The 71,637-nt window shown below is 42.4% G+C and overlaps 3 protein-coding genes across 5 annotated transcripts; 2 read left to right on the forward strand and 1 right to left on the reverse strand.

Moving 5' to 3' along the window:
• The first annotated feature begins 3,925 nt into the window (after window positions 1-3,925).
• Window positions 3,926-5,504, forward strand: LOC143435088 (uncharacterized). Its single transcript, XM_076916211.1, has 2 exons — window positions 3,926-4,348; window positions 4,828-5,504. Exons 1-2 carry the CDS (start codon window positions 4,044-4,046, stop codon window positions 4,865-4,867), a joined length of 345 nt encoding a protein of 114 aa, XP_076772326.1. The 5' UTR covers window positions 3,926-4,043; the 3' UTR covers window positions 4,868-5,504.
• A 180-nt stretch (window positions 5,505-5,684) lies between these two features.
• Setd9 (SET domain containing 9) lies at window positions 5,685-8,628 on the forward strand (the record flags this gene model as incomplete). The annotated part of the gene is given in 9 exon segments (XM_076916300.1): window positions 5,685-5,809; window positions 5,811-5,887; window positions 5,890-6,052; window positions 6,721-6,872; window positions 7,099-7,163; window positions 7,320-7,350; window positions 7,353-7,393; window positions 8,080-8,146; window positions 8,149-8,628. Coding segments are annotated over 9 exon segments (816 nt in total), but the record flags the coding sequence as incomplete, so codon positions are not given.
• Window positions 8,629-11,531: 2,903 nt separating this feature from the next.
• Window positions 11,532-36,972, reverse strand: Mier3 (MIER family member 3). Of its 3 annotated transcripts, XR_013105072.1 has the most exons (14): window positions 36,746-36,922; window positions 35,288-35,312; window positions 32,428-32,573; window positions 28,596-28,730; window positions 27,362-27,482; window positions 26,527-26,612; window positions 25,893-25,965; window positions 23,705-23,856; window positions 21,361-21,442; window positions 19,435-19,529; window positions 15,752-15,879; window positions 15,520-15,662; window positions 14,525-15,423; window positions 14,163-14,379 (listed from the first exon to the last, which is right to left on the reverse strand). XR_013105072.1 is itself a non-coding variant. In XM_076916212.1 (13 exons), exons 1-13 carry the CDS (start codon window positions 36,752-36,754, stop codon window positions 14,972-14,974), a joined length of 1,647 nt encoding a protein of 548 aa, XP_076772327.1. In that variant the 5' UTR covers window positions 36,755-36,972; the 3' UTR covers window positions 11,532-14,971. The 3 variants fall into 3 exon arrangements, 2 of the variants coding, with proteins under 2 accessions (XP_076772327.1, XP_034379415.2); XM_076916212.1 differs by having other exon boundaries at window positions 11,532-15,423; window positions 36,746-36,972; XM_034523524.2 differs by lacking the exon at window positions 36,746-36,922 and adding an exon at window positions 36,199-36,491 and having other exon boundaries at window positions 11,532-15,423.
• Between the last annotated feature and the right edge of the window lie 34,665 nt (window positions 36,973-71,637).

Consider the following 71,637-nt stretch of genomic DNA (forward strand, 5'->3'; position numbering starts at 1 on the left):
AGTCTGTAGCATCTCTATCAGAACACTGTATCAGAATTTCAATTCTGTGATTCACAAAAGGGGAAAATAGTTTGAAAACTCGGCAAGACAGAACGTGGAACTGCAGCAAACAGCCAAAGTAATATTAAGCAGAAAGAATAAGGCCAGAGGTATCACAACACATGATATCAAATCGTACTATTGAGCCACAATAACAAAATTACAGCAAGATTTCGGGAGAAAAAGAAACATACTGGGAAACCAATGAAACTGAACAGAGAACTAGGAACAACCCGCACAGGTTACAGCTCCTAATTCTGACAAATATGGACAATTATTGCTGGTAGGAATACAAACTGGTGCCGCCATCATGGAAGTTGCTATGGAGTCCACGTGCCCACGTAGTACCAGAAATGCTTGCACACTCACATTTACCATAGCGCTACTCATGATAGCCGTGATATGGCACCTATCCCGATGCCCATTAACAGGTCAGTGGATGAAGAAAATATAGTACATAACACTATGGTGTTTTATTCAGCCATAAGGAAAATGAAAGGATGATATTTGCAGAAAAATGAATGGAATTGAAAATCATAATTTTAAGCAGTATAATCCAGGCTTTGAAAGACAAATACCAATTTTCTCTTACATGCAGGATCTAGATTTAAATATATATGTATATTTAAGATATACATATATATGAATTACATCAAAATATAAAAGTGACTATGAAGAGAGAGAACAAGGAACAGGAGCAAGCAGCAATACAAGAGTTAGAAATATAAAATATACTATGTTTTCTCTAATATTTTTTTTTCCAGAAAGAAGGGCACTAGCAAGGCAGAATGGAAGAAAATAAATGGTAACAGGATAAATATAAACAAAATTCAAGATATATATGTAAGCAAATATCATACAGAAACCCATTTCATTGTATGGTAACTGAAAATCAATTAAAATTTAAATATATAGTAACAGAACATTTTTAAAATTTATTCTTTAATCTTTTTTTACAGGCCAAACTTTATCCCCCTCCTGGTCCACCATCCAACTGTTCCACATCCCACACCTCCTCCCAACCCATCAGATCTCCCCACCCACAGGGGCCCAAGTCTCTCGAGGGCTAGGTGCATTTTCTCTGACTGAGTCCAGATCCAGCAGTCTTCTACTGTATATGTGTTGGGGGCCTCATATCAGCTGGTGTATGCTCACCGGTTGGTAGTATAACAGAACATTTTTGAATAATTTCATGCTGCCAAATCTGACAACCTAGGCAAAAAAAAAAAAAAAAAAAGATATCATTTTAAAAAGCTTATTAGATGTTACACAAAAAGAAAGGAAGTTTTGAGTAGTCTTTTTATCTGTTGCAAAACCGAACTCATCAAAGTGAACTACAAACCCAGACAGTTCTATTATCAAATTTCTTCTGGAAAATTAAAAAGAAAATGTTGGATAGCCAGGCAGTGGTGGTACACACCTTTAATCCCAGCACTTGGGAGGCAGAGGCAGGCAGATTTCTGAGTTCGAGGCCAGCCTGGTCTACAGAGTGAGTTCCAGGACAGCCAGGGCTATACAGAGAAACCCTGTCTCGAAAAACCAAAAAAAAAAAAAAAAAAAATGTTGGCTAACAGCTATAGCTTATATAACTATCTGTAGGATCTTGTCAAAGCAACATTCCTTAAGTTAGTAAACTTATGTCAGACTTCCAAGGGCAGTCCAATACTTGAGAATGCATGCCTGTAATTCACTGCATTAACAGAAGAATGCATATAAAACTTGCAGTCAGCCATCTTAGTCACCATTAGGGAAAACATTTGATAGCTATCATTCACTTAACTGAGATTAAAAAAAAAAAAAAACCTTAGAAAGTCAAAAAAAAAATAGGACTTTAAAAAATTCCACAAGTTATACCTACCAGAAAATTGCAGTAAGTGCTTTAGTGGACACAAAACCTTAGTAGCAGAATGAGACAATGCTGGTGCAAACAACCATGCACAGATCTCCAAGGTGCAGTTTGTATTTTTGGGTGAATCAATGTGGTAAACAGATGTGGTTCGATCAGTAGGGTGCTCTCACTGTGTGTATAAAGTTCTAGACTCTGCCCCTGGTGGCACACACCTGTAATCCTAGGCTCCTGGAGCTATCGGCAGGAGGATGAACATTCAAGTCCATCCTTGACTACATAAGTAGCTGGAGGCAGGTTGTGGGTACACAGATGCTCTGTCTGATAAAAAGAAGTATATGTTTAAAGAAATTGTGTGGTGGCGCCTGTTTATAATGCCAGGTAGAAGAGGGTTAGTCAGAAGTTCAAGGTTATTCTCTGCTACATTTAAAACCTGTTTCAATGAAGAATGAATGAATAATGAATGAATGAATGAATGAATGAATGAATGGTGGATTCTATAGTATTTTTTAAAAATCTCACTCAAAATACCATGGAGCTACAGCCACACAGAAAAGTACATCAGTGCCCCAAAATAAAACCTGCAAAACCCATATCACTCTAACAACATCTAGGGAGGGCTGGTGAGGACCAGACAGAACTGGTGGTAGTACAGACTACTTTAGGTTTAAGTGTACTTCCTATCAGATTTTCATTCTGAGAGTTCCACATTGAATTAAAAATGAACTTTAATCATAGAAGTATAGCAGTGCTAGTGATATATACTTGCTATAAGTCAAAATTCTACTAATGCTTAACTATTTTGGGTTCTGTCTAAGTTGGAGATCATAAAGACATTCTGGTCATGTGACATTAACTGGTAAAGTCTGGACACCACCTTCTGAAACTGAACAACTTCATGTGATCTATACCGTTGCCAATAGCAAGCCCAGGAGGGGAGTCTCTGAAGCCTGCCCACATTCTTCATGGCATTAGAGCAGGGTAAAAGGAGACATGAGCAGACACTCATCCCATCTCTTTACTTCTCTGAATTAGAGCAAATCTGTTCCAAGGCCCTGGGCACCGCCGGGAATTCTCATGAAATCTGAATCATTTTAACTTCAGGTTGGGATTCACCTTCACTCTCAAGCAAAGAACAGGGAAGCTGATTCTCTAGCCTGAAGAAGCAGCAACACATACAAGGTGTAATAAACACATGTTGAATGGAAGATGTCGAGGAAACTCTTATAGGCTGTCCTCACTGCCTATAAGAACTCTGTCCAAATCTGCTGTGTGGATACCTGACCTATTGATACACATGGGTGCTGCCTGTATACATTGGGTGAGTTATTAAGGTTCTTTCAAATATCATCCATGAGGCCAGTATTTATCCAAAACTGGATAAAATGATATCCAACACAAGATTACAGGCTGATATCTCTCATAAATGCATATGCAAAACTTCTTTAAAAATCTTACCCAAAGAATCCAATAATATAATTTAAAGGATAATATAACATGATCAAATTAATCCAATGGCAGAAAGCTTAATGGTCACTTGGGGACTGGGAACAAAAGAACAAATGAGAATGGTCAAAGTAAGTTAGAATCGGATTTTGATGGATATATTTGCAATCATAATTTTGATTAATGTATGTGCAAAAGGCCTATCAAGTTGTTCACTTTAAGTGTGTGTGGGTTATCATACACCACTATGATATATCATATATTCTCTTAAAAAGCTCCTTAAGAAAACATTTTTGTCAGGTAGTCTTGCCTTTAGGTGTTTAGGAGACTGAAGTGCAAACCAGGCATTTTGTTCTTCCGTCTATATATTCACACATCGCTTCAGTTACTCGGTGGTTAAGAACACTTACTCTTGTAGTTATCTTGGGATTCCGTTCCCAGCATCCACAAGGTAGCTCACAACCATTTATAACTCCAGTTCCAGGGGACACCGCGGACACCAGATACCCACGAGGTGCACATACATACATGCAGGTAAATCACTAATACACATAAACTAAATGTGTGTGTGTGTGTGTGTGTGTGTGTACCTCTTTGAATGGGTTGGCTCGCTTAGAAGCGCCTGAGGTCCAGGCTAGAGCTGGAATTTGATTGGGAGGAGTCCTGCTGAGTAGAGGCGGCCCACTCCCGGGGCGCATTCCTAGAAGCCAGGATGCCAAGAAGCACAGTGACCCTTCGCGAACAAACACGATCACTGTGCACATGGGAGCGAAAACGCACTGCTCTACCTCTGAGCGCCCAGGCGGCAGGAGCCTCGCGGAGCCTGACACCCAGGGCGGAGGCTCTGAGGGCGGGACAGCGCAACCGGACTCCTCCCTTAATTGAGCGGGCCGAAGATTCGACTCTCCTCTTCCTCGCCTTCCTCGTCGCCGCACTACAGAGCAGCCTGCAGGATGTGTGTCGGCGATGGCGCCGCTTCGATCCCCGGATTGTGATGAGCCTAACCTACAATCCGAGGTGAGAGGGCGGAATGGCAGGATCTCAAGACTTCCCACAGCCCTTGATGCTGCCAAAGCTGCTAGGCCTAGCCAGCGGGTTGAGGAGGGCGGGCCGTGAAGGCGGAGCCTGAAGTAGATGAGGCCTGGGGATGCCCCAGGTTTGAGCGAGCAAGCCTAAGGGGCAGAGCCTGAGGTGGGTGGAGCCTGGAGCAGCCAGAAAACTAAGGTGGGTGGAGCTTGGGACATCCAAAGTTCTGAGGCGGGCGGGCCTAGGAGGAGGAGCCTGAGGTGGGTGGAGTCTAGAACAACCAGAGGTTTAAGGCGAGAGGAACCTAAAGTGGGTGGAGCCCAAAGTAGGCGGAGCCCTGAGGCTGAGGGTCGCGGAGGAGATTGGGGCTACTGGGTAAAGCAGACGCCCACCGTACGGGGGCGGGACCTGTGTCCTCTTTCCCAGCGTGCGCCGCGCTGCTGGGTCTCACGCACGTCTTTTTCCTTTAGTGAGTCCGATCTTACGAGGATGCTGGAGCGGAGCAAATAGAAACTTACAAAGTGGGAGTGTGGCCTTTCCTCACCCGGGTCTTAGGTGCTTGAACTTCCTCAGAAAAGCCAAGGATTATTCTCACTAACGCGTAGAAAGGAGCAGAAAATAATTGCTCGGGGTGGGTCGCCGTGGGCCTGTCAGGGCTGGCGTTTCAGAGCGTGCTGCTGATCTGCTGTCAGTCTACGCAGTAGAAGACTCAGCTAAAAGCCGTTCTCTCAAAAACTGAGACACGAGCGCTTTCCCGAAGCTTCACACTACGGACACGTGAATTCGGTTGCATCGTTACCGTAGAATTGTCAAGAGAAAGTTTTTTCCTTATTGTTCAGAAGCAATATTGTTCGTGGTTTTTTTTTGTTTTTTTGTTTTTAAATTAGTTCTGGAAGTAAAAGTGATACAGTCAAAGAAGTTACCACCCCTAGGAGAGAATATGACAAGGGATGTGAATTTGGTTTAAGGATACCTTTGAGAAGAATACGCCTATGAGAAAAAGTGTTTACAAAGATTCTTATTTGAAAACATTCAAATAGCTATTGAATGGTTCGAGGGAAAGCTGAGCTACGTTTCTGCTTCTGATCGATCTTTCCGTTTACACCTTTAGTACCATGGGCAAGTTCCCTAACATTTCCATGCCTAAGTTTCTTTGCAAAAAACGCATGTCGAACACTGGCTACTTGATTGTTGGGCGTTAGAGATTGTTGAGCTTTCCCAAAGAATTGCTTTTTCTAACGTCTGAGTTTTAGCATAGTGTAATTCATTATTAGGGGCAATAATCCAGAAATCATCCAGAACACTGACTTTAGATTGATGCGTAATAAAATGGAAACTTTCAGATTCTTCAACACATTGCAGAGGACCCAAAGATAAAATTATCGCAGCTGAAGTTGTACTAGGAACATTACCAAAGGTTTCCCAGTTTCTCAATGACCGTAGTAAACAATCAAATCTCTGGACTGCCTCCAGAACCTGCTGAGTCAAAATATTAACACCTTCGGGGAGTTCAGCATCAAAAGGTGAAAATGGGTATCAACAACAAAATGTCTTTAAACTAGAAGACATTCTTTGTAAGACGTTGGGTTTCAGTGTCTGCAGGAAGATGTTTCTTGTCATTGAAGGACTGATAACAAAGGAGCAGAATCTATGTATCCTGGTAACAGCTCAGTACTGCCAAAAATTGCTTGTCTAGCCCTCTTATCAGAGTAAATGTTTGAATTTGAAACCCAAGTTTCCAGACTTTTAAAAATTGTAATTTCATAATTAACCTTATAAATTATATTATGTGTTGAAAAGTATGCTGTAATGTTTAGTGAAATAATTGCATTTTTAAGGTCATCTTTTTGGTCATGAGACTCTCCCAATAAATATTCATTTTCTCCTTTCCTTTGCCAGTAAAACAGCACGAAGTTCAGAATAATCTGTTCTCATATACGTCTTCTGCACTAGTCATTAACAAAATACACTTTTAAAATACTCTCCAGGGGATATCAAATTATACTAAATATATGTGTGTGCATATATGTGTGTATAAAACTTTGTAAAATTGAGCCTAAAGAATGTTGTTCATACTGTCATTAAGATAATTAGATTCTGCCTGCTATATGAACTGTTGGTTCTGTGCTTCATCATCTGTTAGGAACAAATTCTATAAAGAGAAAATTTCTTGAAAAACATGACATTCTAGACTGGAAATTAACTGTTTAAAAAGATGAAAGAACATGTGTTAAAATATAAAAATAAACCCATTATTTTATGCAATTCATACACACTAATGAGTTATTCTTAAAGATGGAGGGATTAAAACAGACTTCTATTTTAGGTTTCTAATTAAGAATGTCCTTATCAGAATAGTTTAGTTTTACATGTTGCTATCTATGCCTTTGCCTTGTTGTATCACATCATAATAAATATGACCCAATCTTTTTTCAATCCATTGGAAACTCATTTAGTTTTAGATGCCTGGATAGGACGCTCATTAATGGAAATGACAAAGGAATATCAAAAAATTGTATTCAGGCAATTAATGTCCATGTTCAAACTCAGTTATAGGAGGTAGAACCGTATTTGACATAGGGTTGTGGCTTAATCATTTATACGTTAAATAAAATCCGTTTAGAAGGCTGCTATAGTGTAGTTGTCTGTTTGGTAGACAAAACCTTTTGAAAAGAAATTGCACTTGTAGGGTTCATTTTGTGGGTTTGGATTCTTTAACATACAACAGAACACTGGCTTAGCTGATACTTTCAAATCTTCTTGCAACAGGAGAGATCAACCTGGCCCTTTAAGAATGACTGACAGTGCCGGGCTGTGGTGGCACACGCCTTTAATCCCAGCACTTGGGCGGATTTCTGAGTTCGAGGCCACCCTGGTCTACAGAGTGAGTTCCAGGACAGCCAAGGCTATACAGAGAAACCCCTGTCTCGAAAAACCAAAAAAAAAAAAAAAAATGACTGAGGGTACGTGGTTAATATCAGAAATTCACAGTCCAACATAGGACAGTATGTTGACAATTGTTCAGACAGTAAGTTGGCCTGCCCAGGCTTTTGACAGGAGGTGCAACAATGGCTAATTGTTTTTTCATCACCTGACTGAGCACGAAGTCACTTGAGTAACAGCTTGAGCAGCTGCAACTTGAGAAAAGGTATCTTTCAATAATTATTTTAGAAATTTTAAATGATTTGATTATCAGTGTTGTAATATAGTGTTACACAGTAACTACTAGACTAGTATCCCCTTTCCTTGTGCTGCTAAGTTTGTAAGTCATCCATTTATTGGCTTGATTTCCCACTGGAAAATGCTTGATTACCTGGCTACATTTAGAAGTAGCAGGCCTGGCTCCTTTATTTATTTAACCAAATGACTGGAACCCTTAGTTCCTGATATTTAAAAAGACAAAAAACAATGAAGACAAGCATGGTGGTATATGATTATTATTCCATCACTGGAAAGCTGAGGCAGAAGGATCAGAGTTCAAGGTCAGCATGGGCTACGTAAGACCCTCTTGAACAAGTAGAGATGAAACATACATGTTTACTATATAGGTTTATGTGTAATGTAAACACTTATACTTAGTATTTTAAATTTGTATTTTACTAAATATTAGTATCGAGTATGTTCCAACAGTTTAGCAAGACCACACATTAATCATAATTCATTGGTGTTTTTTACCCTCACCCTGTGTCGTGGCTTTTTCTCTAAAATGCGCCTACTCCTAGGCACAAGCCACTAAAGTCTGTTACCCGGAATTTGATGTGCCTGCAGTTTTCCCTAGAGAACGGAAGCAAATTTCCCAAACATTGCCTGCAGCTTCGACAAAGGTCAGCCTTTTAAATCAGCATGTCTGGTCTTTGACGGTACATTTACTACACTTGAAAAATAAAATTTCTAAGAAAAATCTTTATAGAATTTGAAGCACCTTTTTCTTTTTAGTAAAAAGTTGATAGACCAGAGGTGGTTCAGTGACAGAGTACTTGTTTGGTATGTTGTAGACTCCAGGCCTGATTTCTAGAATTGTTTTTAAAAATTCAGATTTTGCTAAGAAGTTATTGTGCTCACTTTAAATGTTCAGGGGGTTTTGTTTGTTTGCTGGTCACTTCTTTGCGTTCCTACAGAGCAAAAGTTTTTAAACTTAACTGGAGTAAGGATTCTTTTTTATGTGTTTGTTGATGTTATACATATGCCCCAATTTCAAGGTAAACGATATTGGCTTCATTCTCATTTCAAAATTATAATACAATTCCAATTTTTAATTGGTTTTCATAACATTTACTTAAACCACTTGAATTTATAATTTCCTGTTCTTTTAAGTTGTTTGTGAACTTTAGCCAAGCCTTAGCAATTTGTTTGTTTTGTTTTTCGAGACAGGGTTTCTCTGTGTAGCTCTGGCTGTCCTTGAACTCTGTAGACCAGGCTGGCTTCGAACTCAGATATCCTCCTGTCTCTGCCTCCCAAGTGCTGGGATTAAAGGTGTGCCTGGCAGCAATTCTTTTGGATCTTATTTATTTTGTGTATGTGTAGGCTTATGCAAGTTTCTGGTGGAGATATTGATCTGGTGATTTGAAGCAGCTGTGTGTCACCCAGTGTTGCCTGACAGGGGTGTTAGAAGCTGAGTGAGTCTTGAAGAGCAGCAAAATGCTCTTCTGAGCTCTCTCTGTAGCCCTAGAACTGTTACAGTACTGTGGATGTGTACACACCTCTGTAAAAACTATTGTTTTTACAGAATAAAGGAAAACTGTCTCTGGTGTTGCCATGAGTAAATTGGTATGCATGTCATTTACAAAGTGTTCATGGTCTTCTTTCTGTTCACTGAATATTTCTACCAATCTGGGGAGCAGAGTGGTGAGACAACTGTAAAAATTGCTTTAGCCAGGGGATGCTATTAAAGGACAGGCAGGACAGAGACGACTGTTCCCCTCTCGTTTCTGTGGAGGGGGTGTCCATTGGTAATGCTAACCTTTCTCCACCCACCGGACTATCTGAGCACTCCTGTGGCTCATAACCCTCAAGTTCTCTGTAGGCTCTGCCAGCCCAGGTGTTGACAAAATAAATATACTTAGAGGTGAAGAACTATCAAACCAGCTGAGCTGCCCTTGGACCTGAAGCCATCGATCCCAGAGTTTTAGCCACCCCCCTTTCTGTTTTTGTTTGTTTTGGTTTTTCGAGACAGGGTTTCTCTGTGTAGCCCTGGCTGTCCTGGAACTCACTCTGTAGACCAGGCTGTCCTCAAACTCTGAATCCCCCTGCCTCTGCCTCCCAAGTGCTGGGATTAAAGGCGTGCGCCACCACTGCCCAGTTTTACTATTACTTTACTTTTTGATCCATCCACCTGACTCACTTCCAAGCTTGGATAGGGTATCAACTGCAGGATCAGATTTTGACCACTCTCAAAGCTACCTCACTAGCTTTGCTTGTCTCCTTTATTGCAATTTAAATCGGCTTCCCTTCCCACTCCTGCCCCTTACAGACTACATCGCCAAGAGGATTGTTTGGTTGGTTTTTCTCCAAGACAGGGTTTCTCCTTGTTCCAACTGAATACAGGCCATCCTCCTTCCCCTACCCACTGAACATTTATAAAGAGAGTATGTTCTGTGGGTGTGTGGAGAGGTACGGGGAAGGGGATGTCTCAGCGGGCCCATGTAGAGGTATCTCTTCCTGTGAGGGACCAGTCACACACGGGAATAGAATAGAGTTTGAGGGCATAGGGAGGGGAGCCAGGAGGGCGGGAGAGGGAGAGGGTGAGAGAGAGAGAGAGAGAGAGAGAGAGAGAGAGAGAGAGAGAGAGAGAGAGAGAGAGAGAGAGAAGTAGAAAAGCAGAGGCCGGCCATGACCATGTGGAGAGAGAAGAAGAGAAGGGGGAGAGGGGACAGAGAGGCAAAAGAGTAAGAGGGTAAGAGATAAAGAGATTAAGAGGGTAAGAGAGGAGGGGGCAAGCAGCCCTTTTTATAGTGGACCAGGCCTACCTGGCTATTGCCAGGTAACTGTGGTGGTGGAGTTTAGACAGAATACTAACAATTTCTACAAGAGAGCAGGGATAAAAAGGAGTGCAAGAAGTTACTTTAGTGTGGGGATAGTAAAAGTCAAGGTTGGTGGCAGGGACACCTGTTGCTCTGGAAAGGGTGTGCCCGCTCTCCTTAACTAGGTCTGTAGGCCAGGCTGGCCTCAAACTCAAGAGATCCTTCTGCTTCTGCCTCCCAGGTGCTGGGATTAAAGGTGTGCCACCAGCTTCAGCAAAGGGGAACTATTTTAAACTAAGTTCTTGACACATCCTTACCAATTCCTTCAAATGGGTGACCTATGACCTCTTCTGCTCCCCCTGCTTCACTCAAGCCACCCCTTGAACCTGAGTTCTCAACCTGCAGACCCCTCCCCAGGTTGCCTAGGAGCCTGTCCCCTCACTGAGGCCTGAGGAAATCCTAACCTCTTCCCACCTGATGGTCCTAGTTTACACCCCCATCTTCTCTACAACACTAAAGACCTCAAAGCTCTCGGTTGTTATAGAGGAACTAAGAATGGACACAAGGAAGAGGAAGTCCTTTGGACTGTAATGTCCCTAGAAGTCAGACATCTGCTCCCATAGGATTCTCCCTCCCTCAAAGCCTCAAGTGCAGCAGGCTCTCACTTGGTACTGGGCAGGCTCCTGTGTGCACAGGAAGGCACTGTGCTGAACGGGGATGGAGGGCTATGGATGGTTCCAGACAAGCAAGGAGAGCAAAAGAATGATCATTTCTGCTCTTCTCACCTTGTGCAAACTCTGGCTACTGTGTGCTGTTTGGATATTAAAATGGGAACTGAGAATGCTGGAATTTACACTCAGATCTCCAGCTAGAAAAGATAAAGGCCTGGGAAAAGGACCAGAGGCAATGGGATTATGAAACTGATAGATAAGGGAGTAACTGATCACAGACAGCAGCTAAGTCCTGATGTCAGACCGTGTTCCAGCTCATTGCCTCTGTGAAGGACAGTTGCCTAGGACTGCTTGGATAATTCAGTAACTGCCTCCTGAACTAAATTTGGATCTTTGGGAATTGTTAGAATGATTACAGATCAAAAACTAGAAGACGGGATTTAAGAAAATGATTATGCCTCTCAAGCTGAATATCTACATATCTGATATAGCTTAAGATTGGTTTTAAATTTTTTGGCAAATAGTCACACGAACCAGGAAAAACAGATTTCCAGATTTTTATTTCTGGAACTGTACACCAGGTATTAAAGTACAACAAATACAAAATAATGCTCAAAAAATCAGTGTTTATGTACAAATATTAAAATCAATGCAACAATAGCAACTTCCTCTTGAACATTGGATACTAAAACTTGTTCTGATTGTCACTAGTCTCTCATACTCACAGGGTACTTAGTTCAAACTGGGACAATTGCAATCACTGGTCATCTAAGAGGAATATTAATATCTACCATATTTAACAATAAAACTAATAGTTTCCCTCCTTTTAGTGAAAAAATTAGGAACTTTTTAAAAAACATAGTAATGTCAATATTTTATAAATTATTTCAATTTCCATTCGTAGACAATGTGCTTTGAAACTCTGGGCAAACAATCTCCTTGGTGGTCAGGTTTGTTAGTTTACATTCAAAGTTGAAGTATTTACTAGACTTTGGTTAAATTAAATATTACTACTACTCTATTAGGTCTGATCGCAAATATTTGTGACCTTCAATTTTAAAAATTAAAAAGGAAACGATTGCACAATTCTTTGACCTAATTGTACAGACTTTAGTATTTTTTTTAAATAGTATTCTACATCCTTCAAGTAAATTCAGCAGTTGACCATGACAAGAGGAAAACTAAACATTTAAGAGGCTAGCATGAGCCAGGAGCAAGGCGAAGCACAACTAACACAGTATTGCTCTGGTCACAGCACCAGGTTACACTTGTGATGTCCACATCCTCCCGGGTTCCCTGTACAAAGGATGGGCCAGCCGACGCTGCCACTGCTCACCATGGATTTTTGGTTTGTTCATATGAAAATATTTCGGCAAATGAAAGAAACAAAGAATTTATCACAGTTTGCTATAAGAATTGTGCTTAACGTGATAATAAAGGCATTGTTTTTCTTCATACAATTACAAATCAGATTTTTTATGCTTTCAAACTCAATTCTTTTAATAAACAGTAACAAATTCTCTGTTAAGATGTTTAAATGGAGACAAAAAAATAAGTCCAGCTGTTCAAAGAAAATTCAATAAATAGCTATTTTACATGAATAAAGTCATAGTGGTACAATTTATGAGTGTCACATCAGGCATGCACAAAAATGTATCATACATGACAGGAGCAGTCAGAAAATATTGAATTAGGTCTAAAAAGATATGAAGAATTTACTGTACACATATATACAAAAATCTTGCAAATTATTGCCTCATTTTAACAAGGAATTAAAAGTAAACGTTACCAGCTAGGTAGCACTCTCTAAGAGTGCTAAAATCTGGTTAGCATTTAAAAATCTGTTAAACTAGCTGGAATTTATTTTTCTCTCATATCATTTTTCTGGATTTTGGTCAAAAATCTATTTAAATAACTAAAGTGTCCATTCAACTTGCTGATAATCAAAACTCTAGATAAGAAACACTGTTTCCATCTTGTATCAAGACCCCAGCAATGCATAGATAAACTGTGTCAGCTAATGAGAATGGGCGTTTTCATTTAAGTGCAACTGGTATTAGCATTCAGTCATCTTTGTGTAAATTATACAGACCAGCCACTGTAAACCCAGAGTGAAAAATATACTTATAACAATGGAAGAATATGCCCAGTATCCTCCTACATTAAAGTATACTGAAAGGGAACAAAAGAAATAAGGTTCAAAGTGTAGCACAACACAGCAATAAGAAGCTAACCACTCGGATAACATCAGAAAGCAACACGGAGCCCAGGCTACCCATTATTTACTGTGTGCATACAGAAAACTAAATTTTAGATGTATAAGTTAAAGACTGATTTTAAGTTATTAATTTAACTACCCCTTGTCCTCTGTGCTAAACTAAATTTTATAGTTAATGTGCTACTGCGTAAACACTTCAAAGCAATCTTCATTAAAATGCTGCAAAGAAAAACAATACACATCATCCAAACCCAAGGATGTCATTGCAGTTCACAGTTTGTGTAATAAATACCCTCCCTTTCCATCACTAGACCACTGCCTCCTACCTACTCATCAGCAAGACCTTGAAGCGACTTACACTTAAACAGCAACACAGTCAAAGGTTTAAGTTTTTGCAAAGCAACACAACTAGTAAAATAAAAAAAAATCAAAATATTTAATTAGACGGTGCAAAAAGTAATTGTTTTAACTGTACTATAAAAGCAAAGCTTATCATATCCTAATACTGTATTGTATAGTTTGATTCACCTTAAAACTTAAAGGAGTATGTCTAATAAAGCAAAAATGGTCAAAGCTATGACAATGGCTTCTTATTCATGTTTGGAATAAAAGTAAAATCACATCTGAGATGCATGTGCACATCTGTCACTTAAAACTTAAAAGTGGTAACGTACCATTCTATTTCCGACAGAAACTCACATTTCTTTCCAACTATTCAAGCTAAACAAATAGCTTAAATATACTTCAAGGTTCTGCATTACACATTCCATCTAGAAGTCTAAGCACATTAACACTTTGAACTGCAAGTGCTCCAAACGTAAGAGGTGTCCCAAAACGTAAACCACTGTGGCAACTTCCTGGCCGTTGTAGACTGCTTCTGCAAGCCAATTGCCTCAGAATAAACTAAATTACCAGAGACCAGTACGATTTTTAATATCACAATCTTGACAATGGTGGACAAAAACCCCACATCTTCAAATGCCAATTTTAGTCAAAAAAAAATTTTTTTTTTTACACAGAAGTCTCCCGGCAGTAAAATGACCAATTCTGTGTAAGGTAGCCCTGGTCTAGAATTTTGAAACAGGATCCAAGCAAGTGTCTTCATCATTTGCACACAGTTCCTCGTGCTGGCTTCCAGACAGATGGTCTTGCTGTTTTGTAAACTGAAGTGCTCTAGTTGAATAACATGAGAGAAGATTCCATTTTTAAAAAATCCTTGCATGTTTGTGCAGTTTAAAGAAACCTACCCCTGCTTTTATTAATAAAGAAAATAAAACAAAAAAAAAAATGCTACATTGAGCAGGGATGGGGTTGGTACCTGTAAACATTGTGATTCCACTGCATCCATTACGGCAAAAGGAGTTGACATGAAAAGAAGCCACACATCAGTTCAGAACATCTGTGCTGGTTTGAGCTGGTGGCCTCTGTCTACAGGTTTTAAATCTGGGGTGAGGGCAATGGGAACAGAAAAGAAGGAGGACGTGGGAAGAGGTATTAAGGGATGAGGAAGAGAAGCAGAGCTTAAAGCTGCACCACAGAGTTCAATCTTAGTTCCCAACTCTGCTCATCATAGTTCATTTCCACATTTATGGATTGAAAAATGAAAATACTCTTGATAAATCAAGATATAGTTCTATACATATTGACATCACTGATGTCATAGTGAAAAAGGTTCAAACTTCCAGTGAAAGACTATGCAAACCTGATAGCTCCCCTCAAGTTTACTGGTACAGCACACCCACTGTCCCTGGGCTTCGCATTCATGTCACTCTGAATGAAGGGCAGCGTGCTGATGAAGAGTGTGGGCATTGATGAATCCGTTTGTCTCATTGGCAGACAAACTGCCAAAGTCAGCCACAGAGACAGCCATTTTGGCACTGGTGATGTGATGTGTATGATTTTCAAAGTCTACACCCAGGTTATTTACAGAAACCTCATTCATAAAGGATTCAGGGACAGCAATGCCCATTTTCAATCTCTTTGCTGGTCTTTCTGATTCTTCGCTGCACATGGGGTTTAACTCTGAGTGATAAAATCCAGTCTCAAATAAATTAAAACAATCACTTTCACCATTGCTGGGTAGGGTGAGTAACTCTTCCGTTACGACAGGCACATGATTGACTTGTCCACGGGGCGTGTTTCCCAGTGGAGGAAAGCTATCATCCAGACAATTCACATCTGTAGGGTTGCAGACAGTTGCTACACTGTTGGTCAAAGCTAGAAAGAAATGGAAAGCAGTTTAAGTGAGCGGTCACTTGCTGGGGAGGGAACAGCGCAGCCTGCAGCAGGTTGTGCAGGGCAGTCTCATCTTACCTGTCAAGTCACTGGCAGTGAAGGAGCTGAGAATGTTCAGTGGCTGGTCAGGAATGGGCTCAGGCCGGTTAGAAGTTAAGGCTGAAGAACTGACCGTACCGCCCAGAGACTCTGTTTCATCTACGAGACGATCCATATAGTCCCTGAAGAACACACACCAATACTCTTAACTGTGCATCATAGTTAAACATGGCAGCCACTCAAGTCTGTACTTACAACCCACTGTACTTACGTAACGCCAGGGTGATGGTTATAGCGTTTCTTTCCAAATTTTGTCTGTTGAGCAAAGTAATCATAGCGTTCCGATTTCTTCCACATGTAGTAGAAGGCTACACACTCGGCAACAGTTCTAGATCTCACCTAGCAACGAAAGCGGACAAAATGATGATCCCAATACTAGTTTTAGCAAGATCACGAACAAGGAAGCTTAAATTCATAGGATTTTTCTTGTACAATTATGAAATTCTATACATGCCACTGATGTCTCTACATGTAATGATGAGCAGATTCAAAAGCAGAGTTGCTTAAAAAAAAAGACATCCACAAACAATGTATGTTTAAAAAAAAATCTTCAGACAGTGACTGAATTCTTATTGTGACTGACAGCCGTTGGGATTGGCCAACATCCAAAGACAGGTCCATGAATGGTTCTCCTTGGAATCTACTAATTCCCCAACGGTGGGCAGGTAAACAATGCAATACAGCCTCGCCAGATCATCTAAGGGCTTGATGAAGTCAGAGACAGCAAGCTCTAGCTCTGCATCGGAAGACCATTCACTAACCAGAAGCAAGGCTTTTCTGCTCCACATGTTTGGCTCTTAGCTCCAATGGGCTTAATAACTAACTTCTGAAAGTCAGACAGTTAGGTCCATACCCAAACTACAGTCCTCTAAAGTACTTAACATATCCATAAGTGTCTGACTATACAAACAGACTATCTTTATTCAATAAACACTGTCTTTCCACATTTATCAGTGCTTCAATACAGACATTTCAGGGTCTCTATCCTGATTCCACATTAAGCTATGATCTAAAGTCACTAATAGAAGGAGAAGCTTTTGAAACCATGAAATGCAGTGTAACTTTCAATAAACACCATAAACTATAAGTCTCTGTAGAGAAGTTAGGCTTCCTGGAGCCACAGACCTTTTCTGTCTTATCCACTGATGAACAGCTCTAGTGCCTAAAATAGTTTATGGTAAGTGGAGGGGCATAACTATTTATGGAAAAAGTGGATTAAGAGTAAACTTCATAAGTCACTGTAAAACTGATGTTTAGGATAACAACCCAGGCATCTTTGAACATATTTCATGTATTCACACTAAAAGATTCAGCTTACCTTTAAGAAAACAGACTTTTAAAAAAAATGAATAAATAAAAATAAAATAAAGCATGAAATTTCCTATAGTAATGAAAAAGTAAGTAATGCAGAGACAAGAAAATTACACAGAATGGAAAGGAAGAAAAGAACCACCACGCTTCAGAAGTGGCAGAAGCTGTGCAAAGACGCCAGAGGGTCAGCACAACAGAAAACAAAAGTGCTGATGGAATCCACACAAACATTCAAGGCCTGCCTGGCTTCACAGTAAGTTCAGGATCAGTCCAAGCAACTTAGTGATGAGACCCTGTCTCCAAATGCAGAGCTGGGATGAGCAACACGTGGAGCCTTGCCAGGTACAAGCATCCATACCAAAAAGGTAAAATACCAACGAGCAAGTTTTAGCAAGATTTCAGGATTGAGGATTAAACCATGAAGATTTACCTACTACAGCCAAGCATAGTAGTTTACACCTATAATCTGAGCATTGGGAAGGCTGAGGTAGGAAGATCACTAAGTGTGAGATCTGCCTGACAGTGAGCCATGCTAGCCTAGACTACATAAGTGAGACATTAGCTTTCATATATAAATATAGAAAAAAAAATAGTAATTTAGAAAAACCTATTACTTCTTATGTACAAATAATGAGCTGAAATTTATTTATTTTATGTATAAGTACACCGTCCTGTCACTGTCTTCATACACATCAGAAGAGAACATCAGATTTCATTACAGATGGTTGTGAGCCACCATGTGGTTGCTGGGAATTGAACTCAGGGGCCTTTGGAAGAACACTCAGTGGTCTTAGCCACTGAGCCATCTCTCTAACCCATGAGCTAAAATTTAAAACTGAAAATACCCCCAACTAGATCTGAGTAAAACAGTTAAAATGAAGATATTAAATAAATGGAGAGATAGTCTTTAGAAGACTAATGATTCCCTGTAATCCCAATAAAACTCCAGCAAGTCACTCTGTGGACACTGAATCTATATGGAACACACAGGCCCTAGAATAGCTAACACGGGGTTCTAGTGACAAGCAAAGCAACAAGACTATGTGACTTTAACACTGTACAACCAACAGTGTATGAGGCACATGGCTTTAATCCCAGCACTCAGGAGACAGAGGCAGTGTTTGAAGTCAGCCTGGTCCACAGAGTGAAATTCCAGGCTAGCCAGGGATATATAGTGAGACTCTGTCTCAAAAGAGGAACAGGGACAGGGAAAAGAAAAGAGGAACAGGGACAGGGAGAGCAAAGAGAATGATCCCAGGGTGTTTGGGTAGAGAAGGCAAACATGTTATTAAAGGAGAAATGTAAGCACTGATAAACAACCAACTGATCTTTGACCAAGGAGTCAGGCAGTTCAATAGAAAAGATAGTCTTTTAAATAAACAGAGCTAGAACAAACAAAACTAAAACCAGACAAACATCTAGATCTTGTATCTTGAGCCTGTAATAGTACTGAGTTTATGCCAACACTGAGCTAGAGCATACTTCGTACTTGCCCTTCCCTCCCTCCCTCCCTCCCTCCCTCTCTCTCTCTCTCTCTCACACACACACACACACACACACACACACACACACACACACACCTTCCTCTGCAGGAGAATGCGGTCAGCCTGCATTGCTAGGTCTATCCTTGTTTCCCAGTCTGGAGTTTCTATTAGACTCTCATGTCTGACTCCTTTACAGTATCACCCTTCTGTAAGCCCTCTCCTTCCTGCCTACCCAACCCTCTGCAACCACTCAGTGCTAACAGCAGTTTTTAACTTCCCACTATCAGGGTGTGGGAATTCTTAGGATGCACACATACTTCTTGGCTTACCTTTCACTTAGCATTAAACATTTAAGCTAGTCCCTTTTGCTACTTCCTAGCTTTACTGGTTTTAATACTAAGTGACATCCTGCTGTCTGGACAGTCACCAGTTTATGGATTTATCTCTAATGAGATACTGGTTCCAAGTTCTGGCTCTACAATACAAACTAATTGAATCTGCTCTAAATATTAGTATGCAGGTTCTGCTTGAACATGAAGTTTCCAACTCATTTAGGTAAATACAGAGTGGGACTGCTAGTGCATCTGGTAAAGAGTGTCAGACACTACCAGTTATCCAGAGCAGCTGCACACTCTACAGCCACACTAGCAATGAGTGGACTTCCGCCCTGTCCACCTTCCGCCACACTGCAACAGTGATTACAACCGATTCTTAGATGCTTCTAGTAATAATCCCTTGTTCTGAATCAGTCTGTCTGTCCCTCCCTCCTTGTTTTTAAGCAACTGTAGTTTCCAACAATCAATAAAAATGAGAGACTACAAATATCAGAACATCTTAGAAGAAAACAAAGGTAAGGACAAACATGGGAGACTTCCTAAAAAATATACTGAATTCTTGTATGAATTGAATATTCTATCACCCTGTGAGCAGGCTATGGCATTTTAGTCACATAATAATCATGTTTAGAACATTATAATAATTAGAAATAATTAGAAATGCTATTAACATGAAACATTAACAAATTCCTCATTCATTTATGCTATTTAAATAGCATAAAGCATTGGTTGTAACCACTTGAGCAATCTCTCCATTAACTCACCTTATTTTTCTGAATGAGATGAAAATCTTTCCCATAAAGCATCAGTGCATGCTCAAAGCTTCGGCACTCCTCTTCTGTCCATGCCGTCATCCCTTCTACAGAGAGAACAGAATGTAAGAGCTTGCTCGGACGCTTCCATGTGCATCATGGATTCCCCTTCAGACTCACTTCTCACACAAACTCCAGACACACACGCCGTCATTCAGCACAGGCTGGAGAGGGAGAGCTCCACAGGTAAGAGTGTGCACTGTTCTAGGTGACCAAGTGCCATTCCTACCACACGTATCATAGTTCTCTGCACTATGAAACAAGGGTTGGCTGTTGTCTTAAAATACAATTCTAAAATTTCTAATTACTAATAATTCCTTCTAATTTCTAATTACAGTGAGTGTGTGTGTGTACAATTGCATATATATACACACACGTGCATGAAGACTCAAATCATGAATGTCAGCCAGGCACGCCTTTAATCCCAGCACTTGGGAGGCAGAGTCAGGTGGCCAGCCTGGTCTACAAAGTAAGTTCCAGGATACCCAGGGCTACATAGAGAAATCCTGTCTAGAAAACAAAAAATCATGACTGTCTCCTTAGGACATGTCTACCCTGTTTCACTGAGACAGGTTCTCTCTCTCCCTAACCTGGGGTCAGCTGACTGACTAGGCCCGTGTGTGCCTCCCAGCCCTCCCAGCCCTAGCATAGCCAGTGCACACCAGCACAGCTTTCACATGGACTCTGGAGAGCAGATGCTGGTTCTTTACCAACTAAGCTGCTGCCCTAGTCCCAACACACACATTTTTAAGAGAAGCAAAAATGACTACTGTCTCTTTGGAATAAAAAGGAAGGCTCTATTTTGGTTTAACAAAAGTTCTTTAATTCCAGACTATTCAGACTATTCAGAATCCATATTTATTTAAAGCTAGTGTGTGATTGCCTGGGATGCTCTCAAAATATTAAATCCGCTAAGGTTGGTAGATGACTCTTGTCTTCACAAGGTTACAACCAAGGCTTAGGGACTAATTTCTGAATTACCTCACTCACTGATACTGGAGACCAGATCTTCAAAGCCATTAATAGCAGTAGACAAAAAAAATATTGAATTCAGGAAAAAACTGGTCTAAAGACTGAAAGTTTTGACAGCTTAAAATAATCCTTTCAAAGAAGTGTCTTCTACAAGGGAAGTGTCTCAGTATACTATCTCAACCTACAAATATAATATACAAATTTAAATATACTATTTTCCAGCTTTTACATTTACCATGCTATTTATATAATGTCACTAAGTACTGTATTGACTCTATATACACTTAATGACAGTACATGATAGCCATTTATATAAAGATGAAAATATTTAAGTAGCAGCCATGTTCCCTAACATGGATACACAGACGATAAGCTCCATAGAAATAATCTATTATTACATGACCAGTAAAACTACACTTCCTTCAATCAACTCAATGGAATACATGGTACATCTTCTCCTTTCCCATTTATCTGAGTGCTTGTGTCCATGGATGTAGAGAACAATGTGCAGGAGCTGATCCTCTCCTCCCTTTCTGTGTGAACTCAGGTCCTCAGGCTTGGCAGCAAGTTACCTGCTGAGCCATCCTGCCAGCCCCCCTTTCCTCCCCATTAATCCTAAATCTCCATTTTATTTTCTGATTTAAATAAAACCAAAATATCCAACATTTTTCAGTTAGACCATAAAATCATTCTTTGGCTCTATTGTCATTTGTGAGGTCTGCTTTGTTCTGTAACCACTTCTACAAGAAAGTGGAGGTTACAAGGTTGTCATGGGGTGTGGGGGAGGAGAGGGTACAACAAGATAAAAGGAAGTAAGTGCTATGACAATGTACAAAAACTATGTCATAGTCCCCTCTGTCCGGTACAGCCCTGATCCTCAGACGAACACCCCACATCATTTCTCACCTTGAGATGCCTTTCCATTACAGCAGTACCTTTCGACTGCTTCCTTTATATTGTGGTTACACTTGAGAAGTTCGTATAATGCCTAGGAGAACAAGAGGGAAAGAAAAACAATAAATAAAAGCTGCTAACAGTTAATATTTAAGAGCATTTTAAGAAACAAGTATGTTAAGAGAGTCTCAACAAACACTACTAAAACACTTTCAAGTCCCATGACAAGGCAGGTATAGGTATGGTGGCATTTGCCTTTAATCCCAGCAGGCAGCTCTCCTGAGTTCCAGGCCAGTCCGGTCTCTATAGTGAGGTCTAAGTCAACCAACCAGGGTTCAACAAATTTCTAAGTCAACCAACCAGGGTTCTATAAAAACCCTGTCATGACCTATGAGCATGCTTGTCTAGGCACTTAGTCTACAGAACCATTCTGCAAGCTGACTCTAGGACCTCATGCATTTGTTCATTCCTGTATGTGTATTACATGTGAATGCATGTGTTCACAGACATTGATTTCGGGTATCTTCTTGGGTGGTTCTCCCAACCACGCCCTCTTTGTTTAGGTAGGTGCTGAGGTTCCTCACCAAGCCATCTTTTTGTTGTTGTTGTTGTTTTTTGAGACAGGGTTTCTCTGTGTAGCCCTGGCTGTCCTGGAACTCACTCTGTAGACCAGGCTGGCCTCGAACTCAGAAATCCACCTGCCTCTGCCTCCCAAGTGCTGGGATTAAAGGCATGCGCCACCACTGCCCGGCTTCACCAAGCCATCTTGCCAGAGCCACCTCTTCATTCTTACCCAGAAGTCATCTACTATCATCATATTGACTTTTTACATTTTTCTGAATATTCTCTCCTGGGAAGGTTCTTTTTTTTTAGGGTTACAAGAGTCTGATTGAACCTAGGTATGTTAGCCTTGCATTTTAGACACTTCTGGCCCTAAACAAATTCTCTTGCCTTGACTTCCCAAATGCTGAGGTTCCAGGTATTCACTACCATGCCTGGTCAAATCCCCCACTTTTAGATACTTTTGGTAGTGGGGATATTAGAGTGGTGTCTGTCTCTTGCTGCTCTCTCCTCCCTCCGTGTAATACAGAGAAGAGCAACAGGCCTGTGGCAAGGTCAGCTTTCTCAGCATCTGCTTTCTCTGTAACCATGACAGGTTCTGCTAATGTCAATCAATTCCTTGCTGTTCAGTGTTTGGGATGTTAATGTAGTAAACAGCGGCAGACAGAGTTCAGCTAAAATTCTGTCAGTAGTGAGACTTCTGAAGCAAGTGTCAGGAAAGATGAGGCTGGCTCAGCATGAGACAGGTGCTGAAGACACCAATGTTAGAAACAACTGTTCAGAACAGAGAGGGATTATAAATCTCTATCCTTACACTCAGAGTAGTGTAGTCCTCACCCTTATCAAGGAAACTTTTCTTTGCAACAGGCAGCAATCATCAGAGAAAACCACATCCAATCAAAATGCAGTGTTGTGGTATCCAGTCCCAACTGATACAGCTAGAACAGAACTCGGCCACCTAAGGCTTAGGGATCACTGTGCGTGAGGAGTCAAAGGAACAGCCGGGAAAGCATGCGGAGGGACTGCTTTGGAGAAGGAAGGGGGCCAGTGGGCATAGGGACATGAACAGCATAATGGTGCAAGTCTACAAACCATGGCATGACAGAAGACATTTACATGCTGACCAAAAACAATGTTTCTTTTCAGCAATAGGAGATTTTACCCAACTCTCTACTTTTAGAACATTCACTCCCTAGCCGGGCGGTGGTGGCCCACGCCTTTAATCCCAGCACTCGGGAGGCAGAGGCAGGTGGATTTCTGAGTTCGAGGCCAGCCTGGTCTACAGAGTGAGTTCCAGGACAGCCAGGGCTACACAGAGAAACCCTGTCTCAAAAAACAAAACAAACAAAAAGCCACTGAAAACAGACTTACTTTAAAAAAAAAAAAGAATCAAAGGAACAGGGAGTTTGCTGTGACAGTGTCTCCTAGAAAAAAACTATAGGCAGCTAAGGAATGCTCAGAGCTGAAGCAACAGCCTCCCCAGACAGGAGCCACCAACTGGTTATCCTGTACCAACGGTCAGCTCTAAAAACATACATTAACAGAGGTTGTGTGCATGCGTGAGTTATGGGGGAAGGAAGAATGAGGCATGGTAAAGTTTGAACAGGAAAGGAAAATGACACATTCACATTATAATACACCCCCCAAATTTAAATAATTATATAACAGCTATTGTAAAAGGACCTGACAGAACAAATTTCTACTGAGAGATAAGATAGCCTATTTACATTTACACCATTTAAATCAGCATTTGTATTAGAAAGTTTCTAGAAATACTGTCTAAGAGGAAACTTACCTGTTCATTATCCCTGGTGTGTGTGCCTGAAGAAATTCTGTCTAGGACTTTTTCGTTTCCAGTTCTTAATGAGATCTCAATAAGGTACTCCTTGACTTTGCTCTCCAAAACGACATCAGGACGCCACAGTAACTGGTCTTCATTTTCATAAGCTGAGAAAGAAAGTCCCATTGATGTATCACAAATAATGAAGACATTAAAAGATTGCTCAGACTGGCCTCCCTTACTAGACAGAGCTTACTGACTGGGATAAGTAACTGAGCAGCTTGTGACTGCTGGAGAAGAATAGTCTTTTGCTGGGATAGAAGGAAACATAACTATTTTAACTTGACTATTTAAGGCCAATGGTCAAAGCATAAAGCTATTCTGGAAGCTGGATTTCCTGACCATTAGAAGGTTTTCTAAGGCTAGTTAGTAAACTATAATTGTAAAACTGAAAATTAGTATCTTATAGTTTTGTAATGAAGCCATAAAAACCAAGCCAAACAAATTATTAAACTGTCAAATTCTCTGATAATCTCTTTGGAATTCCTCTTGAATTCCCTAAATGACCCTTTGAACTTTCTAAAAGTTAAAATTACAAATAAAACAAAAATAAAAGCCAAAATATCATCCCAGCACTTGAGAGGCAGAGGCAGGTGGATTTCTGAGTTTGAGGCCAGCCTGGTCTACAGAGTGAGTTCCAGGACAGCTAGAGCTACACAGAGAAACCCTGTCTCCAAAAATCAAAAACCAAAACCAAAACCAAAACCAGAACAAAACAAAACAAAACAAACAAACAAACAAAAAAGCCAAAATATCATATAGCCCATTGCCTAAGAAAGGTCTATTGTTCCTTTATAGATTAAAGCAATCAAGTGAATTTTTATATAAGGGAAGCAGATTAATCAAGACCCCCTAGAGAGGCTTATGAAGGGCAAACATAAACCTTGCACAATCTCTTAAAATTAAAATTAAAATTAGCTATTAGTGCACAATGTCCATTTATTAATGTGTGCCATCACTTTAACAAGGCATCACTTTGCAAAAAAGCAAGAGAGGACACAAGCATTTTCCTCACTGTTTGATTGAAGTATAAACCACTCTGCGAACGTGCAATACCTTAATAACTAATAAATAACTCATTGATAGCAGGACCAATGTTTATAAGCACTTCCTTGCCCAGTTAGCAGGAAAGTTAAGAAGAAAGATGCTCATGCACTGTTAAGACAGACATTCACAGAATCAGTACATAGCACAGGCTAGCCTCAAATGTGAGCCAAGCATCCGGATGGCAAGGATGCCTCCACATCTTGTCAAGTCTTAGTTTTTTTTTGAGCAGTTTCTAGAACCAGTTTAACTGAAATAGATATGTTTAGGCTAATTCCAGAAGGTACACAGAAGGTAGCAGAAGGCCAAAGGACCTACGGCCTATGTCAAGCCTGGACTGAGTTTGAATGTGACAGGGAAGGACAACTGGGGCACTAGAGACCATCAGCTCTTCCTGCTTCCCTTGGCACAACCTTTTCCATTAGTTAGGAAGCAATTTAGGAAAACAGTGCCACTAGTAGCTGCCAAAGCTAATGGCCCCAGGTAACCAGTCCTTGGGCTTTAAATGGAAGGAGAGTAATATAATATGGAGGAAAAGAGGTGGGCCTGGTGGCTGTCCAGAGATGAACCAACTCATTTGGGCAAAAGCGCAGCACCCGTGGAAACAGTCCAGATCTATTAGGGTCTGGACCACCGAAGAAGGCACATCTGCATTCATAATCCCAACAGCCCTTGCTCTCAGAACTCTACAAGTGAGGAGGCAACAGTGAGGAGCAGCAGCAGCAGCAGCACCCTGGTCTGCCAGCAACATTGCAAAGAATTCCTCCTGCTTTTGTTTTGCTCCCAGAGTTTCTTTCCACAAGATTCTTTGTAACAACAATCTCACTACTTCAAGAGATGAGGCCCTGCTCAGAGCTCCCGAGGCCCCAGGGTCTTGCCTTCTCTTCAGACAGCCCTGGAATCCCTTCATCTCCCTGCCACTGGCTCCCAATGCTAGTAAGATCAAAAGCAGGTCCACCAGGCCCAGCTTCAACATTACTTTTGATATTATTTTTTCCCAGACAGGACTTTGGTCTGGATCACTGTCTCTATCTCATCTAGGTTGGTCTATAATCAGTGTTAAGAAAACACCCTGAGTGGTAGAATAACTTGACCTTACCTCTCTCGCCACCACTGTACTCGCCAAGATAAGGGGGGATTTCTGCCTGATACTGTAGACCAATCATTATTTCCTACAGGAAAATTGAGAGGTAAAAGCAACATTATAAAAACAAACAATTAATAATCATTAATCTGTTCTTACCTATCAAAATAAACCTCGATCATGCAATGATAAAACTATTTAAAACAAGCTGCTTTAGCAGGGTTTGTAAGTGTATATGTGCTGGGATGGTGATGTGTGCACAAGGGTACAGGTACAGTGATGATTTCTTGGAGCGGAGGTCGTAGTTGTGAACCATCCTACACGGTGCTGGGAATTGAACTCGTCTTCTGCAAGAGCAGTATGCACATTTAATTGGTGAGCCATCTAGTTAGTCTCACTTCAAACATTACAAGATTTCTGTGTGCATGTGCATGCATGCATGAATGAGTGCAGGAACCCACTGAGTCAAATCCCCTCAAGGTTGAGAGCCACTGAACCTGGTACTGGGTGGAAACTGACTGTACCCTCGTTGTCTGCAGGATTAGTACATGCTCCTAACCTCTAAGCCATCTCTCTCCAGCCCTCAGAAGTGTTTTTAAATGCATTAGTCCAAACGTTCTCTATTAGATTATAGTGATAGGCGGCTTACCTTTCTCAGATCTTCAGGTGAGTTACCACTGTCCGTTTCAACATCCTCAGTCTCTGACTCCCTGTCGCCGTCACATGTAGTGTTTGCTTAAAGAAAATGCAAAAAGTTTTTAAGCACCTAAGAAAATTCTACTTATCTATTGTACAAACTTGTTGTACAACAGATATTGTATTGTACAAGACTCACTAAGCCCGCCTGCACTGTTTTCATAGCTGCCATCTGTCACAAGGACAACACTGAGAGAGAGCACTAACACTTCATTTCACTCCCCTCACCAAGCCATCCCTGGAAAGTGCAGCATGGGGTTTATCCTCACTGGACTACCCCAGGACTGTATGCAGACAGCTGAGCCCAAAGCTAGCCCTGTACATACCCAGGCATGTGCACCTGGAAACATTAACTACATTGAGAACAAGATAAACGGGGATACAATTAAGTATTTTTTCAGCCTAAGCTCTTTTAATATTACTAAGAAAAAATACAATGAATCACTAAGAGTAAAGATACTTTTTGAGCACTTGTAAATTCTCAAAACAGCTAAGCTGAACCTTTTAACAAGCCCAAAACATATTTTGTGGCTGGACTAAGTAAGATGGGTTACCATAGCAACAGATGAAAACAGGCAGCCTTGCAAAACTAAGTGAGTCTATGGGTTATAACAAAATATGGGTTCATTTTATCCCAATGACAAAGGTGGCAATTCTACCCAGAGTATCACAGTCTTTAAGGTATGTACAACTCTTTAGGGCTGTTTCTTACTACCGAGCATGTCAGTACACTGCCCTGAAGCTGAGTGTCATTGCTAACACCAGTCAGCAGACACTAGCATCCTTACATCGTAAAGGCCGAGGGAAGAAGTCAGAAGTTTCATGGGAAGTCACAGAAGGTGTCAGATCATCTGCAGAAGACTGAGTTTCCTCATCATCGCCCGACAACAGGTCTTTCGCTATTTCTTCCTGAAAGAGTTGGGAAGCAGTGCAAATTTGGAAGAACTGCAACCTCAGTTAATCGAGATGACGTTTTGTTTTTATAACACTCAATAATTAAGAACCAATTTGCACCTTAGTTCTGAAAGTTTGAAATTGTATAAATGTGTATAAATACTAACATTTAATATTTAATTACATACTTAATGTACTGTTTTAAATTTATGACTTATCAAATAGGAATAACAAATGCAATTTTACACTTAAACAACTTGCCTTTTTATGAGCATGCAAAGAATTTATTAGAAGGTCCAGACCCAATTTTCAGTGAATTTATAACAAAAACAGTATACTATAGCATAGCCCAACAGCATGTGTCTACTGGAGCAGGTTAGGAGGCCGAGGCAGGGGCATTTTATGAGCTCAGGAGTTCATGGCAAGTCTGAGCAGAACAGTGAGACAGTAATTCAACAACAGTAAAACAATAAGAACAGAACTTCTTAGTGGCTAGCAATCATACTCATTTTTTCCAACAATTCTTTAAAATTCAGAAATCTCAAAACTCCACTCTCCCAACTGTTTAAAAGCTCACCTATGTAAGCGGTGACACTACTTACAAAGAAGCACTTTGGATCTGTATTAAAGTGCACCGCTACACAGCAGGCATTCAGTGTGGGCGCTTACTGAAGATAACTCACAGAAAGAGGTTCCAAGATGTGGATTTCATTTCTCTTCCTGCCTAAAGCCTAACAAGCAAAGAAAGCCTCTCAGTGCCCCACCTAGAGGCACAGCTGAGTGACAGGAGTGGGCCTCCCTACAGGCCACCTGTGAGACCTTAGCTGCTGTGACCACTGTCACTCCCAGGATCCAGAAGCAGAGCTCTTCCTGAGCTTGGTTTGCAGGCTCTGGGAGATTTGTTAACAGATGTCTTCATGTGTCTGCAGATCAACTGCAGTTAATACTGAGCAAAAACAGCTACTGCTACTCTTAAAGCAACAGGATCAAAGACAAACGAAGTTTAAAGCACTCATCAAAATAACAGCAAGTGTATATTTAAGAATTAGAAAATGCTTTAAGCAGAAGAAACTTAGAAATCAGGCAATGACAGTGACCTGAAACTTTCTTATAAAAGCCTGTACTTACTTTGTCTAGAGTCATATCTGGTAGTTCGTCTGCAAGTTCACTTGGGGAGCTGTTTGCACTGGAATTTGCAACCGTTGGAATTGTAGATTCATAGCCGTAGAATGCCAATAGGTCTTCTAGAGGCATATTGCCTTCCTATGAGCAGGGTAGATAGACAGGGACTCAGTAATGCCATAATCTAAACTGTGGGTTAACTGCAATGCTTAAGTTTATATAGCATAGTATCTATCAACAGGGCAGATTCAACCACAGCCAAGCTTCATTGGCTTTTTTGTGTATTGCTGTTGGAATATAGTACTGTTAGTGTATTAAAAGCAAATAGTTCCAATAAACCAAGTGATCAACAGAAAACTCCAATCGTGTTTATCTTGTTTGCTCAGTTAAATAACCTTGGAGTTCCTGTATAAATATTGGTATATTTTATATTTGTATGTAATAATGTTCAAACCCCAATTGTCGTTCTACATTCTTAGTTTGAATACCAGCCCCATGTCCTCGTGACAACACTGCTTTGCTAACCTGTGTGCTTTGGCCTCAGCACTGTATCCTGGGTACCTAGGCCTATGCTTCAGTGACTCCCAACTGTTTCTTTCCTAAGTTGACTTCTAATGCAGATTTGCTTTAACTACTACAGTGTATAGAACCACTTACAACTGTCACTGACAAATAACTGCAAAACAAGCTTGATACCTCCCACATTTCAGGATGTTTACCTATGTCAAGAGATTTCTTTCTAAAGCTTGGTTTAGTTCCCTTCGAGACAAACATCTGTCATACAGTACACTGTATGGAGACATCAACACGGAGTGACCAGCACGTGCTAAGCACTGACAGTGCCTATGGGTATCCATCAGCAGCACCCACAGGGAACTTAGGCTGAAGGGCCCTGAACTTTGGCCTTTGTTCTATAGACACAGAACACAGGTACAGTACTAGGCCTGACCACGGACAAGAGCTTAGACTAAACCGTGACATAATGCTAAATTACAAACGTTAAAGTCAGCCCAAATTGAGATTCATAGAGCAGACAGAACATTACCCATGCCAAGGAGGAACCAGCATTGACTACTTTGCTCAACCCAGGATGCAGAAAGTTGTGGGGTTGGAGAGACATGAGTGACAGAAAGACCAAAGACAAAGGGGGAATAAGGGTTGGGTTTTTTTAAATTATCTTCAAGAATCTTACAGAGGACAAGTTTGAGAACTATAAGGCATCCAAGAAGAAAAGTCAAGTTGGCCAGGAGCCTGGAGCTCAGAGAATGATGCTGGGCTAAAGATATAAATCTGGCCTTCATTAGCATCTACATGGTATTTAAAGCCATGGGAGCTGATGAGCTCACCTACAAAAAGGGCAGAGAGAAAAGGGTCTGTGCTTGATTCCAAGAACCTCAGATACAGGAGCTTATAGGAAATGGGGCAGAGTACAAATCTTAAAATGGAATCTTTATTCTAGACCAAGGAGAAGAAGAACACGAAGGAAGAGAATTATGTATGTAACATGTAAGAGGAAAATATAGTTCAAGTTATTTGATATCAGGAATGAAAGAGATCTGAGTCTAAATAGTGAGGACTTCCAGCCTGAGTAGCCAGCTAAGCCCAGCACCATGACAAGGAAGTGCCACAAAACCAAGGCAAGGGCTTAGGACATCAGGACAGGTGAAGCGTACCTGAGTGAGAACCTATGGATAGGTAAAATGAGGGGAAGAGAGAGATAGAGGCAGGTGAGTAGGGTGGACCCAGGATGCTGAGAAGCCAAGGCTGTTCACTGTGGTCAAACAGCAAGGAGAAAATAAAAAACGGCAGGCAAGAATTCTTACCGTCTAGCAACCAGGAATCACTGGTGACCTTACAGTGAGCTGGAAGAGGCCAACTTAAGGGTTGACTGGAGGGAGAAGCACAGATGTCTAGGACACCTGACTGAAAAGGAGAGTGACCAAGAGCAATGCCGGGTCATGAGGTAAGTTCATCCAAATGGGAAACATACGTGAGAAGAGTTGTAAGATGACAACTTCTTTTTTAAAAAAGCACTCAGCACTTGGGAGTCTGATCCCAGATGTAAGACAGGCCTGGGCTCTACAGTAAGATTCTATCTCAAACAGTCCGTAAGCAGAATCAACTGAGGGCAAAGGGGAGGCCATATGGATTACTGTGAGATGAGGAACATACTTCCAGGACAGGACAGGCTGAAAAGGATAGAAAAACCAGAGGTAGGGAAGAGGCAAGAGGTTCTGGGTTCTTCACAAAACACCACTGCTAAACAAAGATGCTATATGTTTGTACTTATGTATTCTTATTTTCCACGCCACATGATAAACATAATGGACAAAAATTTGTAAGCACTAAAATACATTCATGGCCAACACTCTTAATTAGTATAAAAATACTTTTTTTTGAAAATGAACATAACATCCTATCACTAAAACTGTTGAAATATACCAATGCCTAAATTGTAGTTTTGATAGATCAATATATTATCTCAAATTGCATAAAAAAGTCAAATATAAAATTTCTTCCTGAAGTTTTACCCTTTTTATTTCTTTTATCCTTTTGTACTTCATTAAAAAACAAATAGAGACAGCTACATTTTACTGAAGGAACCACCATTGAGGAAGTAGCAGTCTCCTGTCCACTGCACACTGAAAAAGAAAACTTCTGAAACTGGAGAACCAGCTCATATCTTCAGAAAAATTTAAAGACCATTGTATTCTGCCAAGAAGCAGAACCATCTAGAGACACTGATACACGTTAAAAGACCAGAAAAGCATAATTTTCTAAATGTACAAATTCAGAGGTGGTGTCAAAAAACAAAAATGCAGTGATCAGCAGAGCATGATCTGAGAAAGAGAAAAAAGAGAGGGGCTACATACTTTTAGGTTGAACTAGAGCTCTATATGTAGCTCAGGCTGGCCTTGAACTCATGATCATCCTGCATTTTACTTCATAAATGCTACGAACAGATAGGTGTGAACGACCATTTGTCTTGGACATACTTTTTAAAATGGATAAACCTAATTCTAATCACCATGGATTAATTAATCACGTGAATGAAGGTGCTTCGATCGATAACTTCAGGTGTACTGGAGCAGCCTGAGAGTGTAGGCCCTGAAGACTGTTTCCCTGTATGCTAACAGGAAGAAATGACTGTGGTACACAGCCCTGCTTCACAAAGACTAAAGAGGCTATAGGTTTGCACTGCTCTGGGGTGCTTCTGGGGTTTTTTTAGAAGCACCCCAGAGCAGTGGAAAGTCCAAATACTGATATTATTTGCTATTATTACTGAAGGCTTTTGTTCCTATGAGCTGATCAGAAATTTTCAAACGGAGGTTGATTTACAGTGTAATCCTACAGCTTTCCAAGGTGACCCTGTGCAAAACTTCTGCTATAGCCACAGTGCAAGCCTTAAAATGCAGTTCATTTGAATTTATATTGACTTTGGACTTAAGAAGTTGTGAACTCAATCCAGCCAAGTTTTAAAAAGATGACTGGAGGGTGAAGACAGGAGTATTACCAATTTACATTTGAAAGTACAGTACAGCAAAATGTGTTCAGTCTCTAACAGTATCCTACCAACATAAGTTTCAGAAGGATTTTTTTTCCCCCACTCTAAGACTAAGTTAAGCTTAAGTCTGACCCTCACTGTTCTGGGATAAGCTGAAAGAATGAGGCTAACAAATAATGAAAATGTTCTGACTAGACCACTCTCAAAATGAGAAAATCTGTAATAGACATAGAAAAGATACATAAAATAGTTCAGAAAGATTCCAGAAGAACTTACAATAAAATGTCTAAGTCTTTCCCCAAGTTTGTGTAAAATACTCCAGTAAACCTTTACCTTTTCTAAGTCTTCAATCTCAGAACTGAAGTTTTTCCCGTCATCCATCAATTCCTCCTCCTCTAGAGTTCTTTCGTCATCATAGTCATGGACCAACATCTCAGCAGTGGGGTCAAAATCATGATCCTCAGAAGACAAAGACCCAACTGGAATGAAACACACTGAGTCACTTTACACACCCACAAGGCCGTTTACAAAGGAAATAAAAATGCTCTGGTCTTCCAGTTGCTTTTGATATTTATATGTGAATTTTATGAAATGAATTTACTATACACTTTATAGGCTGGAAAGTAAACCTGTATGGTCTTGAGAAGATATAAGCCAGCAAAACAAGGTAGAGTATTCAAACACTTTTACAGGCATCCAGACCATGGAAGAGAAATTGTGCTTAATAGTAGCAAAAATGACTTCAATGGCATATTCTGAAGAGCAAAAATCAAACCTTAGTAGGTATCATTTCCTTAAAATAGCAAGAGCAATGTGGCACAATGCCTGTCTGGAATACATGGGTTCTTGGGTTCAATTCCTAGTACAGCCAAAACACAGGCCAAATGGCAAAAGAGCAGCAGTTCCAAGAATGGGAGAATTCCAGAAAATGAGCCAACAAACATTAACATTTCAAAAGACACTATATATTTTACATTAACTGTAACCCTAAACAAAGACATAGAATTCAATAGAAAGTTGGCTTAAGACAAATGCATCTTTCTGTGAAACAGCTATAGAGCAATGTAGTTTCTTAAAAAGCACAGAATCATTTTATATTCAGATCTTAACAATAAGTACTCTAAATTCCCTAGAGCTAATCAGATAGACATTAAAGTGAAAGTCCATGTTCTAGATTGGTGACACAAAAAATCCTATCTGTAGGTTTTGGAAGTCATCCCACTGCAAGTTGCTATTGTCAATACAAACTTGTTTCTATGGAATCAACAAGTTACAAAAATGAGTAAGTAAATAAATAAAATCTTCTGTTCCAAGAGAATGAAACAAATGAGAAGCTGGCTTCTCTCCATTTGTTTTGCTCCAGTGTTGACTGCAATTAGAGCAGTGAAGCTTGGAAAGAGTAAATCTGAGATCTGGGGGTGTGGCCAGGTATATGGAAGACTATCCAACAGTTTGCTTTTTTTTTAAAGAAAGCTATTACTATTTTAAAATTCAAACATTTAAGCACCATGTGAGATCATTACCAAAACAGTGAACTAGGCCAAAATGTTCTCACGATGGAGAGGCTCCAACTCCATCCCACTGAGTTCAGAAAACTAACTACGGGCATTAGCCCACTCCCATTCACACTACAAATTTCCACTTCCATAAGACTTTATTTGCAGAGAGGTTTTGCTATTTCTTTAAAGCTGGAAAACCAGCATATGCTCATTTTGTTGAAATAGATATGGCTTAATTTACTTTGAGAGAAAGACGAATATTTACTAACTGGCTTAAAACCGGACCACCTTTATAAATTTTCTTCCCTGAGAAACATCTGTGGCATGGCAGTGTTGAGGATGAAACAGAAGGCCCCAAACACCTACTCCTGGCTTCGTCCCTGACTTGAAGCTTAAGGCAGGCCATTCAGAATTTCTAGGTCTAGCTTGAGTTTTTCATTTGTAAAATGCACAGAGGTAAAGGCAGTGATCTGAGTCCCTTCCGGATCTAAAATTCTCTAAATATTGACTGCTTAGGTACTGAAGCTACACTGCCTTTTGGATTTTTATTTAAATTGCAACTTCTATAAAAAATCATGCAAAGTGGAAAAATTACATTATCAACCCAATGCTTCAAATCAGGTATATAAATAAATATTCCTTCCCTGAACTTATGTCATAACAAAGACCTGCTTGTCTAAAAGTTAGGAAAAAATTTAAAAACAGATACCTAAATACATCCTTGAAAGTTACCTAAATACAAAAACTAAGCCAGCAAGGCAAGTGGCTCAGTTCCTCTAAAGCAGCAGGTAAAGTCTGGGGGGACTCGGGGCTGCTTTAATGGCAGACAGCTTGCTTAGCACTTGGAAGTCTCTATACAGAAATGGAAAAAAAGCATATACTCCATTATACTGGGGGACACTGCAAAACAATTCCAATTGCCTCCTTGTACACTAAAGGGGGTAGATCATTCCAGAACCCATGAACTCCGGAACCCGTGAGACAAGGCAGCTGGAAAACGTTTGAGAACCTAAAACAGTTTAGCAGGTGAGGAATGCGACAGACCACCTCCCGTCCCAGGTAAGTACACCTGTGCAGATTCTGTGGACTCCTTTTATTGGATCCTCAAAGTATATTCTGACTTCTGTACTAGGTGAGATGGTCTTGGCTCAAAAATAACTGTAATAATACTTCTCTGTGCAAAACCGGGAAGACACGAATTGCTTTTTTCCTTTATTATTAAGGTAACTTTACATAACTCAACTTTCAGTTTAAATATAAGACATTTCTTGAGCATCATAGTAAAGAAAAATGGAGAGTTAAAAGCTAATAATTCAAGTTGCCAAGCTCTGACAAGTTAAAAAAAAACAATTTCTTTTTAATAAATAAAAACCTGTTAATTTGTAGAAAGTTGATTTGAGATTCATTATTTCCAGCTTAGAGGGGTAAGCAATAAAAAAAAAGTTCTGTGAGAATAAAAGACTTTTGTAATAAGGTTTCTGGGGTACTTTTTTCAACGTGCACAGAACCGTAAACTATTCCTTCCTTTAACAATGTAATTACATTGGAACTCTGATGAAGATCCAAATGATGAAAAAAACAGGACATTTCTGTAGGTGTACTGAATCCTTTCAGCAGCACATCTTTGAGCCCATTTCCCTCTGGGACACCCCCCACCACCCCCCGCCCAAGAGGTAAGAAAAAAATAAACAAACCTGGGCTCGAACTTCCAAAGGAAGCCTAGGAGAGAGAGAAAAAGAAAACTGAGACTGAATTCTGTAGCAAGCAAAGGAGGCAGCGCAGGCAACAGGGCGCAGAGGGGGCGGAGCCGAGCGCTCCCAGGCAGCTGCCAAAAAGTGCAAGACGTAGCTTCGCTCCAATCGCTCCCGGCCCCTTTCGGGCCCCCTCTTGGCTGCCTGGCCTTCCTCCCCAAGTCCCCAGTGTACAAACTCTCAGACTCGGGACGAAGGCTGCAGTTGAAACGGGCAACTCCAAGCCACCGTTTGGAGCTTTGCAAGTTACAAAGCCGGGAAGCCGAAGCCAGAGCTAGTCGGTTCTCAGCATCAGTCCTTCATCCCGGGCATCTCGGGAGTTACCCCCTACGGTAGCCCAACCAGCTCTCCGCTGGCTCCACAGCAACTCCCCCAAATGCAACCCCGTCCCCTAGGAGGGTCTCACCCTGACACACACAGCCTGCCCTTTGGAGGCACGGGCACCCCAACTCCAGGGTTTGTCTACTGCCCCAAGCGTCGGCCAGCTGGACCCTGACACTGGTCCCCAACCCAAGGCGGGAGCGGCCCCCCTCCACTCCCTACCCCCACCCTCCGGCCTCGGAGGTCGGAGCCGCGGCCACTGAGTCTGGGACGAGCCGGTTCCTTCCCGGAGAGCAGTCGGTCCCCGGCCCGCCAGTTCGGCACTAGCACAGCTCGCTCCTGCCCAGCCCCGGTGCTCCCATCACGCCGCCCACCCCCCCCAGCTTCCCGGTCCCAGGGGAGATAGCCCCGAAACCCGGGTCGCCCGGCGTCCCCCCCCCCCAAGTCCGGCCCGAGGTAAAGCGACTCTCGGGCCGCTCGGCCGGCGAGGGCGTCGAGGTGTGGGTCGGTCTCTGCGCCCGGGGACGCCGCACCTCACAGGCTTCGGGGCAGAGTCCCGCTCTGCTCCCGCTGGCCTCCGAGCTCCCGGCCAAGAGGGGCGGCGGGCGGCTGGAGAGCCGAGGGCCGGGCCGGCTCACTCCGGCGGGGCAGTGGCGCAGCCCGCTCTCCGCGCTGCAATCCAGCCGCCGACCGAAGATCGGCCGCTCTCCACCCATCCCGACCCCGGGAGGAGGCTCCGAGCGAACGGCGGCCCGCGTCAGTCGCCCCGGCTACGGCCCGGAGCCTCCCCCGGCCCGAGGCTCGCCGCCGCCGCCCGCCACCGCCCGGCCCCGTCGCCCGGCCCGGCCGGGGTCGGAGCCGCCGCGGCCTAGTCCTGAAGGGAGACCGCTCCCGCGCCCGCTCCCGCCCCCCCCGGCAGCCCCACCGCGCCTCGCCGCCGCCCCGTGCCCCCCGCCGCCGCCGCGCCGCCTTCCGAGGACCCGCGGGAGGAGCCGTGGGTCTCAGGCCGGCTGCGGGGCTTCGGGGGGCCGCCCGACTCCCGCTCCGGCACGGCCGCCGCTGCCCGGTTTCTCCGCTCACCTCCGCCATATTGGTACCTTTAGGGCGAACGAGCAGCGCCGAGCCCAGTCCCCGGATGGGGCGCCTGAGCCAATCGCAGCCGCCGCCGCCGCTGCCGCCGCCGCGGCCCGCCAGGCACCCGCCCGGAGGCAGAGGCGGCTCGGCCCCTTATAGGGCAGGCCAGCCCGCGACGCCCCCGGCCCGCTCGCACACCCACGCCGTCCGGCGCTCCCGCGGCCGCCGCTCCTGCACGCGCCCGCCCCGCGCGCCCACGGCGCTCTGCCCCGGCTGGAGTAAAGTTCCAGCTGAACTGCGGGCGAGCGCGGGGACCGGCCGGTGCGGTGGGGGGACCCGGGGCGGGGGAGGGGGGGTGGCGGGAGACTTGGAGGAGGGCTCGACGGACTTCCCGAAGTGAGGAGGAGTACGTGATGGGAAGTGAGCGAGCGGCTTGATGGGCAAAAAGGGAGACCCCGACAGGAAGCAGGACGACTAGGCACCTGCAGGAATGGAATGCGCATCGGCGTTCACTGGCATGGAGTGAACTGTGGAAGGAGACATTTGCCAGACAGGCTCTGGACGATAATGACAATTCAGAAGAAAAGGCAGAAGACTGACAGACAGGGCAGACATGATGAGCATGCTTGTACGACCCAAAGACATTCATAAGTTTTTTTTAAAAGACCAGTTCTAGGAGTTACTAATCACAAATAGTCTAGAAGATGAGCCAAAGATAAACCTGTTAAAAAGAAGTGTACCAAAAAGTGTACCAAAAGACTCTGAACCAAATTTCAAAAACTGCCTCTCACACCTAATTCCGGGGTAAAAAAGAAAAAAAAAAAACCCACATTTGTTTGAGATTATATGTACAATAAATGTAGTCTCGTGGCTCAGTAGATATATGGAAGAGAAGGAAATTTAGCAGATATATCTGTTCCTACGTAGGCTTCAAGAAATAATCCTGTATATGAAAACAGATCCATGAGAAAGAATTTACAAACAAGCAAGTGTGCTAGGGCCTTACAGAGCTTTCCGCCCACATGCCTGCCAGAAACTTGTAATATTAATGGCAAAATGAGGTTTGCATTTGGATCTTCATAGATTTAAGCAATTAGAAGATGCTGAAACTTTTCATACTTTTAAATCAAACTTAGACTATTTAGGTTTTAGTCTAGGGTCTCCAGTTTCTTTACTGAATGAAGCTGAGGCTGGAGATGGGTTATGGGAAGATGAAAGGGTTAAAGATGATTACCAGCCGTGCAAGCACTTGGGTGGCAGGGGCAAGTGGATTTCTGAGTTCGAGGCCAGCCTGGTCTACAGAGTGAGTTCCAGGACAGCCAGGGCTACACAGAGAAACCCTGTCTCAAAAAAACAAAAAACAAAACAAAACAAAAAAAGTTACCAAAGCACTCAAATACGACCTAAAAACACCAGTACAAAGTTATTTATTCGTGGAAATTTTACAGAAGAAAAACTACTCAACTTCAAAACATCCAAAAGACATGGAAAATTACACTTTCCCTACTGTGAATGATATCACAATCTTTTGTCCAATCAAATAACTCAAAAACAGGCTTGGCACAAGTTGTGCCTACCATCTTCAATGAAGCGTTCAGAGATGTAAAATAAAAAAAAAAAAAAAAAAAAAAAAGGCATGAAATGGAGTGCAAGTGACCGGGGTTACAGAGGGGCAGTGAGTACACAGCAGCTCTGCCCCAGCCAGGTAGTCAACAGCCTGCCCCTTCTTTACACCATTAAAAAGTTTCATCCTACCAAATTTGGCAAATCCTCACAGTAAATGTGGCCTTAGATTCTACTAGCCAATTCTGAGAAATATATGGCCTTGCAGCTCTCCAAGGATGGAGTAAGGTTTCCCCTGGTTCCTCATCAAAATTCTGCACCAGATCATCCTCTCAGTAGCAAATGGTGCTTTCCCATCCACAGATTGTTTCAGCCTCTCTCCTTCATCTATCAGACTGTCTGCACCAAGCTGGCCGGAAAGCATTTCTGTCAGCTGCTTTGTCTCAGCCTGGCCTGTACTGGTGAAGGTGTTTGCTGCCAGAGACACCTGAACTTTAGGTTTGTGAAAATGGATCACTGTTCCTTGGTTTGTAAACATGTTCACCTCTTCAATACCAGAGATACTGTTCACCCCTAACTTCTTTAAGCAGAACAGTAGGGCTTTTTTTTTGTTTGTTTGTTTTTTTATCATCTGTCAGTGGCTCCTTTCCCACTAATATGTACTTGGGCCTACATTTGAAGAGTTTTCCCTGGTTCATGATCATTCTTTTCATCTTGTTGGAGTGGAAATGGAGTCACACTGGAGACTAGGGTTTGTGCTGGGGGGGTGGGTCTCAGGCAGATACCGGGGGACAAAAGATGGCAGCTCAAATTAGGAGTTAAAAGAAACATAGCTTTCCCACTGTGATCACTAGAGAAAGTTTGCACAGCACATCCCTCTTAAATAAAGCACATAAAGTCAACTACATAGATGGATCTTTCATTCTTTTCAATAAGACTTCCAAGAGTTGGTTGGGATTAAATGTCTTTCCTTCCCCTGACTTGAAGTAAGTGTGTTTGTTATTGCTGTTTTTCTGTACTCTGTCACTGTATAACAGGTGCCATTATATAAAAGGTCCTATATAGGTGTCTATCACATAGAAGTAAGTGCCTGCATGTCAGGCACTACAGGACTATAAGTAAAGTCCATGTTCTCCCAAAGACTATGATCAAAGTAATTCATATAGGTGACAGATGGGGGGACAGCAAGGAAAACTTAAAACTCAATAACAGTAACCCTGTGAGCAGAATCACAATGTACTAAGTCTTCCAGCCATCTTTCGAGACAGGGTTTCTCTGTGTAGTCCTGGCTGTCCTGGAACTCACTCTGTAGATCAGGCTGGCCTTGAACTCAGAAATCCGCCTGCCTCTGCCTCCCAAGTGCTGGGATTAAAGGCATGCGCCACCACCGCCTGGCTTCTTCCAGCCATCTTTAGGAAATCATAAATGTGAAAAATATAGAACCAGTGAAATTAGACCAGGAGGCTGACACCACAGAGAAGGTGGAGAACACAGATCCTGGAGGACAGCATAGAACAGGTATACCCAAAGAGTGGCAGCTTGGACAGCACCAACAGCAATACATAAAATTGCTTATTTGATCCTTGTCATCTTTGAGTATACTTTAAATGTCTTGCTTGGACTGCACGTTAACAGTAATTTAGGAAAATACCCTCTTTCTTTTCCAGAGCTTCAAAAGCACTGGCCCGTTGTATGACCTGTTTTGTGGACTTTTCCTCATGAAACTACGAGGGCTGGAGAGATGGCTCAGTGGTTAAGAGCACTGATTGCTCTTCCAGAGGTCCTGAGTTCAATTCCCAGCAACCACATGGTGGCTCACAACCATCTGTAGTGGGATCCAGTGCACTCTTCTCACATACATAAAATAAAATAAATAAGTCTTAAAAAAAAAGAAGAAGAAGAAGAAGAAGCCTCCAGCACTTGGGAGGCAGAGGCAGGCGGATTTCTGAGTTCAAGGCCAGCCTGATCTACAGAGTGAGTTCCAGAAAGAAAAAAAAAAAAAAAAAAAAAAAAAAAAAGGAAGAGAAACTGCTCTGAAAATGGTTTGTGATGGCATTACAATTATGCAGTATCAATATTTAGCTGTCTATAGACACCCTCTGACCCAAGGGGGAATAATGAGCTGTCCACTTAAAGTGCCTATCAGCCAAGCAGAACTAAGAAAGGAGTGAGACTGGCTGGTGTCAACAAAAGGCAGAGGGGCAGCAAATGCAAGTGTGGTGTATACTGCCTACAGCAGTAACGCCTCAGCCGACTCCTCTGGAGAGGTGGAGCCTGAACTAAGAAAACAAACAAACAAACAAACAAAAAAAAACCCTAGGTGCTGTGGTATATACTTGTCTCAGAAAAAAAAAAAAAAAATCTTTTGACCCCAGGAATCCAAAGCCCAAGCAATGTGGCAAAACTAAGCCTCAAAAAACCAACCAAACTCTCTTGCTTGGTCCTCTATCCCTTCCCCCCCTCTCTCCACATGCTCATGGCTGGCTTCTACCCCTCTACCTCTCCTTTTCTCTTCTTTCTCTCTCTGCCTCTGCCTCTCTCTCTCCCTCCCTCCCTCCCTCCCTCCCTCTTTTTCTCTCTCTCCCCATTTCTCTACTACCCTCTTAACTCCCCTCACCCTGCCCTTAATAAACTCTATTCTATACTTTAAAAACTAGCAAACAAATAGAAGATACAGGTGAGTACATCAAGGTCATCCCAGGAACTTCCAACATAAATTCCGGCCTGGGGGCTAGAGGTGGCTCATCAGATAAGAGAACTGGCTGCTCTTCCAGGACCCAGGCTCAATTCCCAACAACCACATGACAACTCACAACTGGACTCCAGTTCCGGAGGATCTGACATTCTCACAGGCAAAACACCCAATGCACGTGAAATAAAAACAAACAAACCCCGTTAACATCTGACCTAGGAAATTCACTAAAAATTGCCTCTTGCTAGGGGTTTATCTCAGTGGTAGAGGGTTTATGTACCATATGCAAAACCCTGTTTTCTACCCCAGGAAAATCCCCAACACCAAATCACCTCTTTGTAAGGTTTTGAATAGATTGTAATGATAGTAATTCAGGCCAGCACCAAGCCAAGGCCCTTCCTTTGTTTCCCAACTGTATCTACCTCTCTAGAATTAGCCTGAACACTTTTTCTGGGAAGAATGGTTCCATCTGAGGAGGTAAACTGATCACCATAAAGCTTTGCCTAATAAGAATTTCCAACAAAAAGAGAGTCACAGAACTTACAGAATATCTCTATATATCTACATAGGGAGCTTATTGGAATGACTTACTGCAGTCCAGTGGGCATCTGTGAATGGGAGATCTAAGAATAAAGTAGTTGTTCGGTCCCATAAGATCAGGTGTCTCATCTGGTCTTCTGTATAAGCTGGAATCCTGAAGTTGTAGGTTCCAGCAGATGGGCTGGCAAGTAAGTGCAAGCAGGCAAGGAAGAATGAATCTTCCTTCTTCGAATGTCCTTATGTAGGTCTCCAGCAGAAGGTGTGTCCTAGATTAAAGGTGTGTACCACCACACCTAGATCTGGGACTTGCTTTGTCCCAGGCTAATCTTGAACTCCTAGCCTAGGTCTCCTGGGATTAAAGGCCTATAGACTATCTTGCCTAGGCCTAAGCTTTTCAAGGCCACAATGCCTCAAGATCTCCATGCTAAGATCCAGGTCAGAAACTTGCGTCTTGCAGCCTCAAGATCTGGATCACAGGCAAGCCCTCCATTTCTGGATGGTAGTTCATTCCAGATGTAGTCAAGTTAACAACCAGGAATACCCATTGCAATTTACATGGTAAGTAAAAGAAGACTTCAAACAGATTAAAAAAAAAAGAAGAAGAAAAAAAGTCATGCTGGAGAGATGGCTCAGCAGTTAAGAGCACTGACTGCTCTTCTAGAGGTCCTGAGTTGAATTCTCAGCAACCATACGGTGGCTCACAACCATCTGCAATTGGGTCTGATGCCCTCTTCTGATGTGTCTGAAGAGAGCAATGGTGAACTCATATACGTAAAAAGTCTTCTCCGTTCATGGTAAAGGAGTCTGGCCCACAGACATGAGCGTTCCTCCAAGAATCAAGGCCATCAAAACAAGATGGATTCATTGAGCTAACACATCCTTGTTAGTGGCTCCAATTCCATCTTCCGCCTCAGTGATTTTACCTTTATTTAAGTGACATCCTTAACATATAGGTTTTTAGCTTTATTTATCTGGTTGTACGTGCATGTATCTTGAACAGCACTTTCGTGCCTGGCACTCGCTGAGATCAGGAGAGGACTTTTCAAGGAAGTGGAAACTGAGTCATTACAAAGGAAAGCATCTTGGGTAGTGGAGAGAAAGGGTTAGGGAGTACTTGTGATAAAAAGCATGCGGAGGGACTGCTTTGGAGAAGGAAGGGGGCCAGTGGGCATAGGGACATGAACAGCATAATGGTGCAAGTCTACAAACCACGGCATGACAGAAGACATTTACATGCTGACCAAAAACAATGTTTCTTTTCAGCAATAGGAGATTTTACCCAACTCTCTACTTTTAGAACATTCACTCCCTAGCCGGGCAGTGGTGGCACAAGCCTTCAATCCCAGCACTTGGGAGGCAGAGGCAGGCGGATTTCTGAGTTCGAGGCCAGCCTGGTCTACAGAGTGAGTTCCAGGACAGCCAAGGCTATACAGAGAAACCCTGTCTCGAAAAACAAAACAAACAAACAAACAAAAAAGAACATTCACTCCCATCCCATTCTAAACAAGCACACTATGATTTATGTTGCAGAAATCTTTTTCTGATATATTACTTTCTTTGCAGCAAAAAAAAAATCTGTCTAAATTGACAGTCAAGATTAATTTTCTCCAGATTGTGTTATCAGTCTAATTATTATCAATTTGCCATTTATCAAAACAATATATGTATGTTATATTTTCATTAAGGCTTATTGAACAAAATTACATTGGAAGTCAACCTCTCAATAGGGTAAATAGCATCTTTGAACACGAATTCTTGCCCTTGCTAATGAATGATGCTCAGCTCTAGAATAAAAGTTTAATGTTAACTGCATTCTTACCCTTTATAGAGATAGAACCTTTGGAAAATGACATTTATAAAAACGCAGAGCGAGAAGAGGGCGTTATCAGTAAATCACCACTTGAACTCTGAAATCTTTTGTTTGTTTCCTGGGTTTGTTTGTTTTTTGTTTCGTTTTAAAAGACAGGGTTTCTCTCCGAGTAGCCAGGGCTATCCTGGAATTCAGTTTGTTTGTTTGTTTGTTTGTTTTTAATCTCAAACTCAGAGATCCACCTGACTCTGCCTCCTGAGTGCTTGGGATTAAAGGTGTGTGGTGCTACTGCCCAGCCTCTTTGAAATCATTTAAATTAGCATTCATTGAAATTCTTTGTAATTGGCCTTCTGTCTGCCCTCTGGGCATTCTCTTTCAAGTATTATTTGGAGGCTGGGAGAAAGCTCGGGTGTTTAAGAGTCCTTATGCAAAGATGAGGATCTGATTTCAAATCCCCTGCACCTTCATAACAGCCAAGCCTGACTACGCACGCCTGTGGCCCCGAGGATGGAAGGTAGAGACAGGTGGATCCTGGGAGCTCATCTACCAGCCAGCCTAGCCAAAACAGTGGGCTTCTGGATCAGTGGGAGAGACCCTGCCTTAAGTGAAAGAGTGTAAAGCAATAGAGGCACACCCACCTCCTCTGGCTTCCACACCAGTGCACATGGCCACACTTAACCACACGCCCTGGTGCATGCAACCCATAATACTAAAAAAGAAAAATCGTTTTTGTTTGTTTGCTTGTTCTTTGTTTAAGACAGTTTCTCTGTGTAGTCCTGTAATCCTAAAACTTGCTCTGTTGGTTGGCAAGGCTGACTTGAACTCAGAGATTCACCTTCCTCTGCCTCCCCCTGCCAAGACTAAAGGCATGTGCCACCACAGCCTGACAAAACTCCGTATTTTTAAATGATCTAGCAACTGAAGTTTGTTGAAGATAAACAATTAAATACTATTCGACTTGCAAAATCATTATGCAGCTCTTCAGTCTTTTCTAGTGATATCAAAGTCTATATTACCACAAAAGACCACGTAGTTTACATGATATTAACCACATGGCTTCCCTTGCCTTCAACTCCTCTGTTTACCTCAACAGTCTCCTAAGAGAGAGACAAAATGGAACTGTTCCGAATTTTATACTCTTGCAGTATTTGTAAGTAGAATGCTTCTACCTCCTCACATGTTTTTTTTTTTAATTTATTTATTTATTGTATATGAGTACACCATTGCTCTCTTCAGACACACCAGAAGAGGGCATCAGATCCCATTACAGATGGTTAAGAGCCACCACGTGGTTGCTGGGAATTGAACTCAGGACCTCTGGAAGAGCAGTCGGTGCTCTTAACCACTGAGCCATCTCTCCAGCCCTTCTCATATGTTTAAGATATATTTCTATCAAGTTCTCCGTGTTGCAGAGTCAACCGTTTTGGCTTGTGGGGAGTGTTTTTCCCTTCACACTCCTAAACCCTGTGTCAAATCCAACTGCCAAGCTCCAGCTGCTCTCTTAGAAAAGTCTCACTCCATGCCTCAATTCTAGTGAGCGTGTTGATTCTTTCATGGTGTATTTTTATTTATTAATGATAGTTTGTTAATTTCAAGAATTTCATACAATGTATTTTAAATATATTCAAACCCCTCCCCTAATTTCTCCCTAAACATGCTCTCCACCTTCCCATTCCTCCCCTCTCAACTTTGAGCCTCCCCACTGTCCCTCTGTCTCTCTCCATCTCTCATCTGTTTCTCTGTCTCTCTGTCTCTATCTGTCTCTCTCTCCCTCTCTTTGTGGGGTGGGGTCTTCTTCCCCTAAGCAGTCACATTAGGTTTGTTTTATCATTTCAGGAAACTGGTTCCTCTTCTCCCAGAACCTATCACGTCCTCAGTTCCTCAGTCCTAAGAGGGCAAGATTTCCTGTCTACCTTCCCTTGCCTATGCTAAGATTTCATCTACTTTGAGCATGTGTAGGTCTGGTGCATGCTGTCACAACTGCCACAGATTCATATGTGAAACTGTTCCGCTGTGTCTGAAAAACACTGGTTCCTTGAAGTCACCCAACACCTTCTTTCTTGAAGTCCCTGAATCTTGTGGGAAGGGGCGTGGTATGAAATTCCCACTTAGGGCTGAGCACTCTACAGCGTTTATGTTGTGCAACAGTTTCTTGGGAGATCAAAACATTCCACCCTATAGCCAACCTCTTTAAACAGGAAGGTAAGTAGCTCCAGAAAGTCCCTGAAACTGACCAGATTCACTATGCCCTTCCCTACAAGAGCAAGTGGCAAACGTCGGGCATCCCTCTCAGGCAAAGGAAGATTCTTGAGACCAGACCAGGTGCTGGGAAGAAGCAAAAACCAGGCAGAGCTGCCTGGAAGGGGTTCAGACCAACTGAGGCACCTGGAAAGACACTCTCCAACCTGTTGGGCTACCTGCAGACTGTGTACTTATGCTTCTGGTTTCCAGCTTTGTGAGCTGTCAGCCATGCTGGGGTGAGCTTTGGTGATGCAGCTGTCTTTGAGTCATTTCTGTTCCTTTTACCCATATTCCGGTAAGTAACCCCAATAAAACGTATTGGTTCACCAAGTAGGACTTTGGTGGTATCCAGACTTTGGTCTGTTGCGGGATCCCTGTCTGGTAGAGTAGACATGTGTGTTGCGTGTCCCCAGGAGAAGCTTCATCACACACCAGTCTTATTCTCTGCACAGTGACCAATTGAGAATTTCTGTGTTAATTACCATCTACTGCAAGGGGAACTTCTCCGATGAGAGCTGAGAGATACTGAGACATATTTTAAGTTACTAGAAACTAAATTATAAAATGTATTACTAGAAAGATTACTGAAAGTGGGATGTTCCAGATTTAAAAGAGGCATGATCTAATAGAATTTTTTGTTTTATAATGAGTTATAAAAACATGAGGAAATTGAAGGTAAAACAAAAAAGTTTGAGCATGTCAACCAACTAGTTCATCATTAGTTTGATATAATATAATACAATAAGCTATACTATACCATAATAACATATAGCTAAAACGGCGCTTCTTGTATTGCAATATTTTGTTTTAGAAAAAGGTATTAGATATATGTTATGGCTGAGTAGCTTGGTGTTCTTGTGGAAACTGTAACAGTGGGAGTGGCTTTTTGTTTGTTTGTTTGTTTTCATTTGTTTGTCCCTATTTTGCCTACTTGTGGGATCCTTTTCCTCCTGCTGGGTTGTCTTGTCCCGCCTTGATGTGATGGTTTGTGACTGTTCTTATTGTAGCTTGTTATGCAGTGTTTGGTTGATGTCACTGGGAGGCCTGCTCTTCTCTGAGGGGAGAAGGAAGGAGGTGGATTTGGAGGGGAGAGGAGGCATGTGGGGTGAGGGGAGGGGCGAGGTGAGGGAGGGAAAACTTTGGTCAGGATGTAACACATGAATGAAGAAAAAAATATAAGTGTTAGAGAGAAAATGTTATGCTGTCTCCAAATTCTTAGAGTGAAGCCCTAATTCCCTGTTGAAGACGTACATCCATGTGTCACATGACATTTTGGTCACCAACTTAAGGCACCTATTGTGATATAAACAGTAGCTAGCATAGGTGTACATTAGGTTATTATCTGTAGATTTGTGTGGTACACTAACAGACCCATCCAGTGACACATTTCTCAGAACATATCCCTACTCATTATCTAATAGCTAGATTTGATGAAGGGACCTGAAAAGATGCAAATGAGGTTATGAAGCCGGAACATTGATCCAGTGATTGATATCCTCATAAGAGATCCTGGAGCTGGAGAGATAACCTGGTGGTCAAGAGCACAAATTGATCTTGCAGAGGACCAGTTCAGTTTGCAGTGTCTGCATCTGGGGGCTCACAACAGGGAATCAACCCTTTTTTTTGGATCTCCATTGGCACTGCAATCACACACACACACACACACACACACACCCATTTTTCTGTGTGACTATAGGAAGGTCTATTAAGCCCTAATTTAAAGCCTTTCACTGCTTTCCAAAGTCCCAAAATCCACATTCCTTCAAACAAAAGCATGGTCAGTCAGGCCTACCACAGCAATACCCCAGTCCCTGGTACCAACTCTGTCTTAGTTTAAGCAGAAAGCATAACCAAGGAAACCCTTATAAAGGACAACATTAAATTGGGGCTGGTTTACAGGTTCAGTTTCAGTCCATTATCATCATGGCAGGAAGCACGGCAGCATCCACGTTGGCATGGCGCTGGAGGAGCTGAGAGTTCTACATCGTCATCAAAAGGAAGCCAGGAGCAGAGTGTCCTCAGGCAGCTAGAAGAAGGGTCTTAAAGCCCACCCCCACAGTGACACACTTCCTCCAACAAGGCCACACCTCCTACTAGTGCCATCCCCTATGCCAAGCATATTCAAACCACCACAGTTATACAGTTATTTTAAGCTTTTAGTTTGTATGTGCGTGTGCACACGCACATGTGTGTGTATGTATGTATGTTTGTTGTGCACATGTACATGCCTTACAGCATGCATGTGAAGATCAGAGGACAGTCTTCCAGAGTCAGCCATTGCCTTCCTCTTATTTTGTTGTGATATAGAAGCAATTGTGATTTCCCAGTAGCATATATAAGCCTAGCTGGTCATGGGTTCCAGGAGCTTCTGAGGGGTTTTCCTGTCTCTGCCTCCCACCCTGCGGTGTCTCACATGGGTGCTCGGGGTCTCACTGAAGTCCTCACACTTGCATAGTCAATGCTTCATCCACTGAGTCATCTCCTTTGTGAAAATTCTTAAGCTGCGCCCTGAGATTTTATTTCAAAGCTCTATCTGGGTCCCACTCCCATGTGGCACAGCAGAACACTAGAAAAGCACTGCAGTGCTTTGTGTTGGGATTTCACCCTTTCTGGTTAAGCTTAGAGAAGTGATATTTTTATATACTTGCTTAATTAAGATGTAAGTACAAATCTTTATGTCATATCTTGTAAAACACATATTGAAATAAAGGATACAAGCTGGGTGGCAGTGGCAAACGCCTTTCATCTTAATGTTTGGCAGGCAGAGCCTGGTAGATCTCTGTGAGTTCGAGGCCAGCCCAGTCTATAGAATGAATTCCGAGACAACTACACAGAGAAACCCTGTCTGAAAAAGACAAACAGGAAGGAAGGAAGGAAGGAAGGAAGGAAGGAAGGAGGGAGGGAGGGAGGGAGGGAGGGAGGAAGGAAGGAAGGAAGGAAAAGATAGCACATAGTTAACTTTTAAGGCACGTTTAATACATGTTCAGTTTTCCTGTCTTGTGCATATATATTTTAAAGGTTGGGCCTGACCAGGGAGGAAGAGCTTTGGTTCTCATTGGGATTTTCTGATCAAACACAAGACACTATGAAGTGAAAGGAGTGGATGGGTTGATGTATTAGAAAGTATTATTATATTAACAATATTATTATTAATAAATAGTAATGGCAACTAGCCATCTGTGGAAGACATTGTTTCTGAGGGTGATTTGAACTGTGCAGACCTGGCCCAAGAGGTCTCAGTGGAGGAGAATTTTTCAGCATGTAACCTAGAGACTGTTCTTGTGGTATTTCGGTCAAGAATATGGCTGCTTTTTGCCCTGGTCTGAAGAGTCTACCTGAGGATAAGGTAAAAAGATTTGTACTAACTGCATTGACAAAGGAAGTCTCGAAAAAGCCCAGCAGAGACTTTGTTTTCTCATTTAGTTTCATGAAGTACACTCTGATCAAGCATAGAAAACTTAAAAAAAAAAAAAAATACAAAATGTATGGTTAAAGGGGCACCAGGAAGGACATAGAAAGGAGCTGAATCCTATGTTCAAAAAGACGAACAAATTAAGGGAGTGGTAACCACGAGGCAGATCCCACCCTGCTAAATTCATTGTTTACAAAAGCAAGCAGATCTTGAGTTCAAGGCCAGCCTGGGACAGAGCAAATTCTGGGTGAAGAAAAGTTTACAGCTGGGCCTGGTGGTACATGCCTTTAATTACAGCATTCCGGAGACACAGAGCCATGCAGATCTCTGAGTTCAAGATCAATCTGCAGAGCAAGTTCCAGGACAGCCAAGCTTAGGCAGTGAAGGAGTTGCAAAGCAGAAAGCTGGTGTTGATGTAATAGAACAAGGGGGCCATGTTCCAGCTCCAACAAACAGCTGAACTCTGAAGTTTTGGCCATGTGGCTCCAGCTTTAGAGTCAAGAATAAAAGTGACTACTGGGACAATTGATGCTGGTTAGCTGGAACTAAGAGATTAGCGGTGATTAAGAGGAGACCAGCATCACTGAGGCGAAATCCTTTGGGAAGTGTTTTCTGAGATCATAAAGAAGCTGTGTTCCAGAGATTACCAGGGTTGTATCTTGTGCTGCAGCTGGACTTGGTAACATGTAAGAGCTACCCAGGTGGTACTGGTTTTGAAGGCATGAAGGGGTCATGGAGAGCAACTGAGGCTTGGCACTGTGAGAGACCATGAAAGACCTTTGGTGAAGGTGAAGCCTCAGTTGCACTTGAAGGCCCAGGACTGAAGGGGTAATGCAAAGAATCTGAGGCTTGGCACCATGAAGGGAGCCTATGAGAGGTTATTGGTGAAGCCTACTTGCAGCAGAAGACTCCAGCAATTAGAGATGCAGTACCATGGCATGATCACCATGAACAGCAGCAGCAGTGGAGTCAACCAGACTGTAGTGATACAGAACGCAGAGCTGGAGCTGTGACCAAGCCCTTTGGAGGTTCCCACAATGTCATGTGTGAATCCCAGACACTGGAACAGGGAGTGGAAATAGCCCAGGAGAAGGAAGTTTATTGCAGTCAACAAAGATAAAAGGAGTTGGAGATCTGAAGAACTCTTTGACACTGGACATGGAGGTATGGAGTTTCGAGTTTGCCCAGCTGGTTTTCTGTCTTGCTTTGGTCCAATATTTTCTCACCATGACATTTTAGAATGGTATTGTATATTCTGCATGATATTGGAGGTATGTGATTTGTTTTTTGATTTTGATTTCTTAGGGGATTATAGTTAATAGATGGTATGATTCTCAGAAGAGACCTTTAACAGTGTTGAGACTGTTACAGACGATGGGACTTTTTGAAGTTGTATTTTGCATTATGCTATGGCTAGGTATGGCCCACATAGACTCATGTTTAAATAAGCCTATGGGAACAAGGGAGTGAAATGTGATGGTTTGGCCCAGGGAGTGGCACTATTAGGAGGTGTGGCCTTGTTGGAATAGGTATGGCTTTGTTGAAGGAAGTGTGAATAAATCAAACTATTATTATTTTACAAAAGGCAAGCATGCTAAGAAACCCATGAAGAACAAGCCAGAAATTATATTTTCTTCCATCGTTGCTGTCTCTCTTCCTGCTTGACTTCCTGCCCTGATTTCCCTCATGTTTGGCTGTAATCATGATGTATAAGCCAAATGACCCCTTTCCTCTCCAGTAGCCGTTGGTCAGTGTTTTAATCACAGCAACAGAGAAGCAAACCAGGATAAGCCTATGGAATGTAACTGGGTCACCGGGCTCCATACTAAGAAGAGACGATCCTCGGTCTCACATGATAAGTTCATTCTTGGAGAAGGTTATCTTATGGAAGAAAGCCAACCTTTGTGCTTTGATTTTGTGATGATAAACTTGAGATACCAACTTCCCAACTTAGGGATACCAGATAATTGTAGGGCATTCTTGCTGAGTACGACTGTAATAGTGTTGTGCGTGTGAGTACATGCGTGAGTGTGTGTGTGTTGTGCATATATGTGTATGCTGAAGCACACATTTATTTGTTCATGTGGAGGCGTGGTGGATATGTGGAGGCAGGGTGAAAGTTCTCTGTCTTTCTCTATTATTCTTTACCTTGGATTTAGAAACAGTGTCTCATTAAACCTGGGCCTCCTTGACTGGCTAGAACTGTTTGGCTAGCTAGCCTTCAGGATCCTCCTGTCTCACCCCCAACCCTGGGATTACTGTGTAGTCTACTATGACCAACTTCTTCAAATGTAAGTGCTTGGTGCTCATGCATGTGTAGAAAACACTTTACCCACCACCTCCTGAGCCTCAAGAATATTTTGCTTTATTGTTTGTTTGTATGTTTGTCTTGTCACCAGGTATTACTATGTAGCCCCATCTGGCATAGACTTCATTTACTACGTAGACTAACTGACCTTGAGTTCACAGAGATCTGCCTGCCTCTGCCTCCCAAGTGCTGGGAGTAAAAACATATGGCCCCTGGGTGTTTTAGAGAGACATTGCTAACCCTGGCTCAGGAAATGGGGACCTGGAATCCAGGCTGCTTTCTTGAGGTAAAATTCAGATGCATTTGAGAAATGCAAAAACAAGTCAATTAGTCAAGCCAAAACCTTCAGGCACATGATCCCAGACTCAGACTAGAAGGTTAAACAGAATCACAATCCAAGGCTTTCTGACTTTTCTTTGTGTGCTGACAACATTGCTTCTTAGCCATGATTAATCTTGAGATCTGGTTCACCCTGAACTAGGACTTTTTATTCTGGAGCAAGTCAAAATGGTACAATGGCCAATAGTTTCTAAATAAACCATCCATAAAAGAGAAGCCATTGATGAGAGAAACAATTAACATTATCAAAGGTAAGCTGCTGTCAGTAAAAACCATGATTTATGATCCCCATGCTGTTTCTCTCCCACTTTATATGACTTAAAGAAACTTGAATCTTCCTGTAAACGGTTAATCACCAAGTCTTGCTGACATCCATGCCACTTTTAGGTTAGAATTCCAGAATGACATTCTGTCCCCAGGTCCACAGCTTGACTCCCCAACAACTGGATGGAAGAAAATGAAAATGATTATATCCTCCTGAAAAATAGAAGAGATGGGGGATAGACAGTGTCTTAGGGTTTTACTACTGTGACCTGACACCATGACCAAAGCAACTCTTATAAGGACAACATTTAAGTGGGGCTGGCTTACAGGTTCAGAGGTTCAGTCCATTATCATCAAGGTGGGAACATGGCAGCATCCAGGCAGGCATGGTGCAGGCGAAGCTGAGAGTTCTACATCTTCATCTGAAGGCTGCTAGTAGAATACCTCCAGGAAGCTAGGATGAGGGTATTATAGGCCACACCCACAGTAACACACCTATTCCAATGGTGCCTCACCTTCTACTAGTGCCACTCCCTAGGGCAAGCATATGCAAACCATCCCAGATATGTAGATAGACTTACTATAGAAATTGATTTATGCTCTGGGGCAGGCTAAAATGTCTTAAGATTTGCCTTTTTGATGGTGGTGGAGTCCCTGGAGATCTAGGAGTGTGAACTGCTCCACATCTACAGGCTGAGGGCAGAAGAAACTAGACATCCCAGCTTAAGACAGCAAGTTCATGCTTCCCCTGCCTTCTTGTACAGTAGGTGTGACTGCCTTTACTCAGTTTGCTGCTTCAGATGCTGATCTCTCCCAGAAGCATCTTTTCCAAAACATCATAAGTAACGTTCTCTAGCTTCCTGCTAGTGCAGTCAAGTTATCATATGGAATTAACCATCACAAAGCCAAAAGTTATAGTCACATTTCCCTTTCCCTCTGAGAATGGGACTCTGAGCACCCTGCTATCTACAGTCCATAGTACAACCAATTTAAGCTTATCCCCGACTAGCTTACAAATAAGATTCAGACTATGGTTATTTTATTTGGCTTTGACAATTGCGGGGAGGTCACCCCCTAATCTACTCTTCTAACTGCTGGGCCTGGCTACTTCCCCAGGTGTTTATCCTGGCCTTGTGCTCATGGTTCCTCCTTCCTCCTCCTTCCTCCTCCTTCTTCCTCCTTCCTCCTCCTTCCTCCTCTTCCCTCCTCCTTCCTGGTCTCTCTTCCAACCAGATGACTCCAACCCCAAGTACCTCTAGTATTTGGCTGTAGCCAATTTTGTTTAACCATTAGTTTTAAATCAAGGAACAAGGTTTGTACAATAAAAGCTTATAAACATGAGAAGTCACTCATAGACCTAGACCTTTGGATACAGAATTTAGCATTCCAGTACATAGCAGTAGACCAAAGCTCAACGCCTTCCCAGTGGACAAAGTCCAGGGCTAGCTCTGATAGTATCATACATGATGCCTTGCACAGGAAACCTGAAGAACCCTGTCAAAAAGAAACATGGCAGATGAATGTAGGATAGTTCAGAGCCTGTGGGCCTAGAAGCAGCTGAGAGCCAAGAGCAAGTGAAAGACCCCCAAGAGGGGAGACCCTCATTCAAGTCTCAGGATATCACGGCCACCCAATAACTTGCAAGACACCGATCTTGATGCAAGCAACAAGAGGCTTTATTTCAGGATCAGCCAGCTGACGTTGAGACTCATAACCCACACAGGGGCAGAGGAGTTCAATCCTGAGCCCAGGGGGAGAAGATATTTAAAGGAAAAAAACCACAAACCAGAGGGTGATGGGGAATACCAGTGGAAGGTACCAGCCCATCATTTAGTCAGTCATGTGGGGAACACCCTGTAGATGCTTTTCTCAGGAATTTAATCTTGCTCAACCATCTACTTTGTGATTAGCCAGGTTCCTGGAACCTGGAGCTCGTGAACCAGATGACCTGCAGTCTTGGTTCCTGGAACATAGCCGGCTTGGCTCCACTTTATCTGCTAGGGGTCTCAAAAAGTTTCTATTCCTTTCACAAGCTATGGTTTCCAGAGGCCCAGGTGAGGGAGGTGATGCAGATCCAGGAATAGTGGATAAGAAGTTTAGTGTTTCCTTCTGGGATAAGGAAATTCTTCCAAGAGCAACCAAAGAGGAAACCATAAAGAACGATAGCAAATGTTGGCAAAGATGTGGAAAAACTGGAGCTTTTCCATGTGCTAGTGGGAGTGTGAAGTGGTATAGATTGTTTTAGAAAACAGCCCGTTGGTTAGCTTACAACCCAGCGTTTTACTGCTATTCTGAATGAAAGTTTTTCACTACAGAAGAACTTGTACACAAATGCCATACAGCATTAGTCATCATCATCAGACAGGAAAACAACAGGGATGCCAACCAGCTGAACTGAGGGATAAAGAATGGTACATCTGTAGAATGAATGTTTAGTGTTAAGGAAGAGTGAAACGCTACTCATGCTACTATCGATGGCTTCTGCAACCCTTATGCTACATGAAAGAAGCCAGTCATAAAAGATCACAGATTATAGGACTCAACATGTCTGAATGATCCAGAAGGACATCTATCAAGACAGACAGAAGATCAGTCGTTTCCAGGGGCCCAGGTGAGGAAGGTGATGTAGATGCAGAAAATGATGGCTAGGAAGAGCGGTGTTGTTTCCTTCTGGGATGAAGAAAGCACCATAAGTATCATCTGTAAATGGTTTATTTTTATATGCCAGCTAGCACATATAAAAGACAATCCTAGTATTTTATTTACAGGCTGTAAGCCCAGATCGGCAGGTTTTGAACTGTTTTAATTTACATTCCAGCATACATGTCTGTGGAGAGTTTTTAGGGCTGCTTGACAGGAATCTGACATTGGGCCATGACAAGGAAGTAAGTTCAGACAGGAATCTAATTTTAGGCTATAACAGAGAAGTAATCAAAAGTCAGGAATCTGCGCACGCCTTTAATCCCAGCACCTGGGAGGCAGAGGCAGGCGGATTTCTGAGTTCGAGGCCAGCCTGGTCTACAGAGTTAGTTCCAGGACAGCCAGGACTACACAGAGAAATCCTGTCTTGAAAAACAAAACAAACAAAACAAAACAAACAAAAAACCCCAAAAAGTCAGGAATCTAAGTCTTAGGCTAGAACAAAGAAGTAGCCTCAGGCGTGAATATGACTGCGGGCTAGGACAAGGAAGTAAACTCAAGATATTTTTGTCATCCCGATGATCCCTTAGAAACAGCAATCATGAGAGTGATCACGGGACTTTGTATATTGCCTTGTTTGTTTCTTGACTGTTTGTATCTATTGTATTGTTGGTTCCTCAACCTAGAACTGACCTAAATACTTGCATGTAATTAAAAGGGTTTAAAAGAAAAGTAGGAACAAACAAACCCGCCTCAGCCTTCAGCCTCAGAACTGGCTGAGGTCATGCTGCAATTTTGTCTAATCGTTGCCTTTCTTTTAATCCTCACTCCTGCGCTGGAGAACCTGTTGGCTGACTGAGTGGGTTTGGTCACATGTCCCTTGTTACTTGCCATTTCTCATGGCCACTAGCTCAAGGTCTATCTCCTCTCAGGGCATCTTCCACCTTCATCTCCTCTTCTCCTTCTCTGCTTTCTCCTGAGACCCCTCAGTTGATCCTCAAGTCCTGCCTTTGTGTCTCTCCTATCCAATCATAGGCTTTAGACTTTTATTGACCAATTAAGCAGGAGAGCAAGGTTTGCACAGCAAAAGCTGGTGTAGGTGAGAATCCGCTCCTCTTGGGGCAACCAGATCTTGAAGAACAGAATTTAGTGTTTGAACAGATAGCAGCACCAGACCAAACCCAACATTATGTTCCGGAGTGTGATGATCTCACAGTGTTGCAATTGTATTAAAAGCTATAGGGTCTTGAAATACACACAATTACAACTGCTTAAGTAGTGGAAGGATTTATCTGGGTTCAGGATTTCAGAGGTTGCAGTAGATATTCATTCGGCTGGCTGTGAGGCAGGATATCACAGAGACAGAAGAGGTGTGGCAGAGGACCTTTCATGTTTTTTAAGATCTATTTTTAAGTGTGTGTGTGTGTGTGTGTGTGTGTGTGTGTGTGTGTGTGTGTACATGTGAATGCAAGCATGCATGGAGGCCATCAGTGGTAGCTCTCCCTGGATCTAGAGTTACAGGCAGTGGTGAGGTGTATCATATAAGTGCTGGGACTTGAACTCAGGTCCTCTGTAAGAGCTATATTATATACACTTAACCACTGAGGCAGCCCTACAGAGGAGCTTCTTCACGGTGGAAAGGAAATGGCAAACCAGAACTTCTTTGCTCAATTGGCTTTCCAGTCCCCATTTATTTGTCTTGGCCCAGTCAAGCTGATAATGAAGTGAGTGAACAGTGATGCTGAGGTAGGCTTCATCTCAGGAGGGTGGGGTCCTTTCGCAGTCAGCTTTATCTGAAGTCTTCCTGGACCTACCTCAGGATGGACCCACCCATCTTTTCCCCATCTCTCTTCCACTGTGGAATGAGGTCTCCAGCCCTCCCAAGTTATACTCACAGGGGTTTCCTTTAATAATATCTAATAATAACCTGGTGTAACTGCCTTGGCATTTGTTTCAGACCAATGCTTACCTATAATACTATAATAAAAATTATAAAGATTCCTTGGAGATAGAAGGAATGTGTAGGAAGGGAACGTGTTGAATGAGTGGGTAGAGGTAGAAGCCCTGGAGCAGCTGTTCTCATCCATATTCTCATTAGCAGTGTGTGGGGAGAGCCCCACCCTCCCTGCTACTCAGGGCATTGGGTGTAATTTCATGTCTAGGAGACATAGAGTGATATCAGTTGTTTTTTTTTTTTCCCCTCTGATTACTAAAATTATTAACTTTCCTTCAATACTTACTTGTCTGTAACTGTCCTTTCCCTGTCAATTTTTTGTTATATATACACTTTTCCCTTTTTGTTGTTGTTGTTGTTTTTTGTTTGGTTGTTTTTTTGGTGTTTTGTTTTGTTTGTTTGTTGAGAAGGTGTCTCACCACTGTAGTCCTGGCTGTCCTGGAATTCATAATATATGTAGACCAGGCTGGCCTTGAAATCACAGAGAGCCTTTTGCCTCTGCCTCCTGAATGCTGGGATTAAAGGTCTACACCACCACACCTGGCCCTTAATTTTTCTATATAAATTATGAAAGAAACTATGCTTTAAAACTCCCTGAACATTCTAAAAGTTGAACCCTTATGGGTCCTAGATATTGCAAATATTTTCTTATTTACCATCTAGTAATTTTATCTGTGATGTCTTGAGTTGAGCTAAAATTCTTAATTTTAATATAATCTAGGCCTAGTCAGTGTTTGTGCATTGTGTGTTGGTCAGAAGTCTGTACCATAGCTAGGGTTACCCAGGTTTTATTTAAGATTTACCATGTCGGAATTACTGTATACTTTTGAGTTTATGAACTCATTCACACATTTGAGTATACACAGATGGGTACTGTGCATGTGGGTCTGTGTGGCCAGAGGCTAACACTTACAATCCTGCCTCATTTTTCTGAGTGCTAGAACTATAGGCATGAGCTACCATGCTGGACCAAGGTAAGACATTTTTGATATTTGTAGGGAGTAGACAGAGCTCTGAGTTGAATGTATACTACCAACATGGGCACAGTCATGTCATGGATCCCAATGCCTCAGACCCATAGGAATGGCAAAGCCAGGTCAGACTCACTGGGATACCAAAGTCTTTCCTTGGTTGGAGTAATGTTTGACCTTTAGGAAAAACCAGTGTATGCAGGAATTCTCACTGCAGCTTCTGCCTGGATGATTACAACCTGAGACTGCTCCCCAACAGAGGCCTCCTCAGAGATCTCCATCTTCAGTCTCTGAGTCTCCAGGCTGCTATTGCTGTGTCTCCATCATCCTAGCTCATGACCCATCTGACCCCAGCTTTTCTCTGTGTGTGTCTGTTGTCTCTTCTTTCCCAGTTAGGCGATTCCCTAAGCACTCCAAGTCAGGGGAGACATTACATCGGACTCTGTCTTTTCACACTGGATTTGCATTGGCTCCCTACAACATGGAAATTGTTGTGACTATTTCTGGTTACTCGGGAATGGGCAATACCTTATGCTTGCCCTCTTGTCTCTGTGGTCCTTAAAGCCATGGCATCTGCCACAGAGCTCAACAGGAAACTGCATGCACGAAGCTCCTCAAGCCTCACCGTCTGATGTCACCATTCATGCTGTTGATATAAATCATGTGATTTCATTTATGTGGTAGTGCCTGCCTATAATTCCAACACCTAGGCTGAGACAGGAGGATTGTCACAAGGCCAGCCTGGGCTACCTAGTAAATTCAATGCCAATCTGAGCTACACCATGAGACCTTGTCTGATAAACATTCATTAAATAAGTGGTCTGACTTCACCTGATATTTGTGGGGTTTGTTCACTTGTCCAAACAACACAGGGACTGTACTTTCTTTATGAACAGCCCAGCAAGTTCCCATGATTGTAGCCTCTCATAGCAAACGTGGGGGTAATCTGAGAGACACCAGCTATCTGAAGCAACCGAGATAGGTAGCTGCTTGGTAAATAGAAAGAGTCACTAAATAAGAGTAAGAGGTGAAGCATCTTCTCTTAACCCAAAACCTAGACATTACACATTTCTACTCATCTTTCTGCAGGGCACGGGTCTTTTCCGTGAGAAAGACCAGCTTGCGGCGTTTCACATCTTCGTATTATCTAATCCAGCTCTAGAAGTCATTGGCAGCAATTGCCAGCTTGGAATCTCTTCAAGTATATCAAGAATTTACACTCTTAGAGTTCTGTGGCGGTGTTTTGTTTTGTTTTTCTGTCTCTTTTCAGGTGCTCTTGGTCATATTTAACTCATCAAATAATTGCTTATCATATTTTCCCAAATTATTTAACGTTTTTTTTGTTTGTTTGTTTGTTTGTTTGTTTGTTTTTAGGAATAATCCTTTACACTCAGATCTACTCAGCTTCTATACTCTGTAACTAAATGGTACCATTAAAAGAAATACAATGAGGCCTCATTTACTTGAGGTCTAGGGAAAGAATATTTTCTCTTCATTTATTTATGATTTTTCGTTTTTAGTAAGCATATGAGCCTCTGTGCGCCCCGTGGAGCAAGAGCACACAGGCAAACCATAGTCCTTGGCTGCAAATGGTCTGCATGTCCTTGAAAATGGTGCTTGTGGGCTCGAAGAACATAGGGAGTTTTGGAGATCTGATTAATTGTTTAGGGGAGGGCCTGCTCCGATGTTTCTGTTATCTCCATTTTGGCTGCTTTTCTCAGTGCAGTGCCTGGTGCTTAGTGCTTGGTAATTGTTGCTTATTAACAATAAAACCATCAGTTCTCAGCCTTGGGTCACCTGTGGCTGCCTACCTCCAGGGAACATTTGACAATGTCTGGGGACATTTTGGATTGTCACAGTTAGAGAGGTGGCAATAGTCTCTAGAGGTGTCCTAGATACCAGTTGTCCGAAAATATTCTTCAATGCCCAGTGAGTCCTCTATGTTAAATGCCATCAGTGTCCTGGTGGAGGCCCTACCCTAAATCGTGTAGCTCCAAAGAGTAAGAACTCTGCAGCAGCCCTGGAATATCTCAATAAATCTGTCCTGACTCGTGTGTTCAAAATGGCTAAAAGGGTAGAAGGCACAAGGTGAGGAAGTGTATATATTCTGAGTCAGGTGTGAGACTTCAAAGGCATGCCAAGCGACCCCTACCCAGGAAAGGAATCCAGAGCACCCTGAACCTGAACCTGACTCTTTTTACAGTTGGCCGCACAGGTGGTGTGATCTTGAGCTGGTGTGTGCAGCTCTTGCTGTCCTATTTATCCACTCAGATTTCTTGGTAATTGATCCTGGGCTAAACATCCTGAACTCTGTTCCCTCCCTGTGAGTCAACTTGGGTTCACTGCTCGGATGAGCCGGGCCCCTCTACCTAGCCCTAAGTGTTCAGCTCTTGCCATTGTGCCTGCCAAGGAGAGTTTCCTGGCTCACAAAAGACTAAACAACAGGAGGAGAGGGGTGTCTGTGTGGGGTAGAACTGGGCCCAAGTGAACCGGACAGGAGATGCGTACCCAGCACTCCCTTCCCCTTGCTCACGTGCTTATCACTAATATCTTGGGTAAGTCCCACACTTATCTTTCTGTACCCTCTATTCTCTCATCCATAAAGTGAAACAATGATGCTTTTCAACCTGTTTCACAGAGCAGTTTGTAATAAAAGATAAGAAAAAGGTGATTTTTTTTGGAAAGGTTTACAAAGAGCCCAAGACACACGTCCTTGGTAACGATGCCAAAGGAGCGGCGTTCTCACAGCCCTATCTGTGACATCCGTATAAAGGGCTTTGTTTGATCCTCACACCCTTACAAGGCAAGGGGGGTGGGGCAGAGAAATGTTCCTTTTCACAGATGGGAAAGGCAAGGTCTTGAAGGTCAGTGCCTTACACAGTTCAGACACCTAGTGTGTCCCAGAGAGACCAGACCAGGACAGAACCTCACCCCCTTTCTACCGTCATTCCCAGCTATGACATACACCCTCTGAGGACCCATCAAGATGATTTATATAAAATAACAAATGAGTGAGGTTAACATTCAAGAAAGCTGTACAAGCCCTGCCCTGAGGATATCTTTATAAGAATGTTCTAGAATGTAAAAGAAAGGAATGGGGAAACTAGAGAGCATTTGTCTTCTCCTTGACTTCAGACATTTTATACTTGGAGAGAATTTGCATGGGGCCCTGAAATTTCCCTGCTCACTAAAATGCTGGCTCTTCTCTTCGTGGCCATAACTTTTCATTCACGCATGACTGTTGCCTGTGTTAGCCAGACCTAGCAACACTTGCAGATGGAAGGAAGGGGAGGAGGCAAGGAGTCTTGGAAATCTCTCTGTCCCCAGGGGCAAAGTAGAGGGAAGGAGAAAGAACCCAACAGCTGCAGCTGCAGTTAATTCTGGTTTTGTGAGTTCTGTGTGTGCTTGGTGCACAGCAATGGTGACTGCAGAGGTCTGAGGAAAGGGGTCACAGGGGGAGCGTGAAGCACAGGGGTTATACATTCCAGGTTTGTCACTCATAAAGTCCAGGCACCAAGTCACAGGTCTATGGGATGCTTCTGAGTCTAAACTTAGAAAGAGAAGGAGGCTCTTGTTCTGAGAAGATCTGGAGACACCAGCCATGTTGTCTGTTGGCAATAGATACGAAGACAGAATCCCAGCTGTAAGATATAGGGCTTGTGAAAGAAGAGAGTGCAGGGAAAAGGTAGGTGCTGAACACCGTCTTCTTTGAAGGTCGGCTGTGTCTGAGCGTGAGTCACAGGGAAAGGAAGCAACAGGTTCCAGGCTGGGTAGGAAAGGACTCATAGTTGTGAGCAGGCTGTGAGGCTGTAGGGACCTTGCTTGTTCCTGTCCCTCAGTTTGATGACAGCAGCAGGAACACTAGAGTCTGTGGGATCCACAGTTCCTGGGAGCCGGGCTGCCCCTGGAGCAGCCTCACAGATGGACCACAAAGCTGTGGGAAGAAAGAGAAAGTGAGTTTGGGGAACTCACTTGACTATCTGTAGTACTCTCTGAAGCTGATCTTGGGCTAACCTTTGCTTCTTGGCGATCTCAGATGTCTCACCAAGCCACACTGGCCTTTCTCTGAGCACCTAAGTCCATGGTTGAGGTTGTTGACAATATTACTGACACAGTGGATTCAGGACTCAGTACCTTGTAAATGAATGCACTTAGGATTATTATAATCCTAGAAATTGGAACTTGAAGGATCTAAAAAAACACAACCAATGACTTATATTATTTAATTGTGTCAACTAGGCCCAGAGTGATGTTCTTCACTGTCACATGTCTAAAAATGGCTCCGCTGACTATGAAAATCACCTAGGAACCATCAGAGAGCTAGGAACCATCAGTGCAAAAGTGAAGATTAATCAACTAAGAACATGCAAGAATAGAACAACCATTTTAGGGAACTGGCTCTGTGTTTTGGTCAAAACTTTAAAAAAAAAAGATACATCTTAGGATTTCCCTATAAAGAACAAAGAGCATAGGGCACCAGTTTGTGACACTAGGCTGCTACTCTCCCTACTCTGCATAGTCCCATTTGCCAACCAAATTTCAGCTTATACCTGTTGATACTTCACCTTGGTTGTCTATGTGAGAGAATCCAGAATCACCTAGGAGGTGAACCTCTGCACCTGTCTATGAGGGAATATCTAAATTAAGTTCATTGAAGTGGAGAGACCTGCTCTAGCAGTGGGCAGGACTGTTACAGCCTGGAGAAAACAAACTGAGTGCAGGCCTTCATCCCTCTCTGCTTCTTAACTGCTGATGCAAACATGGCCAGCCATCTCAAGCTCCTGCAGCCCTGCCCATGATGGACAGGACCTTCCAACTGTGAGCCAAAATAAGGCCTTCCTTAAATTGCTTTTGTCAGATATTCTCCCTCAACAGTGAGAAAGTGACTAGTACATCTTTAGGCTCACACAGCAGGATGAACGAAGGGCTCCTCGGGGATGCGTCCTCTCCTCAGACGTCAGTGCTTTGAAGAAGAGTCTAAGAGAGAAGTATACTGATCAGGAACAATTAAGATTCCAATCTGAGACAGATGGAGACTCCTGGGACCGTTAGAACACCTTTTCATAACGCAACAGTAAAAGGACCAGGGTGTGACTACCAACTGTAGGAGAGAAGCTACCTATTCCTGTTGTCCAGATTCAAGATGATCCAGCCTTGAAGTAGCTACATCCTATTTCTTAAGGATAAAGTCCCAAATAAAGGGCACGGCTTCTGCTTGCACGCTAAATCCATTCCAATACTTTACGCTAATGCTGTATGATGAATCTATTTGGCTTTTGGCTGCCAGGGACTAGGTTGCTATTACAAACCAACAAATGATTTATCTTTCCTAACAAGTATCACACTTGCGATGCAGCCACCAAAACACTCCCTAGAGACATATAGGTGAAGCCTAATCATCTTCTTGCACTGCGGTATTTGAGCAACTAGAAGGGTGTGGTTTTATCACTCAAATTTCCTCTTTTTTTTTTTTTTTTTTTTTTTTTTTTTTGCCACTCTTGATAATGAGGACAGCTTATGAATTTGAGCCCCATGAAAGACTTAAACCAACCATCTTTGGATTCTATTTATCCATCCAAATAGCTTAAACCAAAATCAAGTGTTGTCAACCAAAATATTTTGAAAATATTTGTGTGCAATCCTGATTCTTGAAAATGTTTATGGAAGCATGTTCTTAGCCACTATGTGTCTAAAAATATCTCCTGCATATGCCAGCAATTGAGCACACAACCTGCTATCTGTGCCCTCAACTGCTCAGGCTGTTCTCCATCTTGGAAGCCAGCTGTTGAGGGCATCAAGGGAAAGATCACTCATCATCCAAAAAGGAGCATTTGACGGCACCACACACTCGTCCTTGGGCTGGGTCCGGTTAATCGATTCAATACAACCTATATTGCAGGAGGAAGATAAGCCGTGTGTGCCCTGCAGGGCTGCATAATGTCTGTGAGACCAGAGATTGTGTGGTGACAGAGACGTGTCACCAGCACCAGCAGGCAGGCAGCTTCTAAAAATTGAAAATGTGGACTTTGCCTTGTTATCCCTGTGATGCTTGATGAATGAAACCTACCAGTTAACTATGAAGTTGAGACCTTCAACGGGGCAGCTTGCAAGATATACAGCATTCTATAAGTTTATTCTAAACAGGCCCCTCACTTAGTCATCTAACGCAGCGATTGGCTCATTGACACATAAAAGCTGGGGGAGATGCTCTGCTAAGCAAACAATGCAGATTTGGGTCAGGAGGTGGAGGAGACTCTTTTCGTCAGTGATTTTCACAGAATGTTGAAGGCATTATTTATGCTTAATCTCTATCCCAGTGTTTAACCACATCCTGCCCGGCAGACCTCAGACACAGGAAAGTGTGAATGAATGTGAGTCTGTCTACCCCCGGAAGAACTGTCTAAGAACTCTAGCGATCGTAAGTGCTCCCAAGAAACATCTTATGGTAAATGGACTGGGTGATGTTATGTCAACATGACACATTCTAGAGTCATCTGAGAAGAGGAAACTCTAATTGAGAAAACCCCTCCATAAGACTGGGCTCTAGGCAAGCCTGTAGAGCATTTTTTTTTAAAGAATTATTTATTTATTTATTTATTTATTTATTTAGTTAGTTAGTTAGTTAGTTAGTTTCTATGAGTACACTGCAGCTGTCTTCAGGCACCCCAGAAGAGTGCATCGGATCCCATTACAGATGGTTGTGAGCCACCATGTGGTTGCTAGGAACTAAACTCAGGACCTCTGGCAGAGCAGTCAGTGCTCTTAACCACTGAGCCATCTCTCCAGCCTGAGTATTTTTTTTTTTTAAAGTAGTGATTGATGTGGGAGGACCCAGGCCAATGTGAGTGGGGCTCTCCCTGGGCTGGTGGTCCTAGATTCTATTAGAAACCAGGGTGAGCAGGCCATGAGAAGCAAGCCAGTCAGGAGTCCCCTTCCAGGGTCTCTGCATCAGCTCCTGCAGCCAGATTTCCACCTTGTTTGAGTTCCTGTCCTGACTTCCTTCAGTGATGAACTATGAACGTGGAAGCAGAAGCCAAATAAGTTTTTTCCTGCCCAACCTGCTTTTGGTCATGGTGTTTCACCATAGCAACAGAAACCCTAACTACGACGGTGACAGATTGTAATTCTATGCCACGAGCCCCAAAGTTTCAGTTTCAATTTCCTATGACATAATGATAAAAATTTGGCAACCCATAACTCTTGTTTTTGACATGGTGTCAAACTTCCCTATAAATGGTTCCACTCACAGATTAGTTCCGAGCTTAGCTTTGTTCAAAGGAGCTTCTGTTTGTATGGTTAATTCAGACTCAAAACTGGTTTAAATGCCGAGAATAAGTTATTGTAGAGTGCGCAGGGTGTATCTGTATTGCCACCACCACGCCAAGACTCAATCAAGAAACAGCAAACAGGAAGGGGTGGAGAGTAAAAGCCAGGAGATACGAAAGAGGGCTTTGTTGTCTTCTGGATAGGACGAGGCGGCACACATGAACTCACAACGGTGGTACTTACCTGCTAAATCTTGCATAAATGGAGGTTTTAAACATTTCATGTTGAATAGGGGAGGGACTCATGAGGTCACCTCTCCCTGGGAGCTACTGGTAAAGTTATGGTAGCTGGAAGAGTGTAGCGGAATTTTCTCCTAATTAATTGATTGGATAATAAAGGCAACAAGAAGCCAATTGCTGGGCGAGGAGGGGGCGGGCCTTCCAGGAGGAAGCGGCAGGCATGTAGGAGCACCTATAGTTTGTAGCCTCTCTCCGGGTGGAGGCCAGGGCAGGATAGTCTTCACCAAGCCATTAGCCATGAGTTATCTGGCTAGTTTTAGAATATTAAGGCTGTCTGGTGTTTTCCACCCGCAGCAACTAAGAAAGGGCACAGTCGGGGCAGTCATTGGCAGTTTGGTGGAGCTAGCTGAGAGAGAGGTCGAAGGAGCCCGGAATGAGCTCTCGACTGAGCAAGCGTGTTATTACAGTTACACACAACAGGGGAGAAGGAGTTGTTTTCTTCAGTTCTGTAGCCACTGATAAGTTGCATATATTCTATTATACATGCACTAACCATATTCATGCAAGGAACCCCAATTATACACTCAAAAAGACATAGAAGTAGGAGGAGGATTTTTTTGGGGGGGTTCGATGAGAGTTAAAAGGGGTTGAAAGAAAAAATAGTACGGGGTGAGATGATCAAAATACATGACTACATGTATGAACTTGTCAAAGAATCAAAAAATCAAATTTAAAATAATTGACAAGCTCTCCTACAGACCCCCTTACAACTTATAAATTAAAATAAGACCATGGCTTTGGCTAAACTAATGAAACCAACTGATGCTGTAGTAGCTGTAAGAACAAAATGTTAAATTAGCACTTCTTCCTCAGCAAGTTACCATCACAGAATAAAGACAGTGGCAAAGATGGATGCGTATGGATGTTCATCACAGGGAATTAGGTGATAGCACCATCATTAAAAATGCTGATATAGACAAAAATGTTTACATCGAATGTCAAACAATGGAAAAAGTTATAAAATACTAACCAAGGATGTGATGGTTGATCTTAACTATCAACTTGACTGGATTTGGATTCCCCTGGAAGACAGAGCATAGGCATCTCTGTGAGAGAAAGTTTCAACTCAGGTAGGAAGACTCACCTTGAGGGTAGGCAGCACCTTTCCATGGTCTGGGATCCCAGACTGAATACCAAGGAGAAAGCAGGGCTGGAGCGATTGCTCAGGATTAAGAGCACTTGCTACTCTTGCAGAGGACCTGAATTCTATTCCTAAGAGGCTATGTGGGATGGGTCCCCGCCTCTTACAACTCCAGATCTAAGGAATCTGATGCCCTCTGGCTTCTGTGGATATTGCATATTGCGTGTGCATGCATGCGCATGCACACGCACAGACACACAGAGTTACACTTAGAAATAAAGTCTTAGTGAGAAAGACCAATAATAGAACACTAGCCTTCATCTTTCTTTGCTTCTTAACCAGGAACAAGATGTGATCAGACACGTCGTCACACAGTCTTTCTGTCCTGCCTTCCTTGCTATGACAGACTGTACTCCTTTGAACTATGAGCCAAAACCTTTTACTCTAAGCTTATTTTCCCATGTCTGGTCTTAGCAATATAAAGAATAGAACTAATTAATACTAGCAAAAGGTTATTCTTGTAGGGAAGATATATCTATGTCTACAAGGCCTAAAAGAATAGGCTTCTTTACTTTCTTTTTAGCTTTTTAAGAAATGTATAAAGACTTGCATAACTTATTTTTTAAAAGTAGTTTATAAGCTGTGTCCATAAGGTAATGTTTTTTTTTTTTTACTTTATAGGAGCCTGTTTTGAATTTGCCTATATTAAACGTCCACTGTGTCCAGAGTATTTTATTATTACTGCAAAATTTATTGTGATCTAAACTCATTCTTTCCATCCCATGTGCTTTTTATGACTTCTCAGGACTGACAGTCTTTAAAAGTACATGTAAACTCTCTCACTCTGAGGTTTGACATCAGAGCGTAAAAGTTTTTGTCACAAGAAAAAAAAAATAGCATGTTCGAATTTTTTAAAATACGAGCCCAAAACCTGTACTAGAGAGGAATTTGCTGTGGGTAACTGCCATTCGCCCTTTTTACTTGAAAGTCAGAAAGGCTAGTTGATGAAACAAACAAACAACCTTTTTTTTTTTTTAAACCATAACAAAAACCTGACATCTTGATAGCCAAGGCCTAAAAGAGTTTTGAGTTTTGCAGCTGCCAGGATGCAGCATGATCAAACTCTGAAGCTGATCTCTGAACAGTGGCCCAGGCACAAACACCCCTCCAGCTTAGCAACTCTGTTGAACTTGTTGTCATGAACCAGACAATTAGAAGATTTTGTTGGAGATTTTCTTCAACAAGCCTGAAAATATCTCCCAGCAGCCCAGGCTGGTCCCATTGCTCAGAAGTCAGTCAGTGGCCCCATCTATCAGCAGTGAAGACTAAAGCATTTAGTGATCGGACTAGAAGGATAAAGAAAGTCGTCTGAAACTGCTGGAGCGTTGCAGCCAGGATGGTATTGCTGGTAAGGGGCAGATTCAGACACAGTAACTGTAAATAGTCATGGGGCTGGGAAAGGAACCCTGCCTGCCGAGAATTAGAAAATGAGGATATGAAACTTCAGCTCGACAAAAAATAAGAGGAAACTTAATCTAGCTAAAATCAACCCAAATCGATATGAAATACATCTAATTCTTAGTCATGTGAACAGTCGATAGGAGAGAATTAAATAAATGTTGCAAAAAGAAGACAGGGCTGCAAGGATGGCTCAGTGGTTAAGACCACCTGCTGTTCATCCAGAAGACCTAGGTTCAGAAATCAGAACTTCTATCAGATGGCTCATATCCACCTATAAATACAGTTCTGACCTTTGAGGGCATCTATGCACATACAAAAACAAAAAACAATAAATCTTTAGAAAGAGAAGGAGAAGAAGGCAGACAACATCCTCAGGGTCCTCTGTATTTCAGGTTTTGAATTTTTTTCAAGTATCCAGCTCATTTTTTCCTTGTCTGAATGACGTTACCCAACAACTATCACAACTACAGACTGGCTAGATGCAGACAGAGAGGGAGTCTGACAGCATCCAGGCTGGACTGGGCGACTTCGGTCTTATCTTTAGATAGTAATGACGCACACCTTTAATCCCTGCACTCAGGAGACAAAACCAGGTAAATCTCAGGTTCGAGGCCAGCCTGGTCTACAGAGCAAGTTCTAGGACAGACAGGGCTACACAGAGAAACCCTGTCTTGACCTCCCCACTCCACCACCCCTCCCCCCCAAAAACCACAGAAAGAATCTGGACTATATCTACAGGTCAGAAATGCAACACAACCAAAGATCTATGTAGTCAAAGCTATTAACCTGGTACGATAGAGTGAAGGATCCTTCCTAAAGAAAGAATAATTGATTAATCAATTGATTGATTGATTGATTGATTGATTGAAGAGTCTCTTCAGAAAGTTTAGTAAAAGGAAGAATTTGGAAGTTCATTCCTCACTTTTTAGAGCTGAGATCAGACCACAGTTTTAACTTAATCTTCACTGAACGTCTTGGCTTCCTCTCATTTAGTTCCAGAGCAAGGCTATGAAATAGCTCTATGCCAAAAAAATAAATAAATAAAAATAAAAATAAGGACATTTCAACAGATAAAGAAACTGGCAGTCAGGGACCATAAGCGACCTGCTGAAGTTTTCAGTGTGTGGAGTTAGACTTTGATAGCAGAACCTGAGAACCAACTGGCTCAATGCAACTTAGTCCATATTGCCAGGAAGGGCCCCAAGGGTCACACCAAAAATATGGTCCTAAAAAGCCCAGGTTCTAGAGTGTGCAGGAAAACATTTGCAGTCACTAAGCATTTCCAGACAGTGAGGGACCCCAGTGTCTCCTTCCCTGACTTGAGCACAGGCTTCTTTCCCTAGCTTCTAAATGGACTGAGTCTCAAGCTAGTGACTCGAATCGTTTTGCCTCATAGATTTCTACTCCCTTTCTTCCAGCAAGAATTGGTTAATGCTGGGTCATTTGTTGATTAACACATCTGAATATTCATCAAGAGAGGCTGCTTCAGTGCTCCCAAACTGTGCTTCATGAATAATTCATATGTTTGACAGCAACCTATGTTATTCAATTTATTTAAAGACTACAATCAATATAGCATGCTGATCCAGAATGTAACAACCATGCCTTTGAGGGGAGTGTGCTTTGAATTTTCCTTCTAGTTATTTTTCCATCACATTGAACCACAAATATAAGGTAATTACTAATAATTCTATCTCCATTTTGCATATCACCACAATCAACATATTGATTGCTTTTTGATTATAATAAAGGGTTGGTTAAATTGAAGGTTTGCGATTAAGAATGTTAAACTCCGATAGTTATTTAATTCGGCTGCATCAATTTAGGTCCTACACGGTAATTTCATAAAAAGCTATTGAGAATCAGAGTAGTTATTTGAATAAAGTTATAAAGACAACCCAGTTTCCCCCAGGAGAATCTGACATTTAAGTCAATTACACCAAGTAGGGGTTTGACTTTGCCTCTTGGAGCATACAAAAAAACCCAAAAAACAAAAAACAAAAACCCTCCAGCGACATGCTCTTTTTGGTATGTAAATACAGTAGAACATTCAGAAATTGTTCTGTTAAATTTTTTTAGGATTTAAAGAAACAAGTCTCAGAAAAAAAAGACTACATGAAGACACATTGACACAAAATCAAGATGCAGATAAAAGAAAGATTTAAACTAGGTGGTTAAACACACAAGTGATAGTCATAGAGGCGACTCAGTGCTTGAAGGCACTGAGTGCCAAGCATGAAGGCCTGAGTCTGACCCCTGGAACCCACATAGTAGGAAGAGAAAACTAACTTCTGTAACAAACTTCTGACTTTCAAGTGAGTGCTATGGTATGATACTCTTTCGTGTGTGTGTGTGTGTGTGTGTGTGTGTGTGTGTGTGTGCACAAATGTTTTTAAAAGACACAAGAAAATGAGAAAATAGTCACTTAGAAAACATTATCTACATTTTGGCTTACCACTGAACTACACATTGCAAAAAACTGAGAACGCAACATATTTTAGATCCATGGGAGTAAACTACCATGCCTTTGTGTAAATCCAGATTTGTGACTGGTAAAGATTAGCCCAAAATAGAATGATCATTGTCAGGAAATTCTCACTAAAACTGACGGAGGCTGCACTCCATCTCACTTCCCATAATTCCACCTGAATGGCTATCTCTCAGCATCTTCCTCATTTGTCACTTAAGGAATGTGGAATCCTCCCATGGGGCCTGTGTTTTTCCTTCTCCATCAATGAGAGGCATGACGACGTTACATTGAAGCAGCTCTTGGATCTTCTTCTCTAAGTCTTAAATGTTTACTATTGAGATTAGTCTGAAGTCATGATGCATGATAAACGTACCATTTCTTGCTCTCCCTCCAAAGCTATTATTCAGTGGATGGCTTTGAGATTCATCTTATCTTAGAAGAGAGAAATTATGGTACAGTCATTGCTCATAGCTCATCCAGCTTGCAGTTCCCTTGCAAGGATGTCTGGCTTCTTACGAAAACCCAAGTCATTCCTCTGCTCTCTTACTTACTATTGCTGTGAAGAGACACCATGACCAAGGCAACCTAAAAAAGAGTTTATTCAGAGGGTTAGTCGTGCCCATTATGGCACTAAGCATGCCAGCAGGCAGGCAGGCATGGCACTAAAGCAGTAGCTGACTGCCTACTTTTTGAGACAACCACCACGAGCATGGTGTGGACTTGTGGATGCTCAAAGCCCATCCCTAGTGACATGCCTTCTCCAGCTCTGCCATACTTCCTAGCCCTTCCCAAACAGTTCCACTAAACATAAGCCTATGGAGCCATTCTCACTCAACCACCAACGCTATGGTGGAGACTAAGTCTTCCAAAACCCCTGTTGTTCCGTGGCTTCCCCTGTCAGTGTTTACTGCCATTCAGGATGAGACTGCCTCAGCAACTCTTTTCACTCAGACTCCCTTTCCCACACTATTTTATCCCTTCTTTCCTTTGCTCTTCAACCACCTGCCTTTCTTCTTTCAAAATTTTCCCATTGGGCCCTTGGGAAAACCCATTTTCTGTACATAGATTTCTCTAGATTTTTAACACCATAAAATGTCTGTAGGTTTTTCTTGCTTGATCTAGAACCAAGGGAGGCCTGAAAGAAATGCCTTGTCCTTTGTATCCTTCTGAATATTCTCTTCACACCCGTCTCCTGTTTGTGTATCCTTGGAGCACATTAACTAGACAGCATCTACCTTCAGCAACACTGAGTTCAGATACCATTCTTCCACCCCTGAGTGCATCTTCCTTTCCTTAAGGCCCCATGATTTGGCTTCCCTCTGCCTTCTTCCCGCCCCCTACCCCTTGTTGGCTTTCTCATTATGTCTCATCCCTTCCTGTAGACCCATGAATCATCTCCCTCTTCCCCTGAGTCTGTCACCACTGAAGATTGTTTCAACATCCATATTTTTTTTTAAAATGCATCCAGCATCCCAGTGTCTTGGTTTTGTCATTGTTATTTGCTTGTCTGTTTGTTTGGGGGTTTTGTATAGTTTTGTTTTGTTTTGTTTTACTACCCAGCCTCATACACTAACACATTTGCTTACA

Source organism: Arvicanthis niloticus, chromosome 19 (assembly GCF_011762505.2).
Source record: "Arvicanthis niloticus isolate mArvNil1 chromosome 19, mArvNil1.pat.X, whole genome shotgun sequence".
Classification (NCBI taxonomy): Eukaryota; Metazoa; Chordata; class Mammalia; order Rodentia; family Muridae; genus Arvicanthis; species Arvicanthis niloticus.

What these genes read in the sequence shown, in the direction of transcription:
- LOC143435088 (XM_076916211.1), top strand. Translation starts at nt 4,044, where the DNA reads ATGCCAAGAAGCACAGTGACCCTTCGCGAACAAACACGATCACTGTGC. An exon ending in AGCCTAACCTACAATCCGAG is followed by an intron (nt 4,349 to 4,827) that starts GTGAGAGGGCGG and finishes TTTTTCCTTTAG; the next exon opens with TGAGTCCGATCTTACGAGGA.
- Mier3 (XM_034523524.2), bottom strand. Translation starts at nt 36,381, where the DNA reads ATGGGTGGAGAGCGGCCGATCTTCGGTCGGCGGCTGGATTGCAGCGCG. An exon ending in GTACAGTGGTGGCGAGAGAG is followed by an intron (nt 23,857 to 25,892) that starts GTAAGGTCAAGT and finishes TTTCTTTCTCAG; the next exon opens with CTTATGAAAATGAAGACCAG. An exon ending in ATCTCATTCAGAAAAATAAG is followed by an intron (nt 15,880 to 19,434) that starts GTGAGTTAATGG and finishes TTTCGTTGCTAG; the next exon opens with GTGAGATCTAGAACTGTTGC.